This window comes from Pseudopodoces humilis, chromosome 5, assembly GCF_049639895.1.
Source record: "Pseudopodoces humilis isolate 2021_Gansu_Grassland_sample_001 chromosome 5, ASM4963989v1, whole genome shotgun sequence".
Taxonomy (NCBI): domain Eukaryota; kingdom Metazoa; phylum Chordata; class Aves; order Passeriformes; family Paridae; genus Pseudopodoces; species Pseudopodoces humilis.
This window is the reverse complement of record NC_142204.1, coordinates 29,331,382-29,385,726: the sequence shown is the minus strand read 5'-3', so window position 1 is coordinate 29,385,726 and position 54,345 is coordinate 29,331,382. Positions and strand designations below refer to the sequence as shown.

Below are 54,345 nucleotides of genomic sequence, written 5' to 3'. Positions count from 1 at the left end.
AGGGATTACACTGCAGGTCTGCAAAGGACCAAATCCACAGGGTTGGCTGCTCACATCTCTTGCCAACCAACTTTCTTGTCTGGGGAGTTGGTATTGCCAGAAGGTTGAGAGCATGGCAGTTTGGTTCTCTGGATGTCCAGCAGACAGTTCTGCTGCTGAGTGAAATACACTGTATTAGTTCAGAAGAACCCATGGTGGAGCTGCTCCATCTGGTTTCTCTGTTGTCACAGGCAAATTCACTACAAAAGTTTAGTTAAAAGCATTCCCATAACATCACTTCCTTGCTATCCATTGCTATGCTTGTTATCTTTTCCCCACCATTTCACACAGAGCAATAATATTCCTGTCTCCTTATCAGCACCCCACCACCTCCCCTTAATCCAAGCAGAGTTAACTTGAAAATAAATATGGGCAAGCATTACTACAAGATCCAGCTATTAAAAAAATAATCAGGAAATGTATTTGTTCAACCACTATTAACAGCCACAAAAACCTTAAGCATCCAGATGTTGATACTTGAAGATGGTGATGCTCTAGCAGTCTAAGTGATTTGCTTTTACCTGCATCACAGTGCCTCAGAGGGCACAATCAGTTCTTACATTCAAGCCAAATGCACAACCCTGACTTCTTCTCATAAAGATTCACCTCAGAGAAAACTGTATTCTGTATTAGGGCTATCCACAGCATGTATGAACACAAGCCTTGGTACACACAGGAAGAAAAAGCAGCTCATCATAAATGGATTCCTATGATGAAATAGAAATGTTCTTTGGAGTTATTTGGCAGAGGTATTATAAAGTAAGGCAAGACTGGGTGCTAGGGATGTTTGTTAAGACAAATGCCACAGAGGTGGCCAAAAGGCTGTGGAAAGTTACTAGAAAAAAGAGTAGCTCATTAGCAGACTGACTGGGGAACAGGGCCCTGTAGAAGTTAGTGGATCCAGAGGAGGGCCACAAAAATGGTCAGAGGGCTTAAGCCCCTCTTCTATGAAGACAGACATAGTTGGGATTGTTCAGCCTAGAGAAGACTCTGAGGAGAGCTTCTAGAGGCCTTCTAATAATTAAAGGAGGCTTACAAGAAAGATGGAGAAAGGCATCAGAGCCTGTAGTGACAGGATGAGGGGAAATGGCTTGAAACTAAACTGCAAGAGGGCAGATTTAGATTGAACACAAGGATGAAACAGTTGGATTCCATGATCCTAGAGGTCTTTTCTCTAGGTCTTTTCCAACGTTAACGATTCTGTGAAATTCTATATGATAAGGGTAGTGGGCACTGGAACAGGTTGTCCTGAACAGGTTCCAGAGAAGTTGTGGATGCCCCATCCCTGGAAGTGTTCAAGGCCAGGCTGGACAGGGATTTGAGCAATCTGGTCTAGTGGAAGGTGTCCCTGTTCATGGCAGGGGTTGGATCTACATGGTACTTGAGATGCCTTCCAACCCAAACCATTCTGTGATTCTAAGTACCAAGAAAGGCTAAGTCTTCAAAACAGAGGCAAGATAGAGCCTGGAGTAAAATTTCTTGGGAAAGAGACTCTAAATGCTTATTTCCAGCTCTCATAATTAGTAAACTCATTGCATTATCCAAACTTTATGTTTTACCAGTGCATCTTACCACTGCATCTCCGCAGTGTACCAGTGGGTAATTAATTTACTTCATGATAAAAACATTTCGGAATTTAAACATGGAAAGAATGGGAATTAGTTTTTCATTTGGGATAATGTTCTGAGTTATCTACACATCCACAAAAATGCCACCTTCATTTATAATAGAAGCTGCTTTACACTTTTTAAATTATCATTGAGAAATCAGTTCTGAAATAGACCAAAACTGGTGCTGATTTCAGAATTTAAAACATCAATAAATCCATTATTTATCCAGTAGTATTTAAAACTGAGATAAGTTTACTTGAACATCTGAAGTCTATTTCTTTCAAATGAAAAAATGCTTTGTTCAACCATACTGTAGCTTTCAACCTAAAAACTGATCCATAATGAATCAAATACTAATTTCCAAATATCCATTATTGCATTATATGACATGAAGATCCATGATTTGGGTTCATTACAATACATATTTCCATACAGCATTTTAAAAACCAAAGCACTGGTAAATTAAATTTTACAATAAATTAATTCTCAAATGCATAGGCCAGAAAGTAGTACACATGGAAACAAAAGGTAAATTGCAACAAAGATTAGCAAACAGCAAGATATTGCAGCTACCACAAATCCCAGAGACTGAATATAACTGAGAATACTGCACTGTGTAATAAAAATGTAAAAGATCCACAAACTATCTGTAATCATATATAGTGTTCTAAGTCCATACAACAAGCCATATAAAACACTACTGAAGTAATAGGATATTGCAATTGTTTTCTATAATAGAAAGTTACAATTTATTTTTAAAAATACATCCAAAATAGAGTTTTCCCATTTAGCCAGGTTTCAAGACATTTAAAGTGATTTTTTTTTATACAACAGCAAGACAACTACGGTGACACTGTATTGCTTACACTGAAACTGATGTACTAGCAAACCACAAAGGCTGAACAAAATGAACAGGCTTTCACTGACCCTGAAGATCACATACAAGAAGAAATGTATGGACAGATAAGGTTTGTAACTACAGAAAGTATTTCAATGAAGGTACTCTTGAAAAAAGTTTAGAATATAATAATTATTTGCACTAGGAACTTTAGTAGTATGAAACAAACAACCTAAACCCACATACACATGTGCAACATACAGTTTCAAAAATATTTGAACTAGTAAGCTTATTATGTGTAAGAGTACTATCATTGTTAAATTATAGGATTCTAAAATGTATAAAATTGTTTTTCCTTTCATGTGATTTATATTAAAATTATTTTTCTTGCTGTCAACATCGAAAATTTTAAAGCTGTTGAAACTAAACTTCTCCTTTAATTGGCAAAGAGTTTTTGGTTGGTAAATGTCACAGTTTGGTTAAATCCTGACTGGCTCGAAACTGTCAAGGCTTTTAAAGATCATAGAGTTGACAAGTAATTTAAAGTTGAAAAGAAATCACAAAAACAATGAAACATTTTAACACCCATGGTGGAGTAAGCTTCAATACTCACATTTTTGTTATTGTATTGACAGTGGTACTGACAAAACACAGTAATATTAGCCAGTTAATTATTCAGTACCAAGCAATATTCATTCACAAGACTATAAATGACAGTAAATCACACAGGTGGTAATGTGAGATCATGTAATCATAAAAAATAACTGTTAGAAACACTAAGGGTCTCAGTTGAAGGTAACTTGATATATTTCATTTAACTTAGAAGCAGTTATCTTAAAGTAACCAAAACAACAAAACCAGAATTTCATGGTTTGTTTTTTTCATGAGCTGTTGCATTGTTCTTAGATGCCTGTAATGGTTAACATGGATGAATATTGGAAAACCATGTTGATTCCTGTATTTGCCTGATTTAAAGCTCCTATTCCTGAGAAAACCCCATTATGCCTCATTCCTTATCAAAAGGATGAATTTATAGTTCAAGAATGATTAATGAAATAATTTGAAATAATTAACAAAGATCTTGCTGAGCAAAGTGAGTAACACTGAAACAACAACCTCCTGTACGGAAGGCATCTCTCAGATCATCATAGAGACAGAACAGATTACTTGGCAGGCAGCATAGATCAGCTGCACTCCACCTTTTCATCAATCTTGAAAATTTATTATTATAAAAATGTTAAACTTTTTGGGGAAAAAAGGTCACTTAACAGTAGCCACAGCTGTTTGCTATATGTGGTATGTATGCACTTTGGCTCTTTAGAGGTCCAAATGTCAGAGGTATCCAAGATCATAAAACACAGGGGTTTTTTGGCCCTCACAATATACAAACACCTGAATTTAAACAACCTGATGTGAAACATGACCAAGGTTTCTGTGCTTATAAGTTAACACAGCCTAAGCACATAGTCTTGACCCATTAATCCAGCAGTCCATGGTAGTTGCAGTCCATGTGTAACTGAAGTTAACTTGCATTCAAACAGACTATGGCACAAAGAGGAAACAAGGACAGGAATCCCGAGAAAATCACGTTCTGAGGACAGCCCCTCCAAAACAGTGCTCCAATTAAAATTTAAAAAGACACATACTGGCTATGGAAAGACAGCTAAATACCCATCAAAGATTTCAAAAACCTTGCTAGGGCATGCAGAGATGTGGTTGGGAATGCTAAGATTCAGACAGAACTAAAATTGGCCAAAGATGTCAAGAGTAACAAGAAAGGTTTCTACAGATATGTGGGTAGTAAGCAGAAGCACAGGGAAGACACAGAGCCATTGCCTAACTAGGCAGGGAAACCACTCATTAGTCATGCTGGTAAGGCAGAGGTTCTCAGTATCTTTACATCCACCTTTACCAGCATAGCTGGACCACAGAGCACTGGATCAAGTATCTACAACAATAATGTGTCAACCCACTAGAAGGTGAACAGCTGGTCTGCAGCCTCAGAAATCCACAGGCTCAGAAGAAATCCACCCTAGAATATTAAGGGAAACAGCTGATACTGGTGCAAGGCCACTCTCTTTAAGAAGCCTTGACAATCTTGATGTAATAGACACTTCTTGTGCTGAGAGCAGTCAATCACTGCAAGATGCGATTGGACAGGGTACTAGATAGTTTCTTCTGGGGTCCTGTTCCTATGCAAGGTTGGAATGAAAGATCTTTCGAGGTCCTTCCAAGCAATAAAGATGGGATTCAGTTGCTAAAAATTTACATCTGTAGATACACTGATATTTTCTCAGCTGTTTCCAAAGCTGGACAGTACCACATGAGAGGCTGCATCAGCTGAACTTTTTGGTCAGCTGTAAATGAAGAACTGCATATCACACCTGAGGCTCAAGCTATGGAGTGAAAATTTTCTTCAAGGATGCGGGAGAGATTTGCACAGTGTACTGCATTACAAAGGAAAGCAGGTTTTTATTTCCATCTTACTATTACCTGGTTTCATAAATCTGGAGAATATTAAAACTCTTCCAAGAGTAGTGGAATGCCTGGAAAACTACTTCAAATATATTCAGGAGTAATATGGTGTCTGTTTCCTTTAAACTTTTAATGTAGAGAACTGTAAATCTCCTGTGCCTGCTAGGGCCAGAAGTGGGTTAGGGATAGCAAGGGACTAGAAAGCAGAGTCAGAATTTCTGAGGAGAGCTGAAGAATGACCGACATCCCACCTGCAACTCAGTCCTACAGATCAAAAATGGGCCTCTAACCCATTCAGAGAGAACAAGCATAGCAGGTTGGCAGCAAGTCTTTCATATTTCCATAAACTCTGCTGAGATGCACACCTCCTGAGGCACAGGATAGTCATCTTCACACACCACTCCAGGAAACACAGATAAAGAATTTGAACCCTACAATCTTCAAAAGGTGTAACATGAGAAGAGCTCAGCTGCCATGGCCAGTTCCAACACAGAAAGTTGTCTTCAGCAAGACAGAACGTGCCATGGCACAGCAAAGGCCCATACACGTTGTTTCATGCCATCAGGGGTCCTCAACACTAAGTGCTTTGATCTGTGGGATTAGATATGACCAACTGTGTAGTATGGTCCTCCACAACATTCTTCTTTCTGAACTGGAGAGATGGATTTGAAGGGTACACTGTTAGATGAGTAAGAAAAGCAGATGGATGGTCGCAGCCAGAGGCTGGCTCAGATTCAATGGCTCAGAATGCCTAGGGACATCAGTGACAGGTGGGACCCATATCAGTGTTACTTATTATCTTCATTAATGACATAGATGAAGAGATCCAGTGCAGCCTCAGCAGATTTGCTGATGACACCAAGCTGAGTGGTGTGGTTGACACACCTGAAGGATGGATGGGATGCCATCCAGAGGGACCTGGACAAGCTGGTGAAATGGGTCTGTGGGAATCTCATGAGGTTATACAAGACCAAGTGCAAGGTGCTGCACCTGTGTCAGGGCAACCCCTGGTACCAATCCAGGCTGGGGGATGAACAGATGGAGAGCAGCCCTGGGAGAAGGACTTGGAGTGCAGGTGGGTGAGTGTTACCGCTGAAGATGAATAGATCACGTGGACACAGGTCGGGGTGTGGTGAAAGAAAGAGCCGAGTTTATTTTTCCTCCCAGGATTTATAGGCTTTTGGCCACGGCCAGGGATTGGATGGTCAGGATAACACTTTCTCACTGCACTGGCCATGAGCGATGCCCATCACAAGACGTGTAACAGAAAGAATGTACACAAATCTATGTTTACAGTTACTGTCCTGGGAAAGTCCTTAGAAAACTATGTTAGCAAGCTCAGAAGCTGAGTTTTCAGGGCAACAGGTGAGAGGCTGGACACGAGCCAGCCATGGGCACTCACAGCCCAGAACACCAAACGTGTCCTGGGCTGCATCCAAAGCAGCGTGGGCAGCAGGGCCAGGGAGGGGATTCTGCCCCTCTGCTCTGCTCAGACCCCACCTGCAGGGCTGCATCAGCTCTGGGGTCCCAGCACAGGAAGGACATGGACCTGCTGGAGAGAGTCCAGAGAAGGGACACCAAGATGATCAGAGGGATGGAGCACCTCTCTTGTTAAGAAAGGCTGAGAGAACTGGGATTGTGCAACCTGGAGAAGGCTTAGGGTGACCTAACTGCAGCCGTCCAGTACCTGAAGGGAGCCCAGAAAAAAGATGGAGAGGGACTTTTTAATTAAAAAGAGCATGTAGTGACAGGGGGAATGGCTTCCAACTGAAAGAGAGCAGGTTTAGATATTGGTAAGATATTGGCAAGAAATTCTTCACTGTGAGGATGGTGAGGGACTGGAACAGGTTATCCAGAGAAGCTGTGAATGCCCCATTCCTGGAAGCATTCAAGGCAAGGTTGAGTGGGGCTCTGAGCAACTGGTCTAGTGGAAGCTGTCCCCATTCACACATAGCTGAACTAGATGATCTTTAAGGCCTCTTTCAACCCCAACCATCATCCGATTCTGTGGTTCTATGATACAGTCTCCAATTATGGAGCTTTGGTAGAGGAAGATCCAAGCAGCTCAGTTAGCAGAATTGAGAAGAACACAGAAATTCAGTGTCAGAGGCAGTTCTCAGGTTTTTTGTCTGGTGACAATCCTCAGGTCCTGAGAAAAACTCCAGAACTCAAGCACTTTAGAACCCAAGCCTCATCCAGTAGTCTCTTGGTATTACGGTGGCCTTGGAACTGCCACTGCAGAGAGGGCAAAAGCCTCCATTTAGTCTGACCTTCCAGCTAAGCAATGTCTGGTGCAACCATGTGTTTCTTGATTGGGTGAGGCTCTTCCTCACTCAGTTTTGCCAGAGAAAGAAAGGTGTGATACTAAATAGAACTCATCTTTGACCCAAGATTCAGAAAATCCTAAATGTTAATGTCTGAAGAAGACCATCACTTTCACTGAGACACTTCTCTCATTTTAAGCAACAGGAAATGCCAGCGATGTGTAACTTGCAAAAGGAAGCAAGAAACAACTGTATGTCAGTGGTACTTGTCAAGTGAGTCCCATCCTCAAGATAGAAGAACATTTAAACTCATCCTTAGGTGGACCTATGGAGTATGATTCAGGCAACATGTATAGAGTACCTAGATCCATTTCCAATGAGGAAAGGAAAAGCAGCAGAGGCTATGCTCCCAATATGGAAGGACACTGGATTTGACAAACTCAAATTTAAAAAGTAATCATACAGGACTAGTTAGAAAAGAGAATTACATGACCAAGGGCTAGCCATAACAAAAAATAAAGACGTGAACAAAAGTTAAGAGGCATCTAGAATGCCTCCATCACTGAGCACTGATTATGAGGGAGGGAGAGGTAGGGTGAAAGCTCTGAGACCAGAAAAAGCAGGAATATGCTGCCTTTGAATGCCTGCAGTATACACTTCTCTGTTAGTTTTTCACAGTATAGAACAGCTGATGTCTACCACATTATTGCTACAATACAGTATTCTGCTGCATCTGCAAAACAGACACTACTGACTCTTTGCTGCTTCTCTTTTGATCAACTGCATCAATGTTTACATCAGAATATTTTAAAATGTGAATGCCCTCTACTTTCCCTGCACTTGTAATGGTATCCAGTGTTTAATTCAGCAAGAAACAAATCTCTCTTCAAAACAATGGCCAAAACTAAATTTGGTCTTGTCTGCATGGAAACTGGACTTTTCAGGATCTTTTGATTATGTATTTGCGATTTGATACATGAAAAAGAACTAGTAGCAAAACAATGAAAACAAAACTCAGAGAGGAAAGTTAATTTATTTGTCTAAAGCATCAAACTAAATTGAGATACCTTAGTTCAGTCAAAGCATCTTCAATTTCCTCATAAGCCTGAGCTTCATAAACAAATATTCCAAGTCCGTCTACCTACAAAAATAGGATGGACAATTCTTGATTTTCTTCAGATATCAAGATAATTTACAAGTCCTTGAAGACAGACGAAGAACAGCAAGTGATCCTATATCCTACTACACTCCACCATGTTTCCCAAGTGTACTGGAAAGGAGGAATATGAGCCTTCTTTGGAAAGGTGCGTTGGAAGTCTTATGACCATCTCTTGGAGACAGGGTATGCATTTACATCACCATGATTGCCATGGTACAGAATCCTTGACTGCTACTTTTACATGCCATGACCTATGATCTGAGAGTTGTAGTCTGCTGTCTCCATTCGCAGAATGTATGGGATGATGCTGTCAATCTGAACATTTCCAATTAGTCCTGCGAAGAACAGCTCTTCAGTGATGGCAGCACTCATCAGCCTAAGAGCAGGCAATCGGAGAAGAAGTCTAGACAGTCTGGAAAATAAGTTTGATGAAATGTATTACTTAGCAGATCACAGATTTTGGTATTGTTCTCCATGATGTTATTAGTAAAAGAAGAGAGAAAACTGACAAGGGACATTACTGGTCAAAGTTTGGTATATCTAGTTCTTGAAAGGCTTAAATATTTTAATCAGTACAGCATTAAATTTATGTTTAGTCATGTCTGGAACAGTACAGAAAATACGTGAATGCCTACCAACTACACGTACTATGTATGTTTAGATTTAAGACTAATTGAGGAAATATTCCAAATAGATGCAATTCAAATTAAATGCTACTAATATTTATTTCTGATAGTTAATTTTAGAAATTAATGAGATGAATAATAGTACTCATAATATGTATTAACACATGCATAATATTTGAAGTGTTCTAAAGGTAATTTCTTAACTTTAGGGCAGTAAGAAGAAAATGTATGTATCTATTACATGGAAAACTGTACAAATCAGTGACTCTGAAAAGAGAATCAATCAAGTCGGCACCTAAGTTTACAGACCTGTAAGTATCATCCGGATACGCCTTTGTTACGTAGTCTTGGAACTCCATGTAAGCTTTTTCTTGAAATTTCTCTATCTGTACCACATTTTCTAGACCTGGGTGATCTGAAAAAAAACCCTCCTCTTCGTTATACCTGTTCTACAGAAAATTAACTAAAATCCATATAGACTATCCAGCTGTCAACATACTGAAATCATCATATAGTAGCTGCAGCAACTTCAGTTTTAATGGTAAACACTACTTTACCTCCTTATATTTCTCTTTTACATTTATATTTTACTTGATTTTCCATAAATATGATCAGACATTTCAAATAAATTCAGTGCTTGCAATGTTTACATTAATCTTGATGACACAACTATTCTCTGTGTAGCAGTAAAACAAGATTGTTTCAACACACTGACATTTTCTGCAACACTGGATGCACAGATATAGGTGAAAAGTGAAGGATAAAATTAAGATCAGTGGAAGAAGCAGAATAAAAAGCTGTGAACTGTTTCCTAAGACACACAGAAAACAGCACTGAATCATAGAATATGCTGAATTTGACCCATCAGTATCATCGAGCCCAACTCCTGGGCCTGCACAGGACACGCCAAGAATCACACCATGTGCCTGAGAGTGTTGTCCAAATGCTTTTTGAATTCAGATAGGCTTGTATGTAGCAGATTGTTCTTTTTCAGCTATTTGGTACAAAAATTTCAAATGTGCTAATCATGATTTTTAGCAGTGATTTGAACTTAATTGAAATGTAAGTGTTGCTAAAATGAAAGGACATCAACCTAACTGCCAAGTCACTCTTGGAAATTATTATCCAGTAATTCTGAACTCTCTATGTGGTCTGTAATTTTATTATCCATCTATCTGAATAGAAAAATTTTACTTTCACACCAGCATGACAAATCATGTCAATGAAGAGTTAGAGTTGATGTCCAAAATGCATCACTTCATGCTGCTGCTTTTAGAGCCATGTCAGGAACACAGCAATAAATCAGCTCCTGGAAACAGTAGTTTGAAGACCACTGCTTGTACACTTGCAGCCATTCAGAAAGATGTCAAGTCTTCTTGGCACACCCTGTACACTAATCTCTTTGCCCAAGGCTGTCTTGTGGCAATCAAACAGCTGGCTTGGCACAGCTGGATCACCTAAATGTGAGAGTAAAAAATTCTTGAAGATAGAGGAAGTACTCAAGATTTGTACATTTTTCTTTCATCGGAAGACCTGGTTTTGGCTTTGTATTAAGTCCCAATTCTGAATGATGAATCTAAGGTCTGCTGGATACTGATACAATACCCGAATGCCTTTTGTGAAAAGTTAATTCTACAACTTTCAAATGAAGAAAATTAATTTTGTAACTTTCTACAGTCCAGGCATATGGGTACAATGTTACTACTCAGTAAATATCTACCATAACCAGAGGACTCCTTGCTCCCTATTGTAAACTAATCACCCAGAAGGGAAATAAAGTTATATTACCTTCACTGTCTAATGTATGTCTAGTAATGCTACTGAAAGTACATTCAGCAAATACTATTTAGGAGACAGAAATAATAATGTAAGTGAATGTCTGTGGAGTTCATTCACCAGGATGCTATATGCTTTGTCTGTGTGGAGGGAGGTGATGTTTCTCTACTTCTGAATGTGAGAACTGATGCCCACATAGTCTTTATATATTAAAATCCCAACTTCAATCCATCCCGCCTGGATGTGCAAAAGCAATACTTCAGAAAATTAAACTGCAGGTCTTCAGAAAATGTACCCCAGAAAGGAGACACAGAATTAAAAGCAATAAATAAATAAATGAGAAGAAAAAAAAAAAAACAAAACCCAAATCAACAAAAAAAACCAAGTATGAGTGGCACAGCCAAAATAAAAATCTGCTAATAAAAAGAATCAGTGTCCCCCCACAAAAAAACCCCACAGCAACATTCAGCTGTTTACATTAAAAAATTAACCCTCCTCTTCCTGCAGTCCTTACACACCTTCCAAGACTCTTCAGCAAATGAGGCAGTATATATAATATTTTATATATAATATTATATATTATATTGCATATAATGAAACAGTTATATGGCAACAAATAGCACAGGTTAAAATTTTACATTTGGAATGATTACATACCAGGACTAAAGAGGACAATTGCTTTCAAATATGCATATTCATATCCATCTAGACACAGCTTAACCATGCTGTTACAAAACTCTTGCAATTTGAAGACATGTTCCATTACTAGTCTTCCTCTGTCTGTTGGCAGCTTATCTAAATAAAGACACACAAAAAAAAAAATCCCAAGTTCACACATGCAAAAAACATGGTCATACTGGAATTTTAAAAATAATTTTTTTATTAGACACAAACAATGTGAAATCTATGCCATCTATAAATTCCTATTAGGTCTGAATAATCCTGACACCAACAATTATGGAATATTAACATTCTTTTTCACCTCTTCCAGTTAGGGCTTTTCCTGCCACTAATGCTTCCAGTAATCAGGCATGGACTGGAGCTTGATATGATCAAGGAAGGAAGAGATTTTATAAGTAAAGCATACACTGCTACTGCTGACCTGTGCTCTGTGTCTAAGGACCAGGTGCCACATGGTAGGACAGTGTACATCTTCATGGGTTATTTCAGTCAGAGACCATGCCACTGCTAGGAAAGGTGTACTATACACCTTCCCTGATTTGCACTGAGGGGAATGTGGTTCGTGCAGAGCTGTTCCCCTTGAGTCAGCAACAGCAAAACACACTGAAAACCATGTTCCCTCCGTAACTCATCAAACTAGAGTCTCCAGACTCCACAAACTTGCTATCTCTTTGAGATACTGCAGCTAGCATACTGCACAACTGGTTCTTACAGCCAACCTGAATTCCCAGTTTAAATGGTAGAAATACATATTCGTAATAATGATAAAAACATGACTAATTACTACAATACCCTTTCTGGTAAACATGCTTTAAATATTACATAGACCAAAATTTTCAGGTTCCATTTCCAGGTATCTGCTCTAGAGACAATCACAGATTTGTATCTTTAGCTGATCCAGTACATCTCGTGATTTGATTAATTTGTTTTAAGGTATCACTATTTATAGGAGGATCTTGTGGATGTTTTTAAAACACAAAAAATTCTTGGAAATAGTTATTTAATTACTTTAAAGAAGATGAAAATCTATAGTCTGGTAGGCTGTTTTTTTTCCAGTTTGCTAATCAGCATTTGCATAGCATCAACAACAGTGAATTTTTATATTCCTAATAGCAAACAACTCAAAAATTTAGTTAAATCTGAAAATGCTTAGATATTTGTATGTGCATCTACCTTATGAATAATGTGCTATGACTATGAACAGATGAAGACTATACTATTATTGACTGGTTAGCTTTTAGTTAACTGACAACCTTGTATCCACAAGCACACAAAGCTTAGCTAAAAGACTCCACCTCCTGCTTAGAAGGATAGAATTAAAGAGGCCAACTGACATGTCTTTCATTTGAATGAAAAATGTGCCAAAGATGCAGGACATGGGATTAACAAGGAACAAAGTGTACCTAGGGGAGATCTGTTGAAGGCTTCCATGTAGACTAAAAGTCAACAAGCCAAGTTATGTATCACCACCTTGGCATTCAGCTGCTTTGTGTCACAGCCATGAAGAACAAGGACAGGTGAGTCATTCTTTACTTTGTATCCTTCATACAGAGGAATCATATTCACAATACTCTTGTGTTCTTAATGTTGATACTGCTCAAAATATTCCTAATTTGGGCTAGTGGTATTAACAGACAGCAGAACACTATTATACATTATAACATATAAAAATAAAAATAATGGGTTTTTTCATTTGAAGGTAAATATTAGCATAGCTGACTTTTGCAAAATTGCTAAAAAATTCTATCTTGTGGACTGTAGTTGCTAGTATCATTTTGTTTCAATACTAACATGAAATTCTTTAAACAATAAATTTATAATAACAACTGAAGGACAAATAAAGAGCTTCTGTGCACTTCAAAAACTTAAAACCATCAAGTAATTCCCCAAGTCTGGCATGTGCACAGCGTACACCTTACCTTGTTGTAAACTGCCTTGAAGGTGATTAACAAAAGCAGCTAAGATCGTTGCCACATTCATAACTTGTGAGCATTGTGCTAGACCAAGCGTAAAAAGTTCATTCCAGCAGGCTTTTACTAATGATATGCTGTTATCCTGTCTATTAAAAAGCACAATAATTTAATAAAACAGCCATTTGCATTTATACTTTTTTTAAATTTGAAGAAGACGTCATAAAACATTAATCTAATTAAATCATTACAACCAACACCAAAATGAAGTTCTGCATAACTTTTCTTTGCCTGCTAAAATTAAAATATCTGGTTTAAAGTGACTTTTGTAAAGCAATACATTTTTGTTTAAATTACCTTAAAGGAGACAGATTTCTATTACAAAAGTAAGCTGAGGTTACAGTAAATGACAGCTGTCACAGTGTATTGCATCATGCTAATTTTCTTAGCATTTGGGACAACATTTATATACATGGAAAAAAAAATATTGCACTGCTGCTGTATTGTGGATATAGAACAGACTCAGGAGTCTTTTTCTTTTTTTTACTTGAAAATTGACAGGTTGGTATAATTTTTTAATGAAAGATATGGGTGAAATCGAACATGTGATCAAGTTTCTGAGCTTGCTGACTGCTACTTTCTGCATCCTTTTCAAGTTTGGAAGAAGGTTTGAAATATAGACTTCAAAGTACAAACACCAGTTGTAAGGATTTCTTTGCTTAAATTTTAATTTCGTAGCTTAAAATTAAATGTATCAATTCATATTCAGTCACTTCCATAGTAATAACCTAATTTTCAGTAATGCCAAGCATCTCTAACTAAAGGCATCTCTAACTCAGAGCTCAACAAGAGCTCTGTACCTCAGAAAGCAAATCCCACCAGAAAGGAGTCAAATTCCGGTACCACGTTTCAGTTTTACCCAGTGAATAATGAAAATTTAAAAGAAGTACAAGATCTATCAAAGAAGAAAAGCATATTAAAGCTAGGATTTCAACCACAAAAATACAGTGGAATGGATTTTTGCAAGAATGTTGATACAATCTTCAAGAACAGTTCTGATGATTTAGTGCAATACAAAGATGCCAAATGGCAGGTGTACACAGACATGTCCTTAATGGGATTATTGAGAGCTTACTGAAGTAATATTATTTTTCATTAGGATCAAGTTCTTGTTATGGTAAACATGATACTGTAAATGCAGATTCTGCATATATTTGTCACATCTTTGCTCATCTCCTTTAACATAATCAAAGGGCTATGCTGAGCACCACTGAAAACAGGGCATACTAGCTACTCCTCTGATACGTGTGTGTAGATAAACATGTCATCTACAGCATCTTTATGGCTGAACAAAGTTACACCAGAGACAGTTCTTAAGTTTGCTTAAGCAGCCTCACAAAACTAAGAGGCTGTAACCAGCTTGGTGACGGTTTCAGTAGGAAACTCTCTTGTGAACAGAGATGCCCATGCAGGAAGATGAACTAATCAGTATCTGGCATCATTAACTACATCATTAGGTCAAAGGCAACTATCCTGCTGTGACTAAAGGAGAATGTTTGCCTGAGAAGAAAACAACCCAGGTACAATTATCCATCTTCCTTATAAAATCATTACTATCGTGCTTCATAAATTTCTCTTCAGTTTAAAAGTGAAATGAGTCACCCTTCTGAAAGTCAAAATTATAGGATATAATGTAATAATGTATAATAATAATGTAATATGTAATAATGTAATCATCCAACTATAAGGGCTGCATTCATTTCAAATAAATCTCCACTTGAAAACAGTTTCCATTTTAAGTGCTTTAAAGGAAAACTGTGAATTTATGTTATTTATTGTACTGTTGCCCATGATCTTTGTTGGGTCTATACATGCTATACAGGTGAATATTAACACTATTGTGGCATCTTACTCCTCCATATTTTTTAATCAGAAAAATATATTGTGAAATAACAGATAAAAAGAGCATGTGCAGACTTTTCTTGTTAAATCTTTTCGAAGAGAGAGGTCTTCTGTACTGCATTTTATTTTCAAGAAATTCCCATTCATTGTTAGAATACCAATTTGTACTAAATTTGCATTGTTTCTCTGTAACAAAAAAACTTTTTAAAACTTAGAATGACATAATGCACTACGTCTATTTGCTATGTATTTTGTAATTCTGCAGGTCAACAATTTCTACCAAAACATCATATTTACTTATTTTTTTACCCTTACTATTAACTTTACACAATATTCCTTTTTCCTTCCCCAAAACACAGGCTTAATTACACACAATACAATAATTTTCATTAAAAACTGTAGAATCACTTGGCTGAAGCATCTGAGTAAACACAAATGGCAATAATAGATCATCCTGCTTTTGACATCTTTCCTGGAAAAGGGGACAATCCCTCATTTTAAAAGAGGAATTCTCTTTGCTGCCACAGTCACAGGCTATTTTGATATTTAATTAAACAGAAAACACTGTAGATGAGAACAAACTAACATGATTTATTCACCATTTATGTCACAGCTGATAGAGTATCATTTTGTTTGATGTATTTTCATAAAGTTACTTCTAAATATAAAATAAAGCAGTTTTTCCCATGTAGTTTGGACATGTTTTTTTCATGATGATCAGTAATGGACTACAAAAGTGAACTTAAGAATTTTAAGCAATACACTGAATTGTGATGGAGAAGCAGGATGCCCTACAAACTGTAAAAAGAACAGTTAAAATTACTTTTTGGTTACAGGAGTCATTTATTTTTGGGGAACCTTCTGATATTACACAATTTCATTCTGAATGTTTGCTGAATCTAGCTAACCATTTTCTTCATGTAGGTTATTAAAGGCATAATTATTACTAGTAATTCACCTTATAAGGATAAAAATTTTGGGGATTCAGACAGGAGCATCTTTTTGGTGACTGCCCAATAAGCATCAGGATGTAGCATAGAGCTGTAGCTATTAAAAGCTGACAGATATTCCTATTTTCTCAAAATATATTTAAGAAGCAACAGTTTGTGGGTATTTGATTGTTTTAAATCTACTCCTTTTTCTTACAAAACCCAACCCAAGTCCTGAATTTGGACTCAAATTTGGAGTGGTTTTGATTCAGAAAATTTACCTTACAATTAAGATTTATAACCATTTTCATTAGTAGTTTTATGTTTTAGAAGTCCCTGAAGAAGACAGCAAAACCCAAAAATTCAAAAGCACATACCCACAATGTAAGTGTATAAAGTAAACGAACACTTACCCCAAAGCTTGGAAAGATGGAATGGAACGTGCCCAGTGCATGGACAAGAAAAGCAATCTGGAGGCAGACTCGCAGATATAGTGAACATTAAGATAATCAGGCATAGGAGAAGGCATGGTGAGCTGCAAAAAAAAGAAAAAGTAGGATGAAAAAAAGGAGAGAGTGTAAGACAGTTATTTTGTTTTCTTCATAATATGTTTAGGGAGAAATCAGTAATTTGAGTTTCTTTTAAGTGAAAAAATAAAATTGTTCATTCAATAAAAAAGGTATAATCCTGACACAAAACTGAATGCCTGCCTTTTGCATTATTAGCCACACCATTACATGCTGTGTTATATACCTACAAAGCAACAAAAAAGACAAAGTTTGATTCATAGATAAAGGTTCATATCTGGGACAACTGGAAATGGAAAACCTCAAATTTCAACATCTGTGACATTCTCAAAGAATAAGAAAGAAGAATCATAGTAAACTGAAATGAAGTTGCTTACATTAGAGGAGTTACAACTCCGAGAGAGAGAGAGAGAGAGAGAGAGAGAGAGAATTCTATTTCACAAAACATCTTTTTTTTTACTTTTAATTAATATTTTACAAATAAATACATGAGAAATCTTTTGGTGTTTGAGTAAAATACTTAATACACTTGCTGTTCCCAAGTCCAAAAAATATAACCAACATAACTATATCAGAAAGGACCCTTCAAAATGTTAGTAAGTAAAATTAGTGATGTTACATGCATATGTGAAGAATGATTTGACCCAAAATAGCTTAGAACTTGTAATTCTGTCTTCAGAAATTAATACTTTTTAACGTGTTCTGGGTAATGCAGTTAAAAAAAAACCAACCTGAAATTTGCATTAGAGATGTTAATTTGATCAAAACAGATGCTGATAAGAGGGGTAAAGTTTAACCAAATGCCTGTTAGCTACTAAGTTTTCAGATGATGAAGCTTTTTGATTTGTCCATGAAAAATAAGATGATGAAAAAAAATAGATAGAAGGAACTACTGCAAGCTTATAAAATGAGAAGTAAATCCAGAAAATATATACATCTAAATAACACAGAAATGTATGTAAGTCAATTACTAACATGCTAAAATTGGGTATCTACACAAAGAAGAAACTGGCAAATACTTATAATTCTCAAAATCCTGTTGCAGGTTGCATCAGATCCAGCCATTAACAAATGAGAATGTGGATGCTGCCTCTGCTTCATGCAATAAAATGCTGACTCTGCTTCATGCCAATACTTTGTCTATTTAAATCCTTTTGTACAGATTACCCAGTACTTTTAAAGGTAAAAAACTATAAAATAACCAGTGCAGCTCAACCATTGCAGAGCACAGTACTTTCTCCCAAACAAAGAATTAACCAGTGAACAAAAACAGTTCATTAAATGCAAATTAATGCCAATACCTGAACAAATGCTCCTCTAAGAAATTCAAAATAAAATTTAGTCAGATCATTATTGTACATCTCTATGTCAAAATAGTTATGAAGAGTCAACATTAAGAAAGTATTCAGTACCCTGAATGCTACATGAGCATCACTGAGTAGTGGCCCCTCTATTTCAACGATGTTCATGTTTGTTTCTCCACCAAGCATCTGTGCACTGGCATCAACACTTTCAGAGTTCTGGCACGCTGAGCTCTCCCCTGGATTTAATGCTTTTGCAAGAGTATCAAATGCCCTGTAAGATCACAAACAAAAGAAAAATTTCATTTTAGAGATCATTTCAATTTAAGAGGAACCCGCACAAGTCTGAAACCTGTATGTTGAAGTCTGTTTTAAAGAGTGAGATTTGGAAAATAAGTCATCAATAGCATGCTTTTCCTGACATTCCACCAAACTCTGAAACAAAAATTAGCAGCAGATCCTGTTTACACTTGTTGCCAACAAATTCACAGTTTTGACATATTGGTTGTGCTGCTGAATCACAGTTTGCTTTTCAAGATCTCTTTAGTGATGTTCACTGAGAGCGCTGGCGTGAGCATTTTGAGGACAAGATCACCAGACTGCTGTTACAGTCACTTACTGCATGTATAAATTTTACAGGCTTTTAAAGCTATGAAGCACAAACAGAATGAGATTTTTTTTTTGTTAAGTAATGAGTTGTAGTTAAGATTTTTCAAATTAAATTTGAAAAGACTGCTTCAAAATATGTAAGAGAAAGTACTCCCATGCTTTCAATAAAATCCAGTACCCTCTGCTACGTGGCAGTGACTCTTGGCTTTCACAAGCACAAATGCTAGAGGGCAGATGTCAGGACAAGCACAGATATATTTACTCAAAAATACACAGACTTGATTACTGCCTACAGACAGATGACATATCCTGGGAACAGCAACATTTCTATACAGTGTTGCATGCTGAAAAACTTATGCACTGAGGCCTGAAAACTTTACAAAAGCTGATTATCAGCTTGTATATAGAGCTCATTCTCAATTTATAGACATGTTTATTACCACAGAGTCTAAAAATCACTGATTTAATTCCAAAATCTGGGATAGAACTTGGCCACCTTCTCTATCCCCACACTCTCTAGCTATATGAATTCACTAATATGCTAAAAAATTGAGCTGTTTAACATAACTACACACAACCAAATGAAATATCACAGAGCTGTTGACACTGCCTAAAGGCTTGGGATGGTAAATGAACAATTTTTTGGTCCTAACTAGCCTGTGTGCCTTGATGCGTACACGAGGGTGACTGGGGCATACACAAGTGGACTATACAGACATACCTGGGCCATCTCCTGTCTCTGGTATGTACAAAGTTGGCACAAAGGGAAGGCATTCATGGCTCAGCTCTAGAAACTATACTATGGACTACTGCTAGAACATCTAAGTTTCAGGTCTTCCACAATTCACTCTTTGCAGTCTTAGGTAGAACAGGCAAACACAACAGCTCAGTGACAGCTGCTTTTAAGAAACAACAGGATCTCTGCAGGGCTCTTCATGCAGCACGGACAGAAATTTAAGAGAGGAACAAGACTTCCCCTTTCCTCAAAAGGTAAATGTCACATGCATCTGTCACTATCCTGTATTTATTCTAGCACAGGCTGAAAAATCCTTTTTAAATAGCGTGGGCATGTACACCTGTTAACCATGTCTGCCCATGACACTTTTTCCCAACCCATTCTTCAATGTTGCCTTTAAAGAAATCTTCTCCCTCTTATCTCAAACTGCCAGTAGTAAGCCAGCAGAAATCAGTAGCAGCTTTGCTTCCTCATGGCTCAGTGTCAGTCCTTTCCTACACAAAGCTCCAACATGAGCAATGTCTGTAAAGTAAAACACCACAGAAAAGAGAATCTAGAACAAAACTTGCCTGGGAGCTATGAAAATCTAGCCCACAAAGTGAGAAAACAAGGCATAATCAACATTAAAATACATGGCATTGATATCCTTTGCTACAAATAATTTTGTTTCTCTTTTTGTCAGTCTCAGTCATCAACAGATATATAGGACTGCAGATAAACTGTAAAGAAAGAACATCATGAAGCATTAGAGGACAAGGCATGTAAAATTACAATATAAAAGTGGTGGGGTGCTTGCAGCAAAAGTTGTAGTCTATGTCAGCAAAAGTGAAATTGTAACTACTGCAAGCAGAATATAATAAAATACATGAAAAGCATGGATAGATGAAATGTGCTCTCTGAAGTCCCTTAAACTTTTCTTCCTCAATAAATATCTGTGTCTGTTAGATCATGCTGGCATTGGGCCTGACAGGGAAATCAAAACTTTAGACAAAAATTTTAGTTTCTCTTGGAGTAACTTCCCTTTCCATAGCAATGTTTAACTCTAACCTCCCCACTATACAACAATTAGGTAGCCTACTTGACAAGAATACATCAAGTCAGAGCTCTTTCAAAGCTCTCTGGGCGAGATAACCTGATGCCTTTTCACAGACAGATTTCTAAAACTGAACAGAAACCCTGAAGTTGGTAAAAATAAGCATCTGGAAGTGTCAGCAAATGTAAGATTACATCATCTCAGCCACAGTATTGAATGATGTCTATCGGCACATGTAACAGTACCATTTACATGGTATATTCCAATATTCTTTACCTAGGAGGACACAGCAAAGGCCCAAATCAGCATCTATAAAGTCAGACTGACTTTCTAAGTAGTATATAAAGAAAGGAGCAGTAAAAACGTAATCTGCTAGCAATTACACAAACCAGTAGAGAGCACAGGGGAAATCAGATATTTCAGCCACTCTACATCCACCTTTTTCCCCTTAACAGATTTACTCCACACACACTTTCAGAACAGCATGTAAAATGTAGATGTTGTGTTAAAGAACATTGCTGGGACAGCAGACAGAGGCATGAGATGACAACCACGAAAGAACATGACTGTGACTTGTGGAATAGCTGTGGGTGTTCCGTATAGTTCTGTATATACATCTTACACATACACTCACTACAGTGGTTCAGTTAAAACCAGTGCAAGATACAAGTCTGGAAGATACTCAGTGGATGTATTAATACTGAGAATTCTGTAACTTCTCCTGTGCAGAAGGAAAATACTTTACAAGCTTTTAATGTGATTAATAGTTACAGGCACTTAACTATCACACAGATGAGATCTCTTAAGAACAAGTTTTGCAGGATGATGCAAGGTACTAAGACCCAACATACCTTTTGGTTGGCCATACTAAGGTAAGATAATCATTTATACTGAGCATTTATACTGAAATTAATTTCAAGTACAAAACAACTAAAAGGATTTATTTCTCTAATGGAACTTTCTTTTCATTTCACTTGGAAGAATCTTAATATAGTTTTCTTCTACATGAGCTTATGCTAGTATTACTATTACTTTTAAAGCAGATAAATTCCCCACAGTGTGATGATTTAACTAATTGACTGGACTGAAGTGACAGAGGCCTCCTCTTGAAAAGGACAGTATTTTTAAGTGTAGCATGCCTTACCTTGTAACATCACTACTAGCTTGTTCTTCTTGCTTGAGTTCAGATAATGATGCATCTCCGTTACTCAAACTTTCGATCATGGATAGCTCTGTACTGCTTTGTGACATGTCCTTGCATTTACTGAGATTTGCTAATGAAGTCACCACATTTGCCAGTGTACTTAAATCTCCTTGACATGCTTCTACCTAAGGGAGAAGAACAGCTTTTAATTCTCAGTTAATTGGCAGCAGTTAACCTGCAAGAGAAGAGCCTAACTTTCACATAAATGAAGAATAGAACATATGCATATATACCTGTAAGAAACCTCTTTTCAGTACATGAATGAGCACAATAAAGCAATTAGACACTGCACTGCATCTAAAATATATTTTGACATTTAATTGTAAAAGTAATAGCGGTCTATTTCTTTCAGAAAGAATACTACTGATGGTGAGCAAGTGCCGAAAGAAGATTTCATATCTCTACACACTAGTCCATCACCAGGAATATAAAATTGCTCTAAATTATATTTTTAGTATCTTCCTTCCCTATGTAAATGAGTCAGTAGTAATAGGGTAGAAGAGCATCTGAGAAGAAGGAATGCATGAAAAGTCACCTTTATAATCAAGCAGAAAAAGAATTCTGCTGTAGCCTTTTTGGTGTTTATGTTTTTATTTTACTGCAAAGGAAAAAAGTGATTCAGTACTGGCCAGCAGCTCACATAGGCAATAAGACGTGACCCACCCTGTCCCAGAAAAAAAAAAAAAAAGTACATTATTACAGACAAGTATGCTGCTGCTAACACCTGACAGAGCAAGCAAAGCAAAATGCATGAAAACAGTATAAGGTTGTTGTCGGTCACTCCTCACACAGGGCACCATTTGTTGTCATCAGTCCCTAAAACAAGGCACCAATTTGACTGTGGTCACATGACTGACACCAGCATCAGTCCCTTGTTATCTAAAAACTTCCCCTGACTGATGTACGGCTCAAAAGACTAACACCAAAGATAGCAGCAAGCATCAGCAGTTTATTAAAGCCTTCATACTTTCTCTATGTTACAATCCCAAGAGTAGCACCTAGCAACACAGATGCCTTCCTCTCACAGCATGACCTACTAGCTCCAACACCAGCACCTCTCTCCGCCTAACTCTTTATACCTTTTCTCTCACATGCGTAATACCTACATGCCCTTCTACTCTTTTGCCATTGGTCACATCAGCATTTCACGCTTCTCCTTCAATGCTGGTCACCTGTCTTACACAGCTGCAACTTAACAGGGGCAAGATTGCCTGCAGCACTAGCTCTATTCTCTTACAATCTATTCTCCCATGGGGTAATTTATTATTGGCTAGAAAAACATAAATGCTTCCTATTGTGCATATGTGTGGAAGTTATCACATGGCTTTGGTGGATCAGTAAGTGCAACAAAATGGAAACGAAGGAAACCAGCTCAGAAATAAAATTGTCAATGAGATAGGTCTTACCAAGCTTTGCCAAAAAAAGAGTGATTAGGAGGAAAAAATCCAACAATATTTACACATGGCACCATGATAGTGCCATGAGAAGTTTTGTGAGCACCTCACTTTATTTGTACAAAAGAGCAAGCCAAGTATCAGAATTATCCCAAAACAAAAAATTAAAATAATACAGCCCTTCAGGCTCGCTAAAAATGCGAAGGAAGGGCATTTGTAAAGAGAAGGCATTTGTAACACTGGTGAATGTTGTAAAGCAGTATTTTGAAAATTAATTTAACCAAATAGAACACCCTTCTCTCCTTACATATACAATCACATCAATTAGCTCTACTTACTATATCAGTCATATCATCACATACCTGATCTGGAGTCATCAGCACAGTAGGCTCACTTTTTATTGCAGATGGATGAATGTTAACAAACATTCCTGATTCCAGCAAACCCGGTGATCTGACAGAAAACAGCACAAGTTTTAATTCTGATTAATTTTAAAATTGAATTTTCCTTTTTCAGAAGACAGAGAGAGCCACTTCTGAATACAATTTGCATACCTTGCTGTTTCATTGTCTGTTACAAAAGTTGGGGTTGCAGCTAATGGACTACGAAGATCTTTCCGAATGTAGATCTTTTCTGTAGAAGCTGCACAGTTAGAAGATTTTTCTCTTGACACTTCAATAGGTTTCCTCTCACACTGTACAGCTACAGAAATAATACCCAACTATTAAATCACACCCTGAATTACAGAATAAGAAATAATACTTTTTTAAATTATTATTTGATTTTAATAATAATTCTGAAAATAACTAAAATATATATAAAATATATCCCATAACCAACAAGCTAACAAGCTGGATAAAAACCAGCACACTGATTTGATGAGTTCTAAATGAAATGATGTAGTAGTCAAAGTCTGAGATCAAACATATATAAGATTTTTAAGTTACAATTAAGAGAGACATCCCTTCATTTTTAATTTGAATCAAAGTGGAAGCTTAAATCTTCTCATTCTCTGAGCTTCACTATCTCACACTCTTACTTCTTTTGTAAAGGACTCATGGTATGTTTTTCTATGGATTGTGGGTCTGTGTTGAACACATGTAACCTCAGTCATTTAAAGAAGCTTCTCAAGTTAGGACCTCAGACAGTACATGGGAAAAGGTACATGCACAAAGTTCAGTTCAGACCATTTAAGATCAATCTGGGCAACACCCTGACCCACAGTCACTGACTTCAGAGAAGAAGTGGATTTTTAATTTGAATGACTCAATGAAACAAAGGGTGGAATGAATCCAGGCTTTACCTACAGATATATCACCTTGCTTTGAACATTAAAATTAAACTTACAGTATCATCTCCTATGGGAAAAATCTGGAAATGTGAAAAATGTGCCATTTCAGATAAAGAAATTAAAAACTTTTCAAGACAGCAGTAGACTGTGATGCTATTGAAATTTTTACACTGATAAATATCTTAAACCTCAAATGTTGTAATATTAAGTATTGACAATGCTGTTGAAGTCAGCCTGCAACCCATAAATAGTGCTTTAAAGAGTGGGAGATGGAGGCAAATATTTCATCTTCCTTTGCAAATGCTGTGCTCAGTAGCAGTGTCTCACTTGGCTGAGAAAAGACCAAGGCTTCCTCAAGAGACAAATAACCCTCACTGAGGGAGCTACAGTCCAAGACCATCCTAAGTTTTCTTTCCCCTTACCACTGAGGAATGAGAATATTAACTTCTTATCACCAAACAATCCTCTCCCTCATTCAATGTTCCCCCATGGCCCAGAGATTATTTTCCTGCCGTCTGATCCCTAAGCCCAGTGATTTTGTTCTGCTTAAAAAGTCTTCAGTGGAAGGGCCTTTTCTTACTTACTGCCAGCTGAACTAGAGGGTAAAGATCCACTTTCACTGCCCCAGCTTTTCCTCCCTTTCTGAATTAATTTCCTCTGTGTTACTGATTTCTGCTGACAGAAGCAGGGCTGTAAGGAGGAAAATGTCCACAGAGGTTCAAGAGGGTCAGTAAAAGAAGCGCAGGATGACAGAGAGCAGACAACAAGACCAATACTGTATGTACTGCAACAGCATCACAGTATTAGGCCAGAAGAATTTGTGTTTTGTATCATTTTCTGTGTATTTAGTATTCTGATACTGCAATACCACTACATCAAATGTATGGAAAGCTAAAAAGCAACTTGGAATCTGCAAGAATTGGAAAGAACTGAACTTTAGATCACTATAGATCTATGCCTTGTGAATAACTGTCTCTGAAGAGCTTTGCCAAAAGTGAACAGCAACTGCCAGTAATCTCAGCTATGGAAAAACTGAAAAGAAGGTAGAGTTCAAGAAGTTCAGTAGCTTAATTTACCCATAAAGAAGTTGAACTGCATCAGAAAAAATGCAGACATATTTGATATTTGCCATATAGGAGTAACAATTCATTCACTTTCATCACATGGAATGGAGCTTATTAAGCTTTTAAAGCAAACACCTGAAAGCATGTAATATTTCTGATACACCAAACTTTACAATTCTTTAAAAGAAAGATACAATGACTTAAAAGTATGTAACCAAGGCAACAATTTGTATCTATATAAAGCATATCTTTTGTAGCACAAAGTAGCTGCCAGGTAAAGCAGTTTGCTCTTATTCAGACTTACAATCTTGTTTCATCCCAAAGGCGATGCATCTCTGCAGCCTACAATACTGACAGCGATTCCGGTGGTGTTTGTTTATGACACAGTCTTTTGTTCCTCGGCAGGAATAAACTAAATTTTTACGTATACTCCTTTTAAAGAATCCTTTGCATCCCTCACAGGTTACTGCTCCATAATGACGCCCTAGTTTTAAAATAACAGAAAATGTGACATTAATTTTACAGTATAATATTATTTTTTAGACTTTACATTTGTTGAAAACAAAGTATTAGCTATTTTACCCAGAAAAGGAACACTTGTTTTTCCCCATGGGTTACATATCTTAAAATATATTTGGGCTATAAAACAACATAAAAAAAGCAAGTGAACCATTTTTCTAGTTCAAAGCACTTAAACAGTATTTTACAAACAGGCAAGTTGCTTATTAAATCATTTCCTTATCTGTTGACAGTAGTGTTAAAAAGACTAGAAAGCATTAGTAAGAACCCAGCAAAAAATATTTTAGTTTATAGATTTCTTTAGTAATTTTACCTACAGACAAGCCCCGCGATTCCTCATTACAAGTTCAGCTGTAGAAATTGTATGCATTAAATCAAATGGAATAATGGAAAGTGCAAACATAGCATTTGACAGCATGAGGCAATCACTTCAAAGCTTTACTTTCAACTTTCATTTTCCTAGCACGTCGCTCTTGCAGTAAAACACCAATGAAAGAATAATCTAGAACAGCTACAACTCTTTTTTTTGAAGACCAGTTCTGCAAGTTTAATGTATAATATAAAAATTTCTAAGATATACTACAAAAAGTAACTTTTAAAATTATTTTTACAAGCAAATTATTTTGATTTTGCATAAAATCTAAGCATTACTAAAAATAATTGATGAAGGCATGCTTGGCAGTTAGTTACAACAACAAATCCTTGAAATACCTATGGCCCATTACAAAATAAATAACAAATATGACCTGATTTAGGAGAAAACAACACTTTTAGATTCTTTCCTGAAGTTTCTAGAAATTCTGACAGGTTTTCTAGATTCCTTTATCACAACCTTTTTACCACTACTAAAATGTGAAATTTCAGAAGCATCGTATGTATTAAAAGAATAATGCCTGAAACATTTTAGTGGCTGCTCGATTATGAATATGCATTCTGCAATGTACCATGTCTGCTTCTTCACCTACTCTTTTGATGTAGTTTCTTTAATTCCAGCTTGCAAGTGTCTGCAAAGCAGTTTTCATGACAGTGTTTGTCACACGGGAGGCTCCCCAAAACCTGCAGCTACTCAAAGGAACCTGGCACCCTCCCCAAAGTCATTACCACTGCCCAATATTCCAAGGCCAGCACAAGAGGAAAACCACCTTGGATCTCCAGTCCCTCACAGGAGACTCCAGCCCTCCTCTGGGGAGTCAGGAGAGTTTTAACAATTAGAACACACCAGTCAGATCTCTGCCTTAAGTTTGTAAGAAATTGCTCTAGCAACTGTATTTTTTATATTAAACTTTGCCAAGTTTTTGGGGAAAAAAAAAATTATACATTTTACTTTCTAGCAAGTTTGCTCCCTGCTGAAAGGAGACCTCATAGTGGTCTGCAAGTTCCTCACAAGGGGAAATGGATGAGCTCTGATCTACTCCCTCTGCTGCCACGACCCAAGGGAATGGCATGAAGTCGGTCAGGGAGATTTTAGGTTAGATGTTAGGAAAAAGGTTTTTCGCCCAGAGGGTGGCTGGGCACTGGCACAGTCTCCACAGGGAAGTGGTCACAGCATCAGCCTGACAGAGCTCAGGAAGCATTTGGACCACACTCTCAGGCACAGGATGTGACTCCTAGAGTGTCCTGTGCAGGGCCACAAACTGGACTTCAGTGATCCTTGTGGGTCCCTTCCAACTCAGGATATCCTATGATCCTATGTAAAACAACAATAAATTTTATCTATGGATACTAGAGTACCATTTAGTGAAATTCTCCACTGCATGTATAGAAATTTATACATGTATATGCATGCAAACTGCTACACATCTTCAGAAGAATTGTAAACTGCTTTTATAAAATTGTACCACCTTAAAAAAAAGAAAGAAAAAAATAAATACCTGATGCTTTGTCTCCACATACAACACACAGATCAAACACTTTATTTAGGCCCTGTTCATTGGGGGAGTTGTCTGTTAAAATCTGAAAAAAAAGTGGAAAAGAATTTAATTTTACTTTTTCTTACCATCTAGAAATAGTAAAATGTATCTCATGCTTGTGGTTTTTGTCTAAGGGGACTAAATCTACAAAGTATCATGTTTTCTTGATGACATGTAATGGTCTTCAGAGACACAAAGCTGAGACCTGCCATGCCACTGTGCTCCCTTTCAGGAGGGAACTAGAGTTTTACTTGTAATGCTTTTGAGAAGAATTCAAGATTTCATTTCTCTAAATACTACTTCTGCAAAATGGACTGACATCTTGAAAAACTTTCAGCATCTGCATACCCTTACCTTTTGCTCAATTTTATATTTATATACTAATGGCTCACCCACAGTAAAAAAGAGACAGAAGCACTAAACAGATGGAACAAAAAAAAATCCCTTGTAAAGGCTATTAGATCTACACAGTTTATTAACTCCTTTTTTTATAACACACATAAATATGGAACAAAAGAAAATGTACTCCGGACACTACCATTAACTTCCAACTGGTATATAGCTTGGCTTTCATTAACAGCTTGATATTATTAAAGTATTCTTGTCTCTTTCATTTATCTCTGGTACCTGTAAAGCTTTGTTAAGCACATAATATTAGAATCCCAGTACTACAAGGAAGGCACAGAACATTTCACTTAATCTTTGAATACTATCCCACCACAGCATAAATAAAGCACAGCAAAAGCTCCATTTAGAAAAGGAACACACAAATCACAAGTAACAACCAAACATCATCTTGACATAGAAAATAAAAAATATTCTTCTCATTAAAAAGAGAATATAGTTTAGATGCTTGAAGAGTTTTTAACTTCTACTGTGCCATAAAGGGAAGCCAGACTCCTCATCCTTGTTTCACATATTCAGAATGGGACCTCTGATAAAAAGAGAAGTAACTGAAACAGAAAGTGCTCTCCCTTCCACAGAGAAAATTTAGAAATTGCGCTTTTTAGAGTTTGGAACATAATACAGATGATATATGTAGGAAAGTTTAACAAGCATACTTCTTTCTAGTTAACACTCTTAATGATGCCGTCTCTGAGATTCATCTCCTATGTTTTCTTTAAAAAAAACACCAACTTTTTAAGAAAAACAAGATGATGAGTTAAGAGAATATTAACTTTTTGATCCTTCCAAATTTCCAGTATTAATGTTATGTATTTTCATGATATAAAATATATACAAATAAATTCTAAGTCCTTCCATAAATTAAAGCTGCACCGACATGGGAAGTTCCACATGAGGAAGGACTACAGAACTGGCCCATGAGAAGACTAAAATCCCAGACTCAGAGAACTTAGTAACTGACCTTGAACATGAAGAATAAAAATTGATTATTAATATGAAGAAGAGCCACTGAAGTTTAAACAGATGATGGGAGAAAGGGTCTTGCCAAATGAGTCAATGTAAAGATAAGATGCAATAACAGAGACATTTTTGTCAGAACAAAACAAATGAGCATTTCAAATGAAGGCTACAGAAGAAGAAAAGAACAGTGAAATTGCAGATGGATAGATCATTTGAGGGAGAAAATACAAAAGATCCCAAAGGGATGCAGATGAACAACAAATGAATGGTACTCTGTATTTCATGAACTTTTAAATGGACAAAGGAAATCTCAACCCATACATATCAGCAGACAACAGAACAATTTAACTAGAGTGACAGAATACTCTGTTGCCTCTCAAACTGACCTATTTTGCCCAAATGATACAATCAGAACTACAGTTTTCAATTTTTTTGTACAGATTTCCTCTTTTCCTGAATTTTTCCTTTTAAACCAGTGTGGCACACTGCTCATCTTTTAAGTTGTCTTTGAAAATAATTTTTAAGTGGACTACTCATATTCCACTGGTTTGTATTTTTGTTGTGGCTTACCTAAAATACAAAGTGTATGGTAACATCAAACATGCTTCAATGCCTCTCAAGAGAACTGGCTTTTGCTACTGGTCCCCTGTTCACAGTAATCAAATTTTTGGAGCAAGAACCTAGGACGTCCACTCTCAAAGAACTGTGAGTTTCAAAACCAGTAGTATTATATAATGCAGAGATTCTTTCAAGCTTACATAACGTGTGGGTAGTCAATCAGTGAACTGGTTCACAGAAGAGCACAAACTAAACAGTTAAAGGGTCTGCAACCGAAAAGAGACTGCTTAAAAGAGGATTTTGGAGTGATTTATAAACCCCCACACAAATCCTTAATAGTATCTTATAGTGCAAGAGACACCTAATTAAACACTTCTCCCAGATGGTGAAATCATCTAACATATTTCTTGTACACCATACAATACTATTGGATATTATACAGACTAAAGCTTACATGGTCTATATAAATAACAATAAAAGGTTGTTTAATATCCGCTATCAAATATGATGGTCTTATTGCAGCCTTCAAATCAGCAGGCTGCTCTGTATCATTAGCTAAAAGGATATGCTCAGAAAAATCATTCTTTACTTGGCCATCTTTTAATATTTTTCCCTAAGCCGCTGTTTTTGGTCATAGTGTTTAAGTGTTTGATACTAGACTAAATAGACTGCAGCTATCTGAATGTTGTCATTCAACATTCCACTGATGTATTTTAACAGAAGCATAAATGTGTGTGCCTGAATTATATGCAGTAACTGTACTTTAGCTGGAGTGCAGTAACCTACTTCATGCTGAAGGAGGTCACATCTCCCAACTCTTCTGGCATGTTTTTTACAATCTTCACATCAGTGCCATCCCATCCTGGCCAGGCTAGGGATGTGGGACAGAAAGCCTGGAAGTTGCAGGGTGGCAACTAAGGAAGCTGCACATATAACATGCATGGGAGTAAGGTGCACTGGGGACCTTAGTTTAGGGAGTTACAACCCTGGCTAGTTACAATATCACATTAGTAAACCCAAAATCATTACTGTTATTTTCTCACCCCCATGGAGTAATATATTTCCCTATTAAATAGTCTGAGCACTGCTGTGGACTACAATTCACACAGCTGAACAGCAGTTGCAACAGTGTACAAAAAGGGAAACGAGCCAAAGGACAGCAAGAAGGACAACGGAGAAAAGTGAATATTTCTCAACAATACATGAAAACAGATGGAGAATTAAGGAGCAGAGATAAAGTACTGTTGGCATGGCAGAATCTGGAAATGACAATAAAAATAACTGTATTCTTCCTAATGTCATGAGCCAACATAGACATTTTAAAATCAAGAAATTTACTAAAAAAGCTTTCTCATAATTTTTAAGTATCCACAATGAGTTGTAGTGCAAGGAAAATTATACTTAAAAAAAAATAGAAAAGGAGAACCCAGACAGACTTATTTGGAAATAAAACATCTTTTCTTATCCCATTTGAATGAAAAATATGAAACAAAGTGGATTATCTACCTGGATGTGTTGTGCAGATATATCAGGGGATGCAAAAAACAGTTGGTTGACACCTGCAGCATCTGGAGTTGCTAGGATAACTTTTCCTGGAGTGGAATCTTGTCTGGCAAGGATCACCTTGCTTGGGGTAGAGCCATCATGATTTGTTAAGATGAACTGCTTGCCTGCTGAGCTCTGATCAAGTGCTGTAACAATCTGAATCTTCTGGCCCGTCTGCTGATCTGTGACAATCTAATAATACATTTATCTCAAATTGTTATGGTGATTTAAGTTAACTTTTTGGACCCAATCCGGGCACTTGAAGGAAATGGGAACTTTGCCTTTCACATTTGAGAAGCAGGATCATCTTCCCCTCTGTCACACAAGACTGAATTACACTCAGGCGAAAACTTGGATTTTCACTGTATTTGAAACACATTTCAGTCAGGGGTGTTTGAAGTCAAAACCTGAGTTCGTACTCAAATTTTACAACTGGCACATGCTTTTACAACACTACTGAAATTCTTGACAATTCTAACATCAGAACTCAAGGCATGTCTGTAGCTAAGCCCTAAGACCCATCAGATTATAAGAAATCTTAAATCTTGAATTCACTGCATTCTACATGAAGTGTTTGCAGCACCTCCAAGGTTTGGTTACTAAACAAAAAACCTCTTCAAACCACAAACATAGATGTCCAAGTGAAAAAAATAAACAGCAAACAGCAGGAAAAGCAATTATACTGTTGCACCTGTGTATACATTTCAGACTTCATTTTGTGGGGACCTATTTTACATATACGTTTCTAAATAAAGTAAGTGAAACAGAATCTTTCCCTGCCTTTTTTTCTTTTCTTTTTTTTTTAAAGGAAAAACTGTTTTTTGTTTTATAATCAAGAACAGATCTACAGGGGTTTTTTCCATTTTATTCCTATTTTCAAGCACAAACACAGCAGAATTTTATTGAATAATCCTCCACTTTCTGCCAACTTTGTCAAAAGATAATAATCCTCAGAGAAAATAATCAAGATTCTATATATATATTCCATTATAAATCTCACTTTTAGTCACTTCTTTTCTCCATCAAAATGCCTATATGGAAAACTGCCTGTTTTTTTCTGGAGACTAAGGAGAATTATCTTACAAAGACTGTTTCCTGCAAATCATTTTGAATTACGGATCAATAAAATAGCTCCTAATATTTTTTTTTAAACTACAGACAAACATTTATGTTTACTGACACATCCCCAACATTCATATTACAGATATGAATTTTATTTTTATTACAGAGGACATTTATTTCATTTTCTAATACTTACCATAACTAGTTCCATGTAATCGGGTTGCCAATATGAATTACATTTCCTAGGTGGAGAACCATGGCACAAAGAAACTGAATGACGTGTAATTTCACAGGAGCTTTTTATGAGCTTTGCTATTGTACCTTCACAATATGCTTATTACTTTCTCTAAATGCTCAGTACCTGTGTATAGCTTACATTTTAAAGATATAAGCAGTGATGAGTATCCAATTTCAGCAGTTATAATGCAATATTGCCACTTTCAAATATTCAGAAATCATGAATTTCAATACACAAAATGAATGTGCTTCCTTCCGGTGGCCTTGTGTTCTAACATTATAATGGACCGAATTTAAATCTTTTTCTCAGCAAAATATGATTAAAAGTATATCTAGGAGAAAAGTGCAGGTAAAATGATAAAATTCTAAATGCTAAAAACCAAAAATTATCATGGGATTTGGGGTGTAAGTAGCTGACATTCTATTCCCCTTCTTTCCAAACATCTATTTAACTGGGATTAAGAGAAATCCAATGTACATTATGCTCAACAGGGTGCATAAATATACAAAAGCCAAACAGAACACTGTGCTGTTTTCTGAATTTCCAGACCTGCTCTTTGAAAGACACTCTTAGCTAAAATCTGTCTCCCTATCAAATCTTAAAAGCACAACCAACGTATATACGCCATCTAGTTAGGTTTATACAAAGTATATTCAAAAACCAGCATGTCCCAAACAGTAAAGACACAAACTTGAACTACAGCTGAAATTATTCTTGGGACATATATACTAAGTTATCTTTTTCCTATTGTAGCCCAGTTGTGTAATTAAAGAAATATATGAACTTGTAGATAAATATGGCAGAGAGAGTAGGCAGAAGAACCACTGCTACTGCACCCAATTCACTTCACCTATTTAACGGAGTCCCAATCTTCAAATGGGTTCCTGCAATTCTAGGAGGATGCCCAGGTAGTTTTCACTATATGATATAGTAGGTATAGTGTTACATTAATATTCTTATAAAGCTATTCAACCTGCTCAAGTGATTTCTGCAGCTGACAAGCATTTGACAACTGACAGAGGCATGAGAGCAGTTTAAACAATTAAGCAGGTTCTGTCTGCAGCTGACCTCCTATGGCCACGCACCTGCAAAACCTCCACCCACACTGCAATGGGAACACTGAAAAGTGGAGCAGTTCACCATAGTACAACTTGCAATACCTAAACGTCAAAGTAAGAGAAAAAAATAATCAGAGGGAAAAGGAAAACCATTTATCTTCTGACTACAAATGCACCACAAATCAGTGACAACACGTTATCTTCCTTAATAATCTGAAACTCAATATTGCTAAAACAATATTATAAAATAGGAACATATCAATTCAGGACTGACTGCACAAAAAATACCCTACCCCCATGTATTTCATTTAAGCATCCTGATGATAACAGAAGATATTATTTTCCTTTATTGCTTTTAAGCCTTGTCTGTTAACAAGTTTTGATTTCCATTTGAACATCATTTCAATATATTAAACAGCTCAGTGTGTTCCTATTTTACAAAAAAGAAAATGTCTAAACACAGACAACTAATACACCTGTTTATAACCAATTTATAGCAAATTTTGTGCAGAAATGCCTGTTGAACAAATGTAACATTCAACTTTTCTCCCAGAAGAAATGCTAGTATTCCCTAAGAAGAGTGACTAATGAAAAAAGTTTTAAAGAACCTTTTACTGAGGATTTTCTACTTCAGTGTTTCAGATAATTAAGTGCATAAAATAATAATAAAGGAAAAAAAATTAATTGAAAATATATACTCAAAATTATTCAGTGTAACATTTATGGCGGACATTTCACTGAGATGCATTTATTCGTACAAACTACTTTGCTCTTCACATAAATTCTCCTCTGAGCGAAGTTTTTACTACTAAGTTTGATTCTACTGATGTTTGTAGATGTCTCTTGCAGGAAGGATGAGTGTTTTGAGTGAGTGTTGTTCCACACGTATCAAGAAACAATAACCAAAGCACTTATTGTCCTTTCTGAAGACAGAATGGTGGTTAATTGATGTGCAGGAATTAATTAGTTAAAAGTACAGCTGTACATGAAGTGTAGAAATGGAGTTGAGGTAGCTGAAAGAATGAAGACCTACTGGATTTGTAAGACAGATACCATGACTAGAGCACAGGTGGGAGGTAATAAATCTAAAAAAACCCCATCATGTATGGGGGGTGGTTGTGAAGAGCCTTGGAAGGTTGAAAGTTTGAACATAATGCACCAAAACAGGAAAATGCAGTTTTTGATGTTTCAGAGTGAAGCTGGTAAAAGCAAAAGCAGCCAAGATTATACTAGCAGCTGTCTCACTTTAATGTGTGCTTTTGTAAGAGCAACATACATCTGACAATATTTTTTCCATTTATTCTGCAGTTGATAATTTTCCTCTATAATGAAAATTAAAAATAAAACTGACATGCACTGACTTCTAAGGTATAAAATATAAAATTCCATTCTGCAAATCTTCTTAGTCTCCATATACACACTTCTGTGTTAACTTATGTACCTACATTGCCAGAAACTTCACTACCCTCACTTCAGCTGGAGGTTATTACTTGGTCAGCCTATGGATTATAATACCAAGATATGCAACATGGGTTAGGACAGCCAAAAACCAGTATTCTTCTCAGACATTAAGCTTCCTGCACTTTTTCATGACTTCAAAAATACATTTCACTCCCAGCTTCTGCTCCAAAATGTAGAAATCCTTCAATTTAGTTGAACTACAAAATCGACCAAATACTCAACTTTCAAGGAATAGCCTCACTTGTAAAAAGTATTTTCCTGTTCAGTGATTTAGGGTTTTTGTAATGTTAGAATTCTTAAAAAGGGGAAAAAAAAAAAAAAAAGGAAAAAAAGACAGGAAAGACTAGAATGATGTTTTATTCCTGTTTATACAGAAAGGGTCTCTGCCATCCGGGGCCAAATATTTACATTAAAGCAAGTAACATTATGAAAACAAAGAACTGCATGTGAAAACTGGCAGAAGCAAATAGTTCATCTCTGTTTTTAAAATGCATCAGATGAAGCATACCTGTATACGCTGTGATAAAGAGAGGCCTGAATCTGCAGGGACAATCTGTATTCGTTGTGGTGTCCCATCCATTAGTGTTTGTGTACCACCTTCCTGGGAACGTGTAACCTAGAAAGAAGAAACAAATGTAATGGACTGACAACAGATGTACTACTTTAACGGATCCACTACCTTAATGGATTAAACCTTAAGGTTTCATCAACTTGTAATTTCTCTAAACAAGGCCACAGAAAGTCTGACACTTATTTTATAAAAAATGTGAATGCTTGAATCTAATTCAACACCTTAATTTTTCCAACTGGAAAATTCTGATTTAAACCGATTTGGAAATACCTTCCAATGTGAAATTTACAAATACTTTAGGTAAAGCAATTAATTGTTGACAAGTCCATGTATGTCAATCGAACTGAACATTTACTACTGTTGATGTTCATGAGACAAAATACCCATCATCATAGCTGTGCTGTGTTTGCAATAAATGTAATTTAATGGCTCACTTGAATTGACAGAAGGTTTTTTTGTATGGAAATACAGCAATTGTCAATTTCAATTCTGTTTTTCTGTTAAAGAATTCTGTGCTGAAGAACTATTAACAAAGACAGGCGAAACTAATAAATTGTGTGAAATCTGCAAACAGTATATCTTGTATTAAAATCTCTGCATGAATGCTCTCAGACACAATTCATGGAAGTGTTTTAACAATTATCAATATTTTAAAAATTCTTCACACTCTACAGCCAATGGCATATGAGGTAAGGTATTACTCTACTTTATCTGTCAGTAAAAATTAAGGATAGCTGCTATTTGTAGAGGGATCACAAAGGCCAGATTTTTTGCAGTACAAAGAGAAGTTGTCTTCACAGAGTTTACAGACACCTTCAAATTGAAATTTTTATCTTAAATTCCCAGGTAACTCCAAAATCTTTTTGCTATTCACAAAACTGACTGCAACATCCTGCAAATCTCTATTACCAATAATTCTCAGTATTTACACCATTATACAAATACTCCTCTACACCTGACTGCCCCTCTGCCCCTCCCAATTAATATAGAGAATAGATATGTCTATTGCACTAAAGGTACTCTTTCATAATAGTTTGCAAAGGTTTTTTGTTCCTCCTGGATCAGCTTCCTGATTTTGCAACCATAACATCATCTAAATGCTAGTACCAGCAGACAAAAGCAGGCCAGAACATGCAGCTGGAGGTCAGTATGAGAGGGGGACTGAATAGAGGGTAAGACTTCCCCTGGCAGCAGAAATACAAGCTCCCATCAGCCTATGTTGATTTTGAAGCTTTGCCCAAAAAGGTGTTACTTTTGGTTGCCGACTCATAATCTACTTGCTCCTCTCCCCTCAGTGTGGCAGGTAAAACTGGCTTGTTAGTCATTCCATGATCTGGAACAGGACACCAGTGCAAGCTGAAAAGCAGCCCAGCAAACAAAGGCTATTCTTAGCACAGATCAAACCTTCAATCCAGTCTCCACAATGCTCAGAAGCAGATGTATCAGAGCAAATAAGTGAGGCTAAGCTGCTGGGGTGATTGCTTAAGCTGCCAGCACTACCAAAAGAAATGCTTGTCAAACTACTGCCCAAGCCATTTCTGGACACTGCTTTCTAAAAATACCCGATTTTTCCGAGTATAAGTACTTTTAAACAATTCATCCACTTCTTTGCTTAAGTAAAGGACAAAAAACTACTCATTACCCAGCAGCATCTTCCTTTCAAGAGAGGTACTTTGAAGCACTGAAGCTCTGCATCAGCCACTCAAATCAACAGGTACACATGGTGATTCAAAAGCGGTTAAAGTTTTATGTGCATTTACCTTCGCTTTACAAAATAAGCTACATATTATAGAATTGATTTACATTTGCTCCCTTAAAATGTCATGATCCACATCCTGTGTAAGGTGAAACTGCTTTTTAGCCCTACAAAATGTCAGCTTGACACTTCTACATTTATGCAGAATTAAATTTTTTTTTTACTGCAGTTAATATTGATAAGAGTAACAGCAAAATTTGTTATAAATTGTGCTTTTTATGTGTGTGACAGACTGTTTCAACAAGTATGTAGCTTTCCCCTGTTACAGTAAACTTGGCAGGATTGTGGAAATGAACCACCATATACTTAGTGTACCCAGCCACAGATTAAAGAAAGAAGAATGCTGCAGGCTCTCGGCAGGTAGCTTCCCTACATGAATCAAGAAATATGGTCTTGATGTAGAAACAGGAATTACCTTGCACTGAGCAAAAGATGACTAGCTGATGGCAGAATCTAAGCAATGGCAATCACTGCACAATGCCCCATATAGACAGGATTATATTTTGCTTCAATGTTTTGCTTTCATGCAGAAAGTCATAAATTAACAAAAGCATGTTTGTGAACACCATTGTAAAACTGTTGTCACAATTTCGTGATTTAAAATGCTTCATGAACAACAATTATAATAAAAAAATTAAAATCTATGTACAAAACACTTCTGACCATTATTTCAATGAGACAGAGAAGTATTTTCATTCTCCCTCAATATTGGAACACCATTTCCTTTCAGTTTCTTCTCTCGTAAGTTTTTTTGTAAATTCAATTAAAACTACTTCAACATTCAAGAGAATTATAAATGCTAGCAAAAATACTGCTGAAGTTCTCTAGATCTTAAACTATGATTTTTCAGTGCTTAGTGATTAGGAATGCCACCAAGCAATTACAGCCTGTAGGTAGGCAGGAATGTAAGTTATTGCATGGAGGCCCCTCTGAGACTGCTTTCCTTGCTGATTCCACCTTTCTGACAGCACATTCATGCATGGTATGCACCTCTGACAATATTTTTGGCTTAAGGAGTCCCAGCTTGCACTGCCCTCAGGGGTGCCTTTGAGTCCTTCCAACCATGCGCCTGGCTGGCCGCACCTTGTACGAAATAAGGACACTGATCACAACCAACATGGAGATGACCTTCATCCACTATGCTGTAATTAAATTTTTTCCTTAGTTTTGTCCACCAGATGATGACACACAGAGCTTACATGAGCAAGACTAGCATTGCATGAGAAGAAGCGGTTAAGTGAGGACTGGGGAACGGTTAAGCTCCACTGCTGCCAAATATGGTGTGACCATCTCAGACATGGTAAAACCTTGCTAAAGGACAAATCCTTATCTACACTGCTGACAAAACAACAGCCATGGAAACTGTAGAACTGTGATTTCACCACAAAAAGGAACAGCTACAGCTCTCTGCAGCACTGCACTTTCACTCTGTTTTCTCCCCTGCATTCCTTTGGCTACCAGCCATCTTCTTTGTGCTGGCTCTGGTAGTCACTGGAGCCTTCTCATACCCTACTCTACGCTAACCCAGCAGAAAACCTTCCACTTGTTATTAGCTTGATGTTGGTGGGAAATTAGTAAGGAAATAAACAGAAAAACGACCCTGTCTCTCCCATCATACTAAGTCAGCTCAGTGTCTCCTGGAATCACGTAATGAAATTAAGAACAACCCCCACAGAGGCTAAACACCATCATCACACCATCCTGAGTGGAACATACACTTCAGCTAGCTTTGACTAGCCTTGTACTGTAAAAAATAAACAAATTTAAATGGGAAATACAGCCCTATTTAGACCTCAACAAAGAATTATAGGCCCAAAACAAAACTGCATTAAACACAAGTTGTCACCTAATGAAGAAGTAACAAAAAGAAAACATCATACATCCCATAAACCCATTTATGTCCTTTTGAGATAGTCTTAGCAACACTCAGATGCTACAAAAATAAAAGCTGTGAGAATTTACTCAGAGTAGAATTAATCATCCCATTCCCCACTCCAACCTTTCCACCTGAGATCAAGGCTGAGAAGAAATAAAATTACTTGTGAAGTCCATATCTAGACAAGAATCCAAGAGTGGATATTTCAAGCTAAAAAAATAACATTTATCTAAGATAAATAAATTACTGCTTCTATCTAGTTTAAACTGGTGCTAATTTTAAATAGTCTATGCTATACTGACACTTTCTAGATAACTATGTATACTCATCCACACTCAAACTGTGCATCTCTGGCAGTTCTCTGGCTGCAGTACACAGATTCTACACACAGGTCACAGAGAACCATAACGAGAAATCTGCAGAAACAGGAGCTCAGTCTTTCTTTTGACAAATAGCAAGCACATATTGACATGAAAGTGAAGAACATGGCAAAACTTTACTAGTGAAAATAAATATGACAAATGAAGTAATAGCATAGTTGTAAAGTAAAAGCTGTGTCCTGACTTTTTTAACTAAAATAGAGTAAAGCAATTACACAACCAGATGGCTCTCTGAAAAACACTCCAGGCTCAAGAGAGCAAGCTGAAAAGCTAGTGACTTACTGGAAACACTGCTAGATTGTTCTTTATTTCTGTGGGGCAAATTTTGGCAAAAAAGGCTATGCAGGTAACTTCAAAATGGACATGGTAGGTTCTTCTGTCTTCTGAGGGAAGTGTCCAGAAGCCTTGTCTGTACCAAAAATTTTCTCTTGTGATTTTGGTTTTTATACATCAGTCTGTGCATTTTACTATTCAATTTCTCTTAAACAGGACTCAAAATCTATGTACCTCTCCCATTTGCTGTTCAAAAATTTGATGGGCCAGTTCCTCTATGGTTGCCATGATCTTTAATCACCAGAATTTCCTGTCAAAGAAAGGAAAGAAGATGCTTAACATCTGTAGTTTCGAAAGTAAGAATATCCTGGGGAAAATATAGTTCACATAAGTGTGTTCACAATTTTATGAAGATGACATCCCTGCAGAATTTAAAGTTTGACTATAGTATGAAAATAAATAATTTACTATTTGAAAACTTTGTATTGTTTTATTCAAATAACTCATACAGACACTTCCTATTTTTCCTCTTCTGCTTTTCCAACAAGCAACACTACAGTAAAATCACTGAGAACAGAAGCCTATTACTGACCATGATATCAGCAGGTACATATTTAATGTCTTAAAAAACTGGAATGTAGACAGTTTTGTTAATGCAAATCAAGAGGGGCAAATCTAAGTTCTTCTGAATTCGTATAGTCATATAATATATGACTATATGAATTACATGAATTCATATATTCATGTAATATTTTTTAGTATTAACAGGAGTGCTTGAAGGTCAATTTTGTAACTAACAGGAGGTAGTACTTGGGACACAGAGAGTAAGTGTTTAAAAAAAAAGATGTTGTTTCATTATCAATACTATAGCTACAGCCCGAGCCCAAATCCTCATAAGAAGAATTTTGTGCATTTTAATGGACACTGGTACATTAATGCACTATAAGGGATTCAGATGCATGCCTCGTTTATTTGGCAAGGCATATATATTATTGATATACAAATATTTACTAGGCAGTACTTAAAAGGAACATTCACAAATTATAAACCACTGTATAAACAACTTTACTGACAAAAGTGAATTAAAAACACTGCAATACCTACTTCTTGTATGAACAATGACAGTACTCTTACACTAATACTGGATTTCATTCTTTGACTTTTCTGGAACTCCTAGGAATTACCTCTTCTTCAGTGAATCTCAAAACTTCCCCAATGAGGCATGCAAATAAAAAATTTAACTCACTTTTAACTCAAATTTAACTCAAGCTAATTCTGCTCTTAAGATTGGAAAGACAAATCTTGTTTTGACTAGAGCAAGAATTGCAGGCCTTGGAGGTGCGCCCAGTGGTATACTAAAGCCTAATTAATGTGTGAAAGGGGAAAAACAAAAATATTTGGGCACTATATACCATTATTAATCACTCACTAGCATGCTGCATTAATAGTTAAATTATGACAAAAGATAACAGGCATGTATGTAGAGATGTGATACTGCAGCTTATGCTGAAAAGCATTATCTCCTAGGAAGATCTAGGCGTCAGCATCCTTGCAGGAGTGCTCTATTAGCGCACTTCTGCATCCAGTGAGCTACACAATCACTATTCAAAGAGCACTTGGAATTTTCAAGGCAGGCAATGTGTTTTATCAGTGTTTTCTTCTTTTAAATAAAATACTAGCAACAAAATATTGTACTGTTTACATGGAGAGTGCCAGAAATGCATGCTACTTCATTACAAGACAACAAAAAAACCCCCACTTTGAGGGATTAATTTGCACCAGATAGTCAGTTCTCCTAAATCAAATGTGACTGCCCTCACAGTCAAGATGTATTAGTAAAACAATATTAGCTTGAAAACTGAAAGTGATTTAAACTGACATGTTTCACCTTGGAGTAAAGCAGTGAAGGAACACATATGTATTCAACTATGATGCACCAGTCACAGGGAGTTGTTATAGCTCTCAGGCATAAACCACCAGCAGTGAATTTTTGAAACTTAGCTAAAAGAGACTCCTTTAAACTACACTTACATGAACATAGAACATCAAGTACACAAACAAGACTGAACTCTTATGATGAAGAGGAACCTGGAGAAAAGGTTGAACCTCTCCTACCTCTTCATGCTGTCTGGAACAAGCACAAGGAGAGTCAACTTATGGATGCATAACCAGCTGTCAAAGCTACACAAATCATCTGCATTTGAGCATGTGAGGCAAGCACACAATGGAAAAGGAATGTACTCACTATTATTGACAAGAATTTACATATTAATCACATGGTGTTTTAGATTTTGACACTTCCCCTTTTAATTTGCGTAAACATTCAGAAGTAGGTTCTTTTGTGTGCTGTTGCTTTATTTAACTCAGTGATCCCTAAACTGAAGGGCACTAACAAAACTAGTATTTGTAACACCAGTACTCTGTACTAAAATATCTTAATTGAATCACCTCCAATAAACCATGCAACTTTGCTTTGAAGAGCATGTATAACAGTGAAAAAATTCACCTTTGATATTTCACATATAAACTTTAGGCAGCATTTCATGTTGCAGATCAACTACAGATACGGATAACCGAAATAGGTGTTTCTATCCCATTTTCCATTTTTGGTTTCTAATTTCATCTCCTCATATGCTGGTATACACATAATGCTTGAGAAGTCAGTTCAAGCAACTGAACTGTCAGAAGCAACTTTACTTGCAGAGACAAGAAAATTTCAAAAGCAGTTTGAAGAGAATTTACAGCTCACTCCCAGGAAGGAGGTCCTGCTTGCCCTGAACAAGCTGCAGTGGTCTTGACCACACAGGAAAATTCAACTCACTAAAAGTAAAGAAAACTCAGCTGGCAGAAATGCAGCAAACATCACCTAGGTAAGCACACTGAACTGATTTCTTTTGCAGTCAGATTCATTCTGTTGCAGATGAAAGGGAGAACATGTTGTTGTAAGTCGAGAGAGGGAGGAAAAGAAGGAAGATTTGAGGAGGCAAACCTCCATTCCATTATTATTGCTGGGAAGCTGATAATTCAGTTTAACTGCACCATGAAACAGTACCCACTGCTTTGGGCCCAGCCAGGTGCCTGATGCAGCTCACTCTGGAGCCAGACAAGCTTACAGCCACTTGAGCAAAGAAGATTACCTCTCTGAGGAGCAGCCATCTGGCAAGCTATGCATCTTGCTCTGATGACAGAGGAGCAGGACATGTCAAAAAAAGCTATCTACAAATTCTCACCTACCTTTGGGACAGCTGTAAAAGGTTTTGTGGTTCATATTTTTATTAGAGTAAAAAGGTCTCTTACCTAGAATATCTGTGTTAGACTTCATATCAGGTATGCTTTATCACTCTTTAGACATTCCTGCAAGGAATTAAGGAGAAAGAAAAACACTTCAGCTGTTTTTATTCTATTATGTAAATTTTAAAATTTAGCACATTTTTCATGTTTTTGAAAGCTTCTTCTCCTGAATTACTGCAGCCAACATTCTCAGTGGCTGAACTGTTTCACATGAAATGATAGATATATTCTAAATTCAAAGCCACCTGGAATTGAGAAATCTTCCCTGAACACCTTATAACCTTCATTTCCCAGCAAAGAAAATTACTTGGGGGATGATGGCCACAGATGTTGTCTACCCAGAGTTTAGCAAAGCCTCTGACACCATCTCCCCCAGCATTCTCCTGGACAAATTGGCAGCTCATGGCTTGAAGAGGGGTGCTGTTCCCTGGGTAGAAAACCAGCCACCTGGCTAGGCCCAGAATGCTGGCAAATGGGACTCCATCCAGTTGGTGGCTGGGCACCAGTGGTGCTCCCCAGGGCTCAGTAATGGGATCAGCCCTGTCTAATATCTTTATCCACGATCTGGATGAGGGGATGGAGGGCACCCTGACTAGAGTTTGCAGATGATGCTAAGTTGGGCAGGAGTGCTGACCTGCTGGAAGGTAGGAAGGCTCTGGCAGAGGGATCTGCACAGGCTGGAACAATGGGCTGAGGCCTAGGGGTGCTGGTCAACAGCAGCTCAACAGCAGCTGGTCAACACAAGCCAGTGTGTGCCCAGGTGGCCAAGAAAGCCAGTGGCATCCTGGCCTGGAACAGCAACAGTGTGGCCAGCAGGACCAGGGGAGGGATCCTCCCTCTGTACTCAGCACTGGTGAGGCCACACCTCAAATGCCATGTCCAGTTCTGGGCCCCTCCCTGCAAAAAAGGCACTGAGTTGCTGGGGGCAGTCCAGAGAAGAGCAATGGAGCTGGGGAAAGCTCTGGAGCATAAGTCAGTGGATGAGCAGCTGAGGGAGGCGGGGGTGATCAGCCTGGAGAAAAGGAGGCATAGCAGAAAATTACTGCTCTCTACAAGCACCTGAAAGGAGCGGTAGCAGGGGAGGTTTAGATTAGATACTAGAAAAAATTTCTTCACTGAAAGGGTAGTTAGGCATTGGCACAGACTGCCCAGGGAAGTGGTGAAATTGCCATCCCTGGAAGTGTTCAAAATGCATGTGTGTAGCACCAGGCCTAGTGGCAACCACGGGGGTGATAGGCTAACAGCTGGACTCAATCTCTTTACAATGTTAATGTTTGTAAGTATCATCAGTCTGAGTTTTGATCTTCAATAACAAGAAGTGATCTTCAAGGTGTTCTCATCTAACATAAATCTTCTTGATTTCAGAAATGCTCTTGATTTCAGAAACGCTCTTTTCCATGCTTGTCAAAACCATGCCATGCACATTGAAAAGACACACAAGCCCATATATGAGAAATGTTTATTGCTAGTATAGGAAAGAAGTAGATGGAGTCTATTAATTAACAGGTTTTTCCTTAGAATACTCTCTTCTCCTTTCAAAATGAATGAGACAAATCACAATAAACCAAACTTTATTCAGATGCTTAAGACTGCTAATCACATTTTTATTTTCATATTTTATCTTCTAGGATCTGCTTTATAATGTCCAACAGTTAAAAAAACTCTAATATTAGTTTTATGATGACTACAAGAGAGAAAGGAGCCAAGGCTCTTGCCAACATACAAGCATTCTGTTGTTTACAAACACTGCCCAAATAGTTTTTACCTCGTTTATATCTCACTTTGAATACTCTTGCAAAAATTATTTTCAACTGTTGCTGTTTCTAAGAGCAAGCCTATAGCCACTTATAACAAGTACTGCCCAACTGCTGTACTGGTTTCCCTTTTCCACACCAGACTAAGATCCTTGCCTTTACTTTTACCACAAAATTTCTGAATAATTAAGTGGTAAGAAGTGCTTTGTCCCATGGCCATTTAGCCAATGACATCATCACAACTTAAGCTCTCACTTCCTTCTACAACTTTCTGCAGATCTACCATTAAGATCTGACACACTGCAAAACTACAGAAAAAACAGTATTTCTAAAATTTTCCTTTAAAAAGATGCGTTGCTGACAACTATGTCAAATTAACAACATTAAGACTGTCAATATGATTAGACTGCTGCCTCTGCAAATGTACAACACATTCTAGCTTGGCAGCCTTGTATTCCCTTAGTCCGTGATGATCCTTTTGCATATTTCCTTATTTCTGGGAACAGGGGAAAATCTCCTTCTCAGAAGATACAAAGCACAGAAACATTTTGCTTCTGTTGCTCTAGGTACAGAGTAACACAAATGTCAGCATCTGTATTTACACTGATTAGACCTGCTTCACAAGGATAATCACTGAACTTGTTTTCAAATTTATTCCTTGAGTGTTTCACAGCATTACTTGCCATGTAATTAAATAAAAAATGAAGCTATTTCAAAAACATTTGAAAAAATAATAAACAGAATTCTAAATCCATCCCTTTTCCTTACAAAAGCTCAATCCCCCCCATCCACTAGAAGCAGCATTGAAAAGCAGGCATTTTGACAGAAGACAAGCATTAGACTTCCTCTTAAATGCACTAAAATGCATTTATTGCTCTTCTGTTCCACTTTCAGACTCAAAATGCTACCAAAATCTTTTAGTCTGTAAGTTACATATTGTTAGTCTATGTCCCTAGTAAATGAATTAGTCAGCTTTCTTGACAAGACTCAGAATTATTTTTAAATGCATCACTATCAGTATAAACTGGCTAGTGGTGAATCTGGCATCACAAGTTCAGTGGCGTTCCACTGCTACTTTAGATAAGCACTCTGTAGGCTGCCATAGCAGTGGAAAACTTTCCCTAGTTTGCACCAATTAAACCCCTCCTCTCTACTTCTTCCTCAGCTTTTATGTGCCAGAGTTTTCTCAATGTTTTAGTCAAAACAACTTATGAAATACTTCTTAAAGTATTTCAGGCTTACTTCAACTCAAATGGGTCAGGAAACATTCCCATGAGAGCAGACAGCAATTTTGAAGGTTGGTAATCAGAAGCACTAACCTCTCCACTAGTACAGTTAAGTTATACCCAGAAGACATCACAGTTTAACTTACCCTTCTCCAGGGACAAAAGTTATACAACTTTAATTGTCCTAGTAGGAGGTTCCTATTAATAGTATTTTTAAATATCATACCAGGGTAGACTAAGGACTTTAAAAGTAGAAAAGTAGTTGCAGGAAGTATATTTCTTTATGTTTCAATGCTCAATTTGATATGACAACATCTCTCATTTTATTATATTAGACTGTTCGTGTAGCTGCCTCACTATCAAGTGCCTTGATTCTGATGTAATATCCTTGAAATGAGTAAGAACAAACCACATCAGCATGAAGACTGTCAACTTTACTTTTTGTTCTTTTATCAGTGTGCTGGTTTTGGCTGGGGGAAAGTTAATTTTCTTCGCAGTAGCGGATATGGGGCTGTGTTTTGAATTTGTCATGAACACAGGGCTGATAATACAGAGATGTTTTTATTTCTGAGCAGTGCTTGCACACAGACAAGACCTTTTCTGCTTTTTGTGCTGCCACACTGGTGAGGAAGCTGGAAGTACATGGGAGGTGGGTGGCAGATACAGCCAGGACAGAAAGGTATATTCTGCACCATATGACATCATGCTCAGTATATAAAAATGGAAACAGGAAGAAGGAGATGGAGTGATGGCATTTGTCTTCCCAAGGAACTGTTACACATGATAGGGCTCTGCCATCACATCAGATATTCAGCCAGCAACCTGCCCTGGAGACGGCTGAACACCAGCTTATCAGCTGGATACAGTGAATTATTCCTTGTTTCAATTTGCTTGTTTGTGTGGCTTTTGCTTTCCCTCCTGAACTGTCTTCATCTCAACCCACGAGTTTTCCAACTTTTACCCTTCTGATTCTCTCCCCAGTCCCACTGGTGGGGGAGTGAGCAAGTGGCTGCCTTGGGTTAAACCACGACACACAATAAAGACAAACACAGGAAGGTCAACATGGCCTTTTAAGAAAGCTCAAAAAGTTAATATAATAGAAAACTAACTGCAAAAGAAGAAGAAATAATCTCTCTGTAGTCATACTGCTTCAGTACTGAAGGATTTCAATACACCTCAAAGTCAACTAAGGATTTTAGCTCAGGTCATCACATTGGGCTTACAGGTATTCTGTACCTCAAAATGGAAAATAGTCCTCACTTCCATTATCAAACTAATCATATACTAATTAAGAATTCAGCATAGTTTGTGCCAAAGTTGTTTAATAAACTCCTACACATGAAATAGAATGCACTTAATGATCCCTCTGTGATTAAACATGCCTGAGTTAGTGCTTAAATAAGTTAAGGAACTCCCCAAGATTTCTTTATACTTGAGAGCAGTTTTCTGCAATGCTTTATAGATAATAAATTAAGCTAAGGAATTCAAACACATTTGTGAAACAAATGATGTTACCGTGCTCTGTGCTTCATACAGGAAAATCTTGATGAACATGGCAAGCTAAATGAGCTATTCTTGGATTATTGTTCTATAAACCACACTGTTCAAGAGGGTAGAACAGCTGGCAGATTTAAAGGAGTAAGATTATCAATGAACTGAGGAATATTTATGTAACCCTTGGCACCCAGTTAGATACTGTTTTTTAAATTTGCACGAGATCAAGATTTAGATAGCGCATATCTAAGAGAAAAGTAACAACATGAAACTGAAGCAGCTGGATCTGCAGGCAAGCAAGGGAAAATTAGATGCTTGCAAAAGCGTAAGAGAGTAATTAAAAGGCACAGAGATACAGAAAGAGATGCATTTGTAGGCATGCCTGTGCAATTAATTTAGAATCAGTGCTCTCACTATCCTTTCTTGTAAGCAAGTGCTACAATGGAAGGAAACATGAGAAAATAATGACTAGGATAAATTTTCAGGTGACTAACAAATCATTTTTACAGTTTGGGTCACCAAAAGGATAGTCCCACTTTTAGGCCTTGGCTTCTGCTTCTTTTATCATGGTATGTATAGAGCCTGCCCCACCAGCTACATGTGAGCTGACTTAGCTCACCAGTTCCATAACCAACTGGGAAAAGAAGGAGGAGGAAAGGCAAAGAGGCTGTCTGCAAGTGTAGTCTACTCACAGGAGCACTGTCTACATGCCAGAGCTAGACAACAAGACAGACAATTAATCACATCAACCTACCCTGTGTACTATCAGCCATAACCTCCATCTCCACCTGAAGCCTGCAAAAAGACATGAGAAAAAAACCCCAAACTGATTCCCTGCACCAGAGCTGAAGCTGCACCATGAACCAGGACCAGGAAGCTCATCTGACTGAAGACTTCTCCATTCACTGGATTAGGTTCAGCCAAGTCCATTTCAGCAGGCACAGAAAGAACACCCTAACACAGCACAGGGAGGACAAACCTTTCCTTCTGAACACCTGGAGACAGTACCTCCTCTATGGTACAATCACCAGTATTTCATGGGAATAGCCACTGCTGGCTTTGTTCCCCTCTGCATTTGCCTTCATGGCTGTATACCTGTAAACTCATCTTCTGATTTTATTCACCCTGCACCTAACAATTGTTACACAGAATACAGGAAAAGCAAGTGGAAGCAGAATCAAGACCACTTATTTTTGGAAAAAATCCCACGATGTTACGCCAGCTTATCTGTAATGACAAATTGTCCGTTCAGGTGTTATGCAAGATGACCATTTGGGGTATTCACTGAACTATAGCCACAGATGAGGCTGCTGATGCATGAAGGTACTCTACAGAAATCAGCAAACTTTTTCAACTACCAATAGTAGTACTACCAATAAGACAACCCATACAAACTTGCATATCTGCATATCCATGGAAGCTTCCTTCAGATAAAAAGGAAAAACAAAACAAAAAACCCAAAGAAGCAAAACCCCCATACAACAAAAGTGAGTTCCTCATACATCCTTCCAGTAAATCACTGTTGGCATTGTTCCATGTAAAATATTCTGGGGGATGAACTGATCAAGAGCAGCCCTGCCAAGGACTTGAGAGTTCTCCTGGATGAAAGGCTGGGCACAGCAATGTGGACTGGCAACCCCGAAAGCCAAACACGTCCTGGGCTGCATCCAAAGCAGCGTGGGCAGCAGGGCCAGGGAGGGGACTCTGCCCCTCTGCTCTGCTCAGACCCCACCTGCAGGGCTGCATCAGCTCTGGGGTCCCAGCACAGGAAGGACATGGACCTGCTGAAGAGAGTCCAGAGGAGGGACACCAAGATGATCAGAGGGATGGAGCACCTCTCTTGTTAAGAAAGGCTGAGAGAACTGGGATTGTGCAACCTGGAGAAGAGAAGGCTTAGAGTGACCTAACTGCAGCCTTCCAGTACCTGAAGGGAGCCCACTAGAAAGATGGAGAGGGACTTTTTAATTAAAGAACATGTAGTGACAGGACAAAGGGGAATGGCTTCCAACTGAAAAAGAGCAGGTATAGATTAGATACTAAGAAATTCTTTACTGTGAGGGTGGTGAGGCCCTAGAACAGGTTGCCCAGAGAATCTATGGATGCTCCATTCCTGTAAACATTCAAGGCCAGGTTTTATGGGACTCTGAGCAAAGTAATGTAGAGCATGGCATCCCTGCCCATGGCAGGCGGTCAGAACTAGATGATCTTGATACTTCCTTCCAACCCAAGCCATTTTGTGATTCTCCATTTTTTTCCTTTGTTATCAACTACACAGAATTAGGTTTTGTTAAAACGGTGTGGGTTTGTGAATTTTTTTTTGTTGGGTTTGGGATTTTCTTAATTCCTATAAACATGTGAAAAGCACACTGAAAAAAATCTTCATATTAAGTCTAATTAAGAGTCATGTTGACACACTGTCCTGCTAATAATTCAAAGGAAACATATTACCACACTAAATGGAGTAGTTCTCGCACCATGAAGTTACTGCTAAATTATAAACAGCAACCTCAACATATTTGGAATGAAATTTTATGAGAGCTAATATGACAATAGTGGAGGGTTTGGCTTTAGTTTTTTAGTGGTTTATATTTTTCAAGTTTCCACTTCAACTTCCGACAAAGGCATTCAAATACTGAGCTTAGTCCAGCCTGGCTTACTACCAAGTTGAACAAAAGTAATTTAGGCTAAACAAATGTAAACAGCCTTTTAGAGAAGGCCTGGCAAAGTCAACAAAATTCATCTAAATATTGATACAGAAATGCAGCTCTTAGACCATGATTTTCAGGAAGGAATGCATTTCCTTACAAAATCTGCAGCACTGCATCATCAGATACATGGGGCTCAGATAGTACAAGTCATCTTCCAGTCTCAGAGAACTGGAATTTTAAAGAGTTTGGTTTTACAAAAAATAAATCCTTTACTGATTTAAGATTTTGGCAAGTAATGCAGTAATCTCTGGAATTAAAAGCTGATGACTGAAGGGTAAAAATATGGACAGGTCTGCATACATAAGAGTAAGAATTTAATTAACTGTACCTTCACAGTTTTATCCACAAAATTCTACTGATATAATTTTGTTTTGCAGCAGGTTACTTTATCCCAGTAATGTACAGGCACAAGTTTAAAGTGCTAAAAGCATCCTGAAACACCACTGAGGGGGAAGGAATAAAAAAAAAATTAAAAACTTTGCCAGAAAGTAACCCAGGTACAGCTTTGTTTCCCCTGATGGTCACTGTTGGTGGCACACTGCAGCCTGTGTGTGACAAAAAGCAGAGAGCTGTGCCAGCCAGAGCCAGTGGGGTAACCCTCCCCAGCAGGTTACTGCTTCCTCACAGGGGATGTCCAACCCACCACAGGCCTGAGGGCTCCCTGATCTCCATCAGCCAAAATAACTGAGGCTAGCAAAGGTTACTATTAAAAGTGCTTAAGCCAGGATGGCTGCTGAAGCAGGACAGACACACACACACCCTGTACCAGCTGCAGCACTTGCCAGCTGAGAGCTGCACTTCATCCACCAGCAGAACAGACATGGACAAGTTAAGATGTGACACCGCTCTAGTTCTTACATACAATTAAAACTCCTTATTTAAGCAAGAGGTACTGCTTTTTTTCAGGGTTTTTTGACCCAAACATTAGAAGCAGATTACTTTCTTTAGGGAGAATGCTTTCCTTCACAAACTCCAGGGAAAGTTCAGCAAATTCACTGGCTGCACAAACTTTAATTACATAATACATTAAGCACACAATAAATTAAAGCAAAAATGGAGTATAAGCATAGGGAACAAACTAATCTTACTATTGTAAATATGAAATTTCACATTATGGATCAAAACCAGTTTTCACTGGATTACCACATCAGCTATAAGCATTCTGTAGCTGTATTTCACAGGTGAGTTATTTAGCTGCATGCTACAGTATCAGTGGTGTTTTGTTTGGTTTTGGTTCCCTGCACACCTGCCTACTCCCCCTGACCTTTAATAACAATACAATCATGAAACGATGTTGAAAGGTACTTCTGGAGGTCATCTGGGTCAACTCCTTTTCCCCTAAAACCATGTCAGCTTCAGAGTTCCACATGTTGCTTAGGGCTTTCTCTTCACAGGCTAAGAACCTCAAACTGAAAAATTAAGGCATACTTTAAAAAAGCTTCAAAACCATTAAAACCCCAAACAAAAAAACCCCAACCAACCCTATTCCACAATATAACCTAGGATATGACTATTCTTAAAGATATCAGAACTCCAATCAAACTTGTTCCCTTCAAGAGTATGTTTCGCAAGAAAATACAACCAGTAAGAAAACCAGAAATATAAGAAATAATTCTTAATAAGAATTGAGGAGAAAAGTTAAAGCTAATTTAACTTATCTACTGTCAGCTTCTTTCTGTAACAAGCATCTTGATTTGTTGTTGCAGAATGCAGCAGACTTAGCAAGAGGTGTCCAACCATTCAGAGCAGTGCACAGGAAGTGCAGAAGCAGCTGAGAACTGTACACTCCTCCGGGTGACCTCAGTTACCTTCCTTGTATTATCACACATGTGCACACATACAGCTGACCACCATCACATGAAAATACTTAGTCCTGTGATAAGAGAGGTTCAGCAATAGCTCTGGAGAAAGAGCTACAGAGAGAAGCAGGCAAACATTTCACACACCTTAAGACTTCACTCAAACAAGTGCCCCTGAGAAAAGTTGAACAGCAAGGATCAAGCCGTGGGCTAAAAGCTGTATTGGACATTTCATGTCACAACTGCCAACCATGAACTAAAGGGGGGTGGGGAAAATATTCATGGAATTATTTTCAGAAAAATAACTTTCAGAAAAAGCCATACAAAATTACAAAATGTCACCAGATGAACAGTCTGAACTGGCACAGAAATGGTGATGTTTTCCCACTGAACAGATACTTCTACTTGTATAACTGATTGCAAAACCAGGAAGCTGTCCTACAGAAAACTATTTGAATTTTTTTTTCACATCTTATTTTCCATTACATGGATGCAGCTCTTCCTGCTACACCACTTCCCAAGTCCACTCTGCTGACATTAGTAGCTTCAAATCAGAGATTTCACGTAAGAATGAATGCCTGATTTTTCAAGAATCATGTTCACACACTCGTCTTTCAGTAAAATCAGTATCAAGACCTTTTTTCCCTTTTCTGTTGTATAAGTTCACTTGTACAACACACAGCATCTCCCCTATTCCCCCAACAACCTGCAAATGTAAGCGTGTCCTGGGGCATGCGGCCGTGCTTTTTACACCCACAGCAATATACGGCAACAAAGGAAAAATAAAGACTCCACAAAAACTCCGCAGCTCAGAATAAACACCCCACCCAACCAGACAAAATAAGGAACAGCGACACGGTCATCTGACCCAATAAAAATAATACCGGGTGTTGCTCAGGACATACTGCCTTAACCCAAATAAACTCAGATAGCCGCCAGGGATATACGAGAGACGCGAACCGGCGGGGCGATGCCGTCGGCAGGCAGAGTGCCTGGGGGGTTCGGGGAAGCGCGCGGCCACCCCCCGGGAACGCTGACGCGCAGGGCTCGGGAGAGGGAAAGGGAGATGCACCGAGGCCAAGCTATAGCGCAACGCCGAGGCTCCTCCGGCCCCAGCCGTCCCCGCCGTCCCGGCTCGCTGCCCTCACATCTCCCGGGCCCGGGGGTTCACCGGGCGGCGCGGAGCCAGCGCCGTGCCCGCCCCCGCCGCGGCGCTCCGCACAAAATGGCTGCGTGCGGCCGGGGCCCAGCACGAGGGGGCATCGCCCATCGCCGCCTCCGCCCGCGGCTCCGCTGCCCGGCTCCCGCGGGAAGCGGCGGCCGGATGCGTGGCGGCGGGACACGCAAGCGGTTCCTGTAGGTGAAAGGTCGGGGGGCGCGGGGCCGCCCGGGGCCGGGCCGGGCCCCGGGGCGGGGCGGGCGCGCTCCGCTCCCCGTTCCGCAGCGGTGGCGGGCGGGGGGCGCGCGGGCCCGCACCGTCACAGCGGGGCCGGCCCCGCTGCTCCTGCCGCCGGGCCGCGCCTGCTGCGGAGGGCGTCCCTCGGCTGCTGGAGGTCTCGCTCTTACCTGGCGGGCCCGGTGCCCCGTCCGGCGGGTTTCTTTAGCGGCGGCGCGGCTCCGGCTCCCGGGGGTCAGAGTTCGCGACCCCGCCTCCGCCGCCGCTCGGCCCCGCCCCGCCGCGGGCTCTGCGCCTGCGCGGGCGCTCGAGACTCGCGCGCTGGTGAGGGCGGGGCCCTGGGCGGCTGTCGGTAACGGGACCGGACCGGGCCGGGCCCGCAGCCTGTGGGCAGGGGCGTGGGACCAGGGCCGGCGCGGCTGGAACAGACCTGTAAGATCGGCCAGTGCAACCGTCCAGGCAGCACTGCTGCCACTGTAACACCTAAACCACACCACCAGATCAGACGCCTCTCTAAAGCACCTCCAGGCAATAGTGACTCCGACTTCCCTGGGCAGCCTATTCCGGTGCCCGACCATCCTAAAAAAAAAGATTTTTTCCTGATCTGGAAATCTCTCCTGGTACCGCTTAAAGGCACTTCTTTAGTTCTCTCGCTGCAGACACGGCAGAAGAGACCAGTCCCTCACCTCACTACACCCTTCTTACAGGTAGTTGTGAGAGCCATGAGGGCCCCCCTA

General features: G+C 38.3%; 1 protein-coding gene across 16 annotated transcripts; it reads right to left on the bottom strand.

Moving 5' to 3' along the window:
* Nucleotides 1-8,240: 8,240 nt before the first annotated feature.
* Nucleotides 8,241-53,889, bottom strand: NR2C1 (nuclear receptor subfamily 2 group C member 1). Of its 16 annotated transcripts, XM_088055622.1 has the most exons (17): nucleotides 53,779-53,889; nucleotides 43,238-43,294; nucleotides 40,175-40,250; nucleotides 35,593-35,700; nucleotides 32,524-32,569; nucleotides 31,227-31,457; nucleotides 27,759-27,840; nucleotides 25,673-25,852; nucleotides 23,568-23,715; nucleotides 23,376-23,466; nucleotides 21,560-21,744; nucleotides 18,149-18,311; nucleotides 16,623-16,744; nucleotides 13,388-13,527; nucleotides 11,445-11,582; nucleotides 9,321-9,426; nucleotides 8,241-8,797 (listed from the first exon to the last, which is right to left on the bottom strand). In XM_088055622.1, the coding sequence occupies exons 4-17, from the start codon at nucleotides 35,658-35,660 to the stop codon at nucleotides 8,623-8,625; spliced, it is 1,875 nt and encodes a 624-aa protein (XP_087911748.1). In that variant the 5' UTR covers nucleotides 35,661-35,700; nucleotides 40,175-40,250; nucleotides 43,238-43,294; nucleotides 53,779-53,889; the 3' UTR covers nucleotides 8,241-8,622. The 16 variants fall into 16 exon arrangements, with proteins under 16 accessions (XP_087911748.1, XP_087911755.1, XP_014104434.1 ...); XM_088055629.1 differs by lacking the exon at nucleotides 31,227-31,457; XM_014248959.2 differs by lacking the exon at nucleotides 32,524-32,569.
* Nucleotides 53,890-54,345: the final 456 nt, after the last annotated feature.

Coding starts and splice junctions, on each gene's coding strand:
- NR2C1 (XM_014248959.2), bottom strand. CDS start 40,228: ATGGCAACCATAGAGGAACTGGCCCATCAAATTTTTGAACAGCAAATG. Junction 25,853..27,758: donor ATGTGGAGACAAAGCATCAG/GTATTTATTTTT, acceptor TTTTAAAACTAG/GGCGTCATTATGGAGCAGTA. Junction 13,528..16,622: donor CCATCTTTCCAAGCTTTGGG/GTAAGTGTTCGT, acceptor GCTTTTTAATAG/ACAGGATAACAGCATATCAT.